We start from the raw sequence: 72,089 nt of genomic DNA on the forward strand, positions 1-72,089 counted from the left end.
TCAAAAACATGAACTGTAAAACACATCCACCTTGTTTGTGCTGATGTGGCAATTTCAGAAATAAATGAAAACAAAAAATTCGCATTATGGAACACCCTCTTAATGGTCTGGAAGTGTGGAGTGTGGAACCACCTCAGTGATTAAGACAGCAATTTTTGTATTGATTTGAACCTTAATTCTGGAATCAGTCGGTATATGTATCTGGCATCTGCACATGCTAGTTGGCATGTTGCCCAGATTTGTCGATGATGGTGGCAAGTGTTGGAAAATATCAGATGTCAAAATCATTCATTTTTGGTTAAAAACAGGTAGAGTCAGGCCAGATCTGCCTAATATCTCTGCTTTGGGCAAAACAGGCAAAACAAACTGTTTATCATACACATGGCTGACTAAAATAGTACTACCATAAAGCCACTAACATGGCATGATGACGATGATGATGACGGAAACAGAAAGACACAAGCCAAAGTACAACTAGTCTTATTTAAACCAAAATACAGGCTCATTATCCTAATATACATAAAGCTTTTGATGTAAACAGGTATAGTTTAGGTTTCAGCAATAAATTAGAGGAAGAAGAGGAAAAAAAAAAGAAGAGAGTTGCGACTTGAGAGAGAATTGATTCTTGGGGTTCCAAGAGAACACCCACCACTTTATACTTTAAGAAAACGGAAATTACAAGCCTGCGACTCAGCGCCATATATGCAGAACCATAACCAACTAATAACAGAATTGATAAATAAAAGAAGAGCATAAAAAGAGCCCAAGCCCACTAACGAGTGAAATACTTTCACTCTTCTCAAGACAACCAAGAAGCTCTCTTTTTAAATAGAAAAGAATCTACATTTTCAAATAACAGGAGCTGTCTAGATCCCAATGCTGAGAAAACGGGTCCAAAAAACCAAGGTTTAAAGTATCGATCGGTATTGGTCGATACGTATCGTGCCGATGGCTTCCTGATATGCCCCTACAGGGGTTGTATTGGGTCACTGGTTCAGAGGGTAGCCGCTTAAACCAACCCCTCTGAACCAATTTCGAAAAAAAATAAATAAAACCTAAAAAAAAGTACTTTGAACCTTGCAAAAAACATCAGCTACATGGTTAGTTTTTTTTCCGCCTTTTTTTGGTGGTCCAGCACCTCCATCACCACGTAACACCTCAAGCAGCATAAATGAACCATCTGGTGTGTGTGTGTGTGTCTGTGTGTTTGTGTGTGCCAACCAGAGGGTGATGATTCAGTTACTACCTCATGCTCCTTCATGCAGCATGTAGCAGCATTCGGTTAGACAAGGTGATTGTTGCATCGCTGGGATAAACTGAATACAGTCATTAGATGCGAGAGTGCAAAACTGACACTGGCGAAAAAAATGTGCCGGTTACAACTTACAAGAGAAAACACTGATTAAGTACCAATGCATGCAAGCACTTGATTCTCATGTCGGTGGTTGCCATGTTCCTGGCTTGAAAGTTGGGCCAGATCCTGTTGGTTCAGAAGGCCTGAAACAGAGTTTTGCAATGTATGTTATAAAACGCTGTTCACTGGTAAGATTAAAATAATAGAGCACGGATAAGATGTAGCAGCTACTGCTTTTAAGTTGTAAGAACAGGAATAGTGTGTTTTTATCAAACAGATGTTGTAGGGATAATATCATATCTTAGTCAATTATTCACTTGATTCTATAGGTGGTTTAGACTTTATAGAGTCAAGAATAGGACGTTTGGACAATTAAAGTACAAAGGAATCTCTCTATGTGTTTAACTAGTAAAACTTACACTGGCTGCTGTTTCACTTGAGGTGGGACTATTTTCTCTTCCTCTGTCTCTTGGGAGTTCCTGCAATACCAAGATGCCATCGGATAGTTTCAACAACAGCAACATCATTTAAAAAAGGATTCATCTCTATGCATACTCTTCACTTGTTGATCCAGCCAGAAATACATTGAACTTGCCCACACTAGTCATCTCTCAATAAACTACCAAAATCATCAGCCATTATTCTCATCAATGACACTATGCCGGCCACAATAAATAATCATAATAATTTTTGTATTTTTAAGCATTATGAAATGGCTTGATTTTCAAAAATCTAGGAAAATAACAATTTTTTCAAAAAAAATTATGTCATAGCCAAACAATATAAGGTTTTCAAAAAAAATCTGCAATATCGTATTTAGTATACAGAGTATATTTCTTCATATGCATATACTTGCTAGATTATACATGTTTTATATAAGAACATGTCAAAGACATGCAATAATTACTTAAACAAAGTGTCAAATACCTATTTTGGGGCCAAAAGTGACCATATAATTTTTCTGGAAATCGAATATACAAAAGATTTTCCTCTATTGTATTTTTCCATAAACATAATTATTCAATGTAAACTGTTTCATTTAGGAACTTCCCATGTGCAAATCTAACAAATGGTAATTTACATTGTATGAAAGCCTAAAAGAAACTTTGCATTGAGCTTTCAACTTTTCCATTCCTCCCACCCTTATTTAGGACTTCCAAATGCAGATTAGGGATTGGGGAATTCCCCAACAATTCTGCTGCCTTACCGGGACAGAGAAAGCAAAACACAAAAAAAGAAAACTCAAGCAAGAGGAAATGTGAAAGATCTAATTACTGTAGTTATTGAAAATGAAGTCAATGGTTCAGAAAATGAAAAAATAAAGATAGAATAAATGAATAACATATTAAACTCTAAGAATTTTCCTTTGTTTTTTCCTTGTATGTGAGCAAGTTCATTAAGAAGAAAAGAGTTGGACATTCTGTTCCTATCACTGTTCCCAATAACCCAATACAACCACTACCACCACCTCATGTGGGAAAAGGAAACAAAATCCTACACAAATAACATCCAAGACGATGCACCTAGTGCCTTACCAGAATGCTTAGCACACAGATTCTCAAAAATTTATTTTATCTATTAAACTAATCAGAAGAAAATAGTACCAACCTCATGTCCTCCATTGCATTAGAAATATCTTCATGTCTGCCACCTTCAAATGTGAAGACCATATAGAAATTTTTGTCAGTACCAATCTGATCAGAGAATCCAATCTGTGAATATGACAAATGGGAAAAAAACAATACTTCAAACTTAGGAAATTGGTTTCATGATACATAGAGGGTCTAAGACCATGACTGATGGTGAATGGTCACCTTATATTTTCATTAGACAAAGCTTAGAGTTAGAGAATACAAAAAACATAGGAGCCATGATCAAAGCTTAGGGTTCTGATGAAGAACTCAAACCTCATACTAGATTAATGGTAATAAACTACCACGAATGCAAGTTCTCAGAATCAGATATAATAATCCATAATGATGTAGTTCTTGATGTCACAACAGTTTGTATTGTTATAGAGCATTAGAAACCCATGCAAGTTATTGGTCAGAGTCAGATCCTAGCATCAACTTTATAAACTTTCGCTAGTTCAGGATTGTAGAAGTGGATTCACAAGTAATTAGCAGGATTTCAACACCATAGAAACATCATTATAAACAAGATTCCAGTTCAGGTGGATCATGAATTTTGTGTCCCTCAGATTTGATGGCCCTGTTGTAGAGGGTTGACTACCACATTTATCATTGCTAGATGATTATCAAGTGTAGAGGTCAACAGGGATTAATTATAACCATTGGATATTAGCAACCAGACTCAAAATCATTGCCAAATGAGAGCCTAGGTCAGCTAACGTTTTGGTGAATGATCTTGTCAAGAATCATTTTCGAAGCATAGTTGTATGTGAGACCCTTCTTATCTTGTTGTTGCCTTATTGGGTTGACAGAAGTTTGGAGTTTTAAGCAAAAAAAAAATAAAAAATTTGGGGTTTCAGTTTGTTATTATGTTTTCATAATTTGTCTCTGATACATGTAATTTATGGGCTTGAGGAGAAGAGACATGATTTCACTGTTCAATATTTTCACAAAAGAATTTAGATGTACCTTCTGTGGAAGCAGTTGGAAATTGTCGAATGAAACTTTTCAAATCCGGACCTCCAACTTTACCTAGTTTATATACAAAGACAATAAATTAAACAATAGAAGGAGATTTTGAAAGCAAAATGCAGTTACCAAGATTTTTCAGGTGACTAACCAGTCTTCACTCGAAGAGCACCACCCTCTTTAGCTTTCCGTTCCTCTTCTTCTTTTTTAAGAACTTCAAAAATAGAAGGAAATCTTAGTAAGATCATTATGAAAATGGTAACAACGCTATCTAACTTAAAGGGACAATACATCATTCTCACACAAGAAACAATTAAACAAAAAACATGAATTATAAGAATGACAGTGAAGCTGAAAACACTGTAACAGAATTTCACATAAGAAACATTTTAACCAAATTGTGAAAAGATAAAAGACTATTGCAGAACAACTGAAACCAGAGATAAAATGCCTTTTTTTCAGTACTTCTATAAGCTTAGAAGTGAATTTTTTGGAATAAAATTCAGACCACAACATCCAAAACTGAAATTAAATTCTTTATTGTTGATAAGAGCATAATTTTATTAAAATGTGTGAAAAAAAGAGAATAATGTACAAGATGAATGTTCCTAGCAACCCCCCCCCCCCCGATTTAGGCTAGCCCAAGCTAGTTAACCCCATTTTCTAATTATACAATTATCCGCCAAGTAAACTGATATGAAAGTTTAATATGTGAATCAGCAGGTTTTTTTGTGTAAACTGATATGAAAGTTTAATATGTGAATCAGCAGCTTATTTTGTGTATTTACCAAAATAGATCCAAGAGCTGATGGAAACTAACTTAACAGGTGTCCTACATCATACATGGATTCCATCAAATAGTGGTTCAGCTAAGCTCATCATCTGTATGATCTAATTAGCATTGTTCACAATGATAAAGAAAGTGTAATATTCCATATTCTAGTCAAACAAAAATGAGATTCATTAAGTCAAACGGACCATCATGGAAGACTGCAGGTATTTCAAAGACAATATATCTAAACAAGATAAAAAGGTCCATTACCCAATGCTTCCAACTATCTAGGGTCTTGGAGGGGTGGACTGGATATGGACCTAACCTTTGGCATTTTTTGCACAAAATGGAAGCTCTCAGAATCAAAACCATATTTTCATGCTTGTTCTCCCAAGATTTTACTATTGCACCAAGCAATGCCCCCTATATCCAAACAAGGTCTATGCATGAATTCTTACATAGGCAAATTCTGTGGGCAACCATACACAAATTGGAACCAGAATCAAACAACCTGATAAACAACTAACCAAAACCCTGTTCAAAACAATATATATCAAGTAGAAGTTCCTCTGGCTATGAGATACCAAAATAGGCATATCAAATAGGAACTTGTCTGACCATAAAATATCTAGATAGGCATCAAAGATAAGAGGAATTAATTACAAAAGGTACCAAAACCATCTTGGTCAACCATTCAACCAATGGAGTTTTGAGCTGATACCAGCTTTTCAGAGCCCTGATATTTCACATGTAGTAAACTAGAAAAGAAGCTCAGGGATTTCACCATTGGTTAAAAAAAAAAAAAACTGATTCATAAATCTATCCGATAAGAAAGCCAATCAGCAATCTCAGTCCACTCATCAGTCATCACAAAACCTAAATGGGATATGGAAACTGTAATCCAAGATCTCATCCATGGGATGAACAAACCCCAATATAGCGGCCAAAAAGGAAGTGAGAGGAAGGAAAATAGGATCCATTTTCTGCCATTTCCAATAAAGGAATTAGTTCTGCAATAGTTCTGTTTTAAACTGATTATCAAAAAAAAAAAAAGTTCTGTTTGAAACTATTTGGGTGATAATTTAAACTTCTTCACAAGTTATTGGTAAGTTCCTTCAAATAACTTAAACATTTTAACTTTACATCAATAAGGAGGGCTGAGATTAGACATTGTTATGATTAATAAAGGGTAGCAATTAAGTGGGGCTAAGTCTCAAAAGAACCCTAGTTTAATAGAGATTTCTTTTACTGTAAGATACTTGTTTCTTCATTGCCAATTCTCTTCTTTTCTGTGGATACATTCCCATAGTGTTTTGAGCACTTATAGTGCTTCACCTCATGGAACTTGGAGACGTTATATGTCTCAACTAAACTCAAATCAGCCTTAACTACTTCCTTTTAAGTTTATATGGGCAACTTGGCAGTTGAAAAAAAGTAATAAAAAATGGTTTGGTGGGTGATCATCCCTTTTGTGGTTATGTGGGCAGCCTGTACGAAAGAAACAACCACATTTTTATTTTAGTATCAATAATAGAACTACAGAAGATGCTATAAGGAGCATGATAGGCATGTTGTATTCTTGGATATCTGTTCACAAAGAACTAAGAGAATTCCACCCTGTCTCTTTTGAAGATTTGGCTTCTTCCTGGATATCAAGGGGCCATAGCCTGGTGCAATTGTAAAATCTCATGCTGACAAGCATGAGAGCTGGTTAATGAATTCAAATAGGTTAGAAGAAGTGCAAACGGGTTAGCTGACTCCTTCACAAAACAAGGAGTAACAAGAAAGCAATTGCTTTGGGCATCTTTGTAACACAGTTAATTTCTTGTGGATGACGTCAAGGTCATCAAGATGTACTGTGTTTACATATAATTAATCAAAATAATCAATTTTCTATCGACCAAAAAAAAGCATGAAGGCGTGTTTGAGTCTGAGAGCGGCCACTCCCCCCCCCCCCAAAAAAAAAAAGACAAAGGTTAAGCTCGTATCCAGTACACCCCTCCCAAGACCCTCAATAGCCAGGTTTAACATTGTCTAATGACCCGTTTTGTTCAAAATGACTAATTTCATAGAGGATCTTATTTTGTTTTGCTTATCTCTTTATAAGATCATATTCCAATCCTCATGCAAAAACAACTCATCATATAGGGATCTTACAAAAGATATGCTTATATTATATTTTTTCCTTGAAAAAATTGAAGTGCTTTATTAAATTTTCTATATCAGACGATTCAGACCAAAGAAGAAAATGGGGATATATAAAGATGACATGTATGACCTATATAGAGAAAAGCTGTACAAAAAGCCCTAATGCACCTTAAGCACTGAAAAGAACACTATGACTAAAATAGCATGAAGCACCACCCTAATATGCATAGTTCCTTTGTCTTTTCTCAGAAAAAAAGAAAAAAAGGATAACTTTCTTTTACAGCAAGAGTGCAGAAATTTTAGTTCTTGATTTTTATTTTATAATTATTGCATTAAACAGGGTTTTAACATTCTGGTTTCAAGGGTTGGCAGAAATTTTGATGAAATAGGATGATAAGTAGCAATATTTTCAACCCACCATTGACCCAAGCGTTCAAACTGTTCAAACTGTCACCCAACCTTATTTCCAGGTCTGGTTTTCCTAGAACCCAGGATTTTATGAAAAGCCGTTGACATGGTCAAAATCCGTTCAACCTAGGCAATTGAACTGTTTACCCGTTCAACCTGGACACTGGGTCACAGGTTACACACTACATGTATAAGCAAACTTCCAGACCACAATTTTGCACTCGGTTATCTGATTGGGGTGATCTTTATGTTGATTTTAAATAACTTTTCGAGATCTATGCATTCCAAGATGCTATTTTTGTCAATAAAAACCTTTTCTGGCCTCAAATCAGGGTCTGACTGGAGACCCGCAACCCAGAAGCAAAAACGGTTCAGCCTCTGGGCTGGTTTTAAAAGCATTGATAAGTAGAGAAGAATTAGGAAGATAGAAAATCAGATAATGGGAAATAGGAAAGAAGCAGATAAAAATCAGAAAAGATAAACCTATTCCAGTTTCAATATTTTCATAGATTAAGTGTAAAATCTTGAATTTCCAACCAGTTCAAAGGTAAGGTATTACAATAAGGTCAAAATCTAGCTAAAGAAATTATATTTAAAACCCTGCTATGTAAGTAAAAGTGGAGACTTAACGTAGGCATTAGCCGACAGTGTGGTGTGAAATTTTTAAGAAGTTCCCATACAACATAATCCACTCAATGAAATGATTGAGCTTTTATTTATTTAGGGTGAGGTCCATTCAAGGAATCATATAGAGAACACCTTTTGATTCTTACTTGGAGATATGAACATATAGAACAAATAAAAAGAAAAATAGGGAATCCTAAAAAAAAGAAATTTCCATTTGCATTTCTTTAGATATTTCAAGTTTACAAGAATGAGAAAGAAAAAATACAATACGGAAACTTTACAACATCATATTTCTCTCTCTTTTGTTTGGTACAATCATTTCTTTCTCACTCTTTTCCTTTTTCACAATAAGCCATAATCAATTGGACAAAATTCCAATTGCAGATGGCATATCTATCTTCTGGTCTTTGTATATGGGGAGGGAACCACAGTGAGTCAGATTGCATATCTAACTATAGATGATTTTTATCCCTCTTTTGTTCATCTGCATTTGAAGGGAGCCATAATCAGCCCTTGGGAACAAGGCTGTAGATGGCTTAATCCATAACCTGTTTTGGTAGAAGAACCATAACCAACCAAAGTAGAAACACCTAGTCTTACATGGTTTCCTTTTCCCTTTTCCTTTCAAAAAACAAAAAGTAAATGAAAGAGAGAAGGAGAATAATATGCAATTGTGAAAATAAAAGATATGTGCAAGAGACATTTGCAGAGAAGACTTCCCTTCACCTACTTGGGGTTTCATTCTTCTCTTCTCTTTCTCTCCCTTTCTTCACGAAACTTCTCTTTGTATTCTCTCTTCACTTTGGATTTTCTTAGGACTCTCTAGGAGTGTTGTTCCCTAAGACACAATTTCTCCAAAGGAGGGCTGAAGACTCCTACTAAGTAGCTTAAATAGGGATTGAGGTGGTTATGCAATTAACCCCTCCCCCTATGAAAGACTCCTAGCCTTCCCACTTAAAGAGAAGAAACACCCATATGGGTGTTAGTGGAAATCTTTTTTTTAGTATAATTTCTCACATAACACAATTCACCCAATTAAACTAATAATTGGGTTTCTTTTGTTATTTGGGTAAACCCCATTCGAGAAATCATGTAGATATTCCCTTAATTACATCTCTGCTAGAGGCAGAGAAAACCTTTTGATTCTGATTCAGAAGTACCAATGAATAAAGACTAAACTATGTATGAATTTTCTACAGAATTTTCCTTTGAAAATTCTGGTATATATTCCCTCTTTGTTTGAGAGAAAACCAGCATATAAAGAAACGAACATTGTATGCATAACAAGTAAATAGGTATCATAAAAAAGCATGTCTCATCAATAAGGCTTCAAATGGCCTTTAAATTGTGGTGTGCATTATCATGCTGTGAGGAACCATAATCAGCCAAGTTTCATGAACAAGGCTGTAGATGATTTTTCCCCTCACACATAAGTTAAGAGGTTGTAAGGAACCATAATCAGCCAAGTTTCATGAATAAGGCCGTAGATGGTTGTCTCCTTACATGTATTTCAATAAGAAACAAGGGAGAAAAGAAAATGAAAAGGAAGAAAGAAAGGAGTGAGAGGAATAGATAGAATATGGTCTTCCATCTCATGTGTGAAGCACAAGGAGTATCATATTGAAGAGGTATAGGAAGAAAACCAAATTCCCTACCTTCTTCTTCCTTTTTCTTTTATGCTCTCCACACCAATCTTCTTCTCTTTTCTCTTCCCACTTGTTTCTTAATGCTAGAAATCATGCAAATCAATTAGTAATAGCCAACAAAAAGGCATTAGCCCCTTCTCCTTGTAGGAGAGGGGTTTATATAGAGGAGGGAGGTGGTTAAGTAACTCCCCAATCCTCTCTTCTTAGAGTACCAAGTGTCACCCCACTCAAAATGGGTTAAGGAGGGAAACGAAAACTCTTCCTTCCTAAGGTGACAAGTGTCCCCCCACTTAAAGTGGTTAGAGGAGGGAAAATAATTCTCTCTCCCTTAAGATGACATGTGTCCCCCCACTTCAAGTGGTTAAAGGAGGGAAAATAAATCCTTCTCCCTAGGGTGACATGTGTCCCCCCACTTAAAGTGGTTAGAGGAGGGAAAATAACTCTCTCCCCTAGGTTGACATGTGTCCCCCCACTTCAAGTGGTTAAAGGAGGGAAAATAGTCCTCTTGTTAGAGTAGGACAAGTGGCATCCCCTCATAAATAAGTGGGACACCTCACAATTAATTAATCAAAATGGGTTTATTCTTTTAGGGCCTGCTATTCCACTAAATGGGCTCTACTGCAGGCCCATTAAATGCTTATTGCATTACAAATAAGCCCAAATAACTTGGGGCCTGTTGCTCACTAAACTAGATTGCAGACCACTTTCTTTAAAGAAGAAAAACAGTCTTTTGAGAATAAAGGACTGTTTAGAACAGATGCAGAAATCAAAATAAAATAATAGAAATCATTCTTCCAAGGAAGAGAAGATGAAGAAGAAGATGGCGGCAATAGGGGTTCAAAATAAGAGAGTTTCGAACCTTAATCTCCACTCTTACACCCCTAACACTATTTTATTAAGTTAAACTTTGATAATTTACAAAGAGGCCCTTAGTTGGGCAAGAAATTAAAAGAACATAACATAGAAAGAATAGGCCCATTACAACAAAGAACATAAAAGATAAAAAAGGATAAACAGCCTATGGGCCATTCGGCCCCATCTTCTCTACATTTAATAAAATGTTTTTTTTTTTTTTTATGAATGATAATAGATTTATTAATTCAGAAGCAGATTTAGAGTGAGTTCATACAACATCCCAGGGAGAGGCGCGAGCTGCAGCCCCTCCTTGAATCTTACAAGTAAACTAGGAAAGAAAAGCAAGAATCACAACTGAGCCCAAAACAATTCTTCCCTATTTACCCCTTGCTTAGCTAACACATCTGACAAAGTATTTGCTGATCTCCCCACCCACTGTACAGTGACCAACATATTCCTTGCCAACCAACTAAATTTCTTCATTTCATTCTTGTAACGCCACATAGCCTCTTTAGGATTTTTCAACCAACCCACCACCACTTTGGAATCCCCCTCAATTGTTAGGTGTTGTACCCCCAACTGGTTTGCAAATTGCACCCCTTGTACAGAAGCTAAAAGTTCTGCCCTAATGGAGTCCCCAATTCCCAAGGGACCTGAGTAGAGCAACAAAATATCTCCCTTCTCATTTCTCAAAGCACCCCCCATTCCGGATATTCCTGGATTACCCATGCTACTTCCATCAAAGTTCAACTTCAGTGAGCCTTCGGATGGAGGAGACCAGCTTGTAATTGATTTGTCCTTTAGAGATGAACACCTCGCTACTGCTGACCAATTTCTCCAAAAGTCATTAAAGGAGAATTGATGAAAGATTTCCAAGGTCTTATTTAACACACAACCTTTCAATTCCTGACTTCTCCTTTCCTTTTCTTGAAAAATTCTAATATTCCTTTCTTCCCAAAGAGTCCAAATCAAGGCAGCACGAGCACATCTCCACATAATTCTCCCTATTGTTGTAGGCCAATAAAAGGTAGAATGGTTGAAGAGCATGTGAACTTATGCTGGTAGACTCCAACTACTCCCAAACAACGAAAGTAGCCAAGCCCAAAGGTTTGCAGAAAAGGGACAAGATATTAATAGGTGGTAACAATCCTACCGTGAGCTCTACAGAGGATACACCAATTAGGAGAAATACAGAGGAAAGGTCTTCTCTTTTGTAGGTTATCTAGAGTGTTTACTTTCCCATGGAATACTTCCCAACAAAACGCCATAATTTTTTGGGGAACTGGCCTGCACCAAATTTCTTTTGACGGAAAGGGTTGGTGAGTAGAAAGTTGAGAGATGGACTTGAAGAAAGAAGCACAAGTGAAGGTTCCATTGGGTCTAGGAGTCCATACCCTCTTATTTGGCTTGGAGGGATCCAAACAAACCTAATTAAGACAACCAAGCAAAACAGAAAGAGATTCAATTTCATCATCCCCAAGTCCTCTACGAAACCCAAAATCCCAAGTAGGATCTAAGGGTGTTCCCAAAGGTGAGACAAATTTTGAGACCACCTCTTTTTTGTACAAAGAAACAGAAAATAGCGAAGGGAACAGATCCTTTAAAGGTGTGTCTCCTACCCAAATATCCTCCCAAAAATGAACAGTGTTGCCAGAACAAACTTCATACCTGATAAAATTGAGGAATTGAGGAAGGGTGTTGTGAATGGCCTTCCAAGGTGCTGCTAGGTTAGCTTGCCTTGAAACACTAGTATCCCATCCATTCTCTGACCTCCCATGAATGCTTCCCACCACCTCATGCCACAACCTCTCTCTTTCCAATGGCCATTGCACAACCATTTCCCTAACAGAGCTTGATTTTTTCTAGTTACCCTCCCAAGTCCCAAACCCCCCTCGTCTTTACTTCTGCACACAATTTCCCTATTAACCAAGTGATCCTTTTTTTCTTATCCCGGCTCCCATAAGAAATCTCTCATCAACTTCTCCAGTTTCCTAGCTTCCCTAACTGGTATCCTAAAAACAAACAAAAAATAGGTAGGTAAGTTAGCCAAGGTAGCTCTTATTAGGGTAATTCTCCCTCCTAAAGAGACATAATTTCTCTTCCATGAGGCTAATCTCTTCTCAAACTTTTCTATCACTGGGGTCCAAAATCTACTCTCCCTAGGATTTGCCCCTAAAGGAAGCCCTAAATATGACATAGGCCAAGCAGAGGTGGAACACTCAAGACACTCCGCAATAGCCTCGACCTCCCCTACCTCCAAATTTATACCCGCTATGCAGCTCTTTTCCAAATTTATTCTCAAATTAGAAATACTTTCAAATCCTTTGATTAGCTCCTTTAGGTTTGCTACCTTTTCGCTAAAATCTCCTTCACAAAAGATCATTAGGTCATCTGCAAACTGAAGGTGGGTGATGGGGACTTGGTGTCTCCCTATTCTCCAACCCCTAATGGCATCTTCACTGTCAGCCTTAGTAATGATCCTACTAATCACATTAGCTACTAAGGTAAAAAGGAAGGGTGAGAGTGGATCCCCTTGCCCGACACCCCTGCAAGCTGGAAAAAAGTCCCTTACCATACCATTTACCAGAATAGAGTAGTGACAAGTACTGATACACCCAAAAATCCAATTACACCACTTGTCCCCAAATCCATAGTTTCGCATAACCTCTAATAGAAACTTCCAGTCCACCAAATCATAGGCATTTTCAAGATCCAATTTACAAATGAAACCTCTCTTACTAGACCTTTTCATTTCCTCCACACACTCATTTGCAATTAAGATCTGATATGTTATTTGTCGCCCTTGAATGAAAGCCCCCTGGGTTTCACTAATGATAGAAGGGAGGACTGTTTTGATCCTCAACGAGAGCACTTTAGCCAGAATTTTATAGATGCTTGTCACCAGACTAATAGGCCTATAATCTTTTGGGTGGTTGGCATCATTCTTCTTAGGTATCAAGGCCAAAAAGGTGGCATTAATTCCAGGGCTTATAATGTGATTGTCTGCAAATTCCTTAAAGACTTCAACTAAATCCTCTTTCAACACCTCCCAACAGTCTTGATAAAAACCCATTGTAAAGCCATCTGGACCTGGAGCCTTGGATCTATCCATTAGAAAGACAACTTTCTTAATCTCTTCTTCCTCGAAATCCCTTTCCAGCCACCTTGCCACTCCGTCATCAATTCTTGGCCATTCCACCCCTTCCACGACTGTTCTCTCACTCAAAGGTCTTCTATAAATCGATTTGAAGTGGTCCACAAATTTTCTGGCTATGTCATCCTGGTTGGTAATCACCTCCTCTCCTATCTCTAGCTTGGTCACAAGATTCTTTCTTCGTCTCCCATTTGCCAAATCATGGAAAATCTAGTGTTCCCATCGCCCTCCTTAATCCACTTGTGTCTAGATTTTTGTCTCCAACTGATTTCTTCCCTTAGTAACACCTCTTCCAAATCCTTTTTCAATTGTCTCCTTAACACTCTGTCCTCCTCGGTCAACCCATTTTGAGATTCCTTTACATCCAAGTTTTCTATTCGAGAGATTAGGCACAATTTTTGCTCCTCAATTCTACCAAAATGATCTCTATTCCACTCTTTTATTTTGGCTCTCAACCTTTTTAATTTCTTATGAAACTTGATCCCCTTCCATCTTACCCCCCTCTCCTCCTCACCCCACCATTCCTTCACTTTTTTCACAAAATCTGGATGGGTAAGCCACATATTTTCGAATCTAAAAGGTTTGTGTCCTATAGGAAAAAACTCAGTACCTATCTGGATAGGACAGTGATCGGAGGTGACCTGGGTAATGCTCTAGCAACCAAGTTTTCCAAACTATTCTCCCAAGCAAGGTTAAATAAGAACCTGTCCCACTTCGAACACAAAGGGGTTTCCTGAAGATTGGACCAAGTGTAATTGGCTTGCAGCAGAGGTATTTCCTTCAGTTCACATTTTTCAATAAAACCATTAAATTTCCTCATGCTTGTTGTAATTACCTGTCGGGGATTACTGGTTTCATCAGAGAATCTAATGACATTAAAATCCCCGCCCAGGCACCAAGGGCCATCCCATAGCCCCTTGATTGCATATAGTTCCTCCCACATCTCATTCCTCTCTCTATAGGAATTAGGGCCATAAACATTGGTTAAGACCCATACACACCCATTCTCTACATTCATACACTTAATGGAAACTGAGAATCCGCCTATCAATTCTTCCACTACTTCCACCACATCCTCCCTTCACAGTGTTACGATCCCCCCCCACCCCCGACAAGGCTCCCCAAGAAGGAGACGAGCTCCAACCTAAACCTCTAGACCTCCAAAAACTCCTCACCCATCTCCCATCTAATTCCATCATTTTGGATTCTTGTAACAGCACAATATCGGGTTTTTCCCTTCGGAGTAGGTCTTTGATCACCCTTCTCTTTCTTGCACTCCCTAACCCTCTTACATTCCAACTAATAATTTTCATCGAGACAAAATAGCAAAAAAACCCATGAAAAGGCCATAATCTCCTCATTTTAGGCCCTTCCTCCTATCCCCTCTACCACTGAATTCTAAATCCCCCTCAATGTTTGAGATTAGCCTTTCCACTTCAGATCTTTTTTTCTTTGTTCCTTCCCCCCCCCCCCCCCCCCCTTCCTAATACAACAATCATCCTTTTTCTTTTCTCCATCCTTTCCAGCCAATGTCTGAGGAAGAATTTTACCCTGCTCACACTTATTTTGGCTACGACATCTCTCTAAGAATCCTTCCTTTTTTTTAGGTTCCTCTATCATTGTACAGATCAACTCCCAAATTCTGTCTGCCTCCCCCTTAGTACTTCCTTCCATCACCCTCTCTCCTCCTTCCACTATCACCCTCTCTCTTGCATCAGAACCTCCTGGATGGGAAGCTGGAATATCTGTTACAGGCATAGCAGACAAGTCAGTACCTAAAAAAGAATTGACACCCATACCTGGTAGGACGGGGGTAGGACTAGAATCACTGGAATTGAGTTGCTGACAAGCGAAAAATGGTTTTAAGGCCTTTCCCCTTTTTGGACAAAGTTGTGAAGTAGACATAGTGAAAGAATCACTTCTTGATGACCTACCCACTTGGAAAACCTTTCTCTGTGTTTCCGACACTAGAATACCCACATCCATCCTCACGGCTGATTCTTGTCCCTCTCCACCAACATCCTGTAATTCATTAGACTCAGGGTCAGCTACCTAGTCTTCCTGCCACCTGCCTCTTCAATCTCTTCCTCTAAAAACAACAGCTCTGTATGCAAACTTTCTATTTCAAGTAAATCATTGTTGCTTTTCGGAGACAGACTTCCCAAACTTAAAGTTTCGTCTCTATCAGAATCGTCACTGTTGTTTTGTTCACTCAACCAATCTTCAAACCCTATTCTGTTCAAATCACTAGGCTTCAGGTATCTAGGGTTGTGCCTATCTGGTGAGAGATGGTTCGCCAGGTTGGATGGGACCCACTGTAGAGAGCCTCGAGACTGAGAGTCTTGAGATTTTGCGCCTGAACTGTTCGATCGAAAGGAGGGATTCGGGGTAGAAGAAGATAGGTGCTTAATCTCGTCTATCAGCTCATCCCTCCTCCCAGTCACGTGCTTACTTAAAGGGTCCCTTGGCCCATCTGTCTTGTAATAATGGGCCTTGGGCTCAAAACTTGTAATATAAGAACCCAACTTTAAAGCCTTTACTTGAGTTGCCTTCTCCGGCCCACCAGAAAAGGGATCCACTCAACTGAGCCCATTTTCTAAGTCTTTTCCTCCCACGTGACCTCTTAACAAATCACACCCCCCTGTTTTAATGGTCGAACCAGCAACCCTCCCTGTCTGAGGTTGCTGGTTCAGCCCTCTCCCTTTAAACACTAGTAAATTTTTGTCTATTTCCCCTGACACCACCTATGTAAAAGATCTGCCATTTGTCATAGCCTTTTCTTGCTTTCTACAGGTTTGACCTTCCATCTGCCCCAAAGCTTTTTGGCTTCCCAGAATTTGTTGGCCCTTTTTAGTGAAACATTCCTTCCCATTTGAATTAACCAATCTCACAAGTCCACGTAATGCTTCTTCTTCCTCCTTCTCCCCTCCTACCATACGAACCTCCTTCCACAGCCCTGCTTCAATGGAGGATGCTAGCCACACAGAGACAAAACTCCCCTCTGTTCGTACCTCTACCTTTCGTGGAATGTCTTCTGGCTTCACACCACTTAGCAAGATTGCTACTGAATAAAGATCGCCCCAGAAAGCTCCTTTCAAGATTCCTCCACACAATACTGCTATAGACTCTGCTACTTCTTGTTTCCATAGATGAAATGGCAAGCCTATTACACGCACTACCACACCATCTTCGACAAATAAATCCTTGGAATTGGATATTGGATTCCATTTAAAGACTGTGAACGATCCAAAACCAGCCTGAACATTGATAGCTGATATTTCCAATTCATTCTCTATTGGATCTAGGAGGGCTTTACAGTTATCGAAGGGGGTTACTATGAAGACACTCTTCAGCTTCAACCTGGTTTCCAGTAAGTCAGCTACCCTCCTCCAATCATTAACCTTTTCCTTGGCTTGTATCACAAACTTACTATCCCACTCTTCTCTCTCTAGACCTCCCACCATTCTGCATTGGCTTTTTGTTTTTGCCATGACCACTGGCCCTTGTTCTACCCTGCTGTTGCTGAGATATGCCTTCTCCTCCCTTATGGAGGCTTTTTTATCATTTGCTACTCTTTGAGCTAAAAACTCTTTGAACAACCAGTCAACTTCCCCCCATCCTTGGTTCTGTTTTCCTGCTGGTAGACACACCAGTTGCCTTCGTCCCTTACCAAAAAATTCAGCCAAAGCTATGAAGAAGCCTTTTCTATTCCTCTTACATTCAACAACATATCTTCTCCCTTCTAATGTACTAAAATCCTGCCAGTTTATCTGCTTACCTTTTGAACAGGCTCCAGCTATGAACTCTCTTAGCCACTCGATCACTTCTAATCCTTCCAGCAATATTGTACCCTTTTTCTCTTCCCTTACCTTCAGGCTTACCTTCCCCTTGATTCTCATCTCTTCGAATAGGAAATTTTTTGCTTCTATCTTCAAGGATCTCCTCCACTGACCTGCCCGCACGAACTCCATTTCTACCTTCCCCTTCATGCACCTTTTGGATTCTTCTTGCACAAAGTGGCAACTTTCAGAGTTAAACCCACCGACAGCTAGTAAATCTTCGCCGGCATGATTACACCATAGGTGTCAAGCCACCTAAAAACCATAGTTTTCAAGGTGCAAAGGCGAGGCTAGGAGACTGGGGGCGCCTTACCAGTCTCTCCTCCATTAGCGTCCTCTAAATGTTCATTTAATAATCTTTCAAAATAGTCTTTTGGAAATAGGCCTATTCTTGAACCTGATATGGTAGAAAGGTAGGAAGAATTTCATGAATGGCCTTCCAAGGAGCAGCCAAGGTAGCTCTTAGCTATTTAGAGAACACACTTGACGCAATCCAAAAGATAAATTATGAAATATGAATCTTTGAAGTTCAAAATTGCAAATTCTTCGGTCGTGATCCACTGAATCGTGATTGGCCGTTGCCTTGTTGGTCAGTCGACACCGTCTCTGCTAAAGTGGTACTCTGTTTGGAGTTCTCACCTTGATCGCCGTTCAAAAAGACTCAAAACTTCAAATGGAGAACTGAGGGAGGTTATAAGAAAGCCCTTTTTTCTTCTTTATTATTATTTTTTTAAGCTGTGACTGGGAGTATCTTAATATCCTGCTCCCGGTCCAGCAAACTTAAGGACTTAACAATGAGACACCTCATTTAGTCTAGATGAGCTTTAGTTAGCCCACTAGATACCCCCGCCTAATTGGGTTATAAGCTATTTTTAAGTTTATTTGATATTATGGGCTCACAAATAAGCCCATTTTCTTTCACTACAAATTATGCTTTCAACATCCAATAAGACCCTTATTATTATCTTTAATTCTTTCTTTCTTCTGTTCTGGGTTATTAATTACATATCTCCATGGGTGCTCCTAAAAAATATTACATATCGAGTCAAAAAGACAACAAAAATTAATGAGAAGGAACACATAAAATGTTGTTTGGTGACTCTAGTAGGAACATATGGCCATAATGACTTTCTGTTTAGTTTATGAAGAAATTTCTAGATTTTGTTGTTGTTGTCAATATCAGTATTGTTTTTGTTGGCAGCAACAGTTAATATGAAAACGAACACACGAATAGTTTTTGTTGTTGTTGTGTGGATTTTGTTCTTTCCATGCAAAAGATGCTACAACCATTGTAATGTGTGGTTTGCATCCTACCTACAAGCTCTTGAAGTATTCTAGGAAAGTTATAGATCACATCAAAGTCTTAGTTTTCATGGAATAGGATCACCTGGAAAATACATAACCATTTGGTACAGGGAATATGAACTTGAAATCACCAAGCAACCAATTATACGAGAAGTGGAAAGTTAATAAGAAAGGATGCTTACGGGCAACATTAAGTTTGACACGTTCACGCCTTGTCTCCAGTTCGAGCATTTCCTACAAATTGGAACGAACAACAATATTAGAAAACAAGAGCAAAGTAGTCAAAACAAAATACTAGTTCAAGCAAGAGTTGATACAAAGACAAGGTTTGAAATGCAGCATAAGCTAATCAGGGTCAATTGGAAAAATGGCTCACATTTCTTGAAGGATCCTTAGTGCAATAGAGTATACCTATGGAGTTATTCCCCTTTCGTTTTTTGTGATAGCTGAAGATAAATAAGTTGTTATGGGATAGTTATATGAAACAAATGGAAACGATGTGGTTTGGACCCCAATAGATTTTTTTATGAGTAACAACATAATTTTATTAATTTAAAAGAAAGAGTTATAAATCGAGGAGAAAGAAAAAACAAGAAAAAGTTTATCCGCAATTTGGAGAAATCTCAGAAAACGGGGGTTTTGACCATGGGGTACACAGGCCCAGCTGCCCCCTAGAGGAACCGCTAATAGAAGGTGTGGCTGAAGCAGATCCCCCAAATACTTTGAGTTTTCTTGTTGAATGTCGGTGAAGGGTGGACACTCTGATGAAATGAGAGAAATGATATGAGTGAACTCCGGTGAGGTTTTACAGAATGTCGGTGAAGGGAGAGAACTGTGGTGTGCGACACATTGATGTTTCGTAGGGGATTTCCAAGGAGGTCTCCGATGGGGAGAAGGAGATGGGAGGCTACGAACTGGTATTACAGAGGCGGATCAGACGCGAGAATCAGGAAAGACTTCTATAGTAAAGCAGCAATTGTGGCTAGAGCATGGTCAGATTATGGAGCCTTGGAACTGAGAAAAGTTGGGGACAATCTGGTGGTTGTGACGGAGACCCAGGGGGTGGAAGATATAAAGTTGTTTTTGCAGGGTTGTCTAGTGGGAAGGTTTTGGTGGGGAACCGGGATTAGAGAAGTTGAAAGTTGGACGAACAGAACTTGGAGGGAAGTGGGAGGTGTTAAAGTGAAAAAAATGGCGGATGAACTATTCTTGTTCATCTTCCCGTCAAAGACTGAAGCAAACAGGGTCCTCAGAAATGGCCCTTGGCAAATGGGTAGGAACTCACTGTTGCTCGACTGGTGGGGGGAAAGTGTTGGCTATTTCTATCCTGAATCAAAGTCATATTCCAACTAGAGTGACTCCATTTGGATAAGAATATTCGATCTCCCTCTAATACTTTGGTGTCCAAGTGTGATAAAAACGATTGGAGATAGATGCAGGGGTTTCTTAGAGACGGACGACTCTCCACCGAAACTCCAAACTTGTGAGTGGATCGGTATGAAGGTGAGACAAGGAAGGTCCATTCCAGAGAAAGTAGGTATCGTAGTGGGGAAGATCCTTTTTTCGATCACAATATGGCTAGAACACCTTCCGAGTGCTAGCAAATGGAACCCAGGGTTTGTGGAAGATGAATCAACTAAAAAAAGAGGGGAAGTGGGCTCGATGGTCTCGAACACTCTTGTGTTAGAAGAAGGGGAGAGTCGGCAATCAAAAAATTTTCAGAAAGAGAGAACCTCCAAGGCTACAACTATCCTCGTCCGCAACATCGCCAGCCAGAGAACTCTCTTGCGCAGGTGACCGGGGAAGGGGATGATGGCAACACAGATGAGAGAGCTTTGAGCCATTCGATCTGTAAGAGGATGGACGGCCAAGATGGGAGAGTTGGGGTAATAATAAGGGGGAATTTCAAATTTTAAAAGAGGGTCAAGGGGGTGTAGTGGCGGTAGACCACTTGAAGAAGTTAATTAAAGAATGTGTTGTGGAAATGCAAGTGGCATTCAAAGGGGGAGAAGTGTTGATGAAAACAGGAGAATTAGAATGCATGTCAGCCTCGAGTCCTATTGAAGTTACAGATTCGGGTATGCGAGCAAACCCACATGAGTTGCAGTTGACCCATTTGGACGTTAGTCCAATGCGAGGTAAGGAAATGCAACAAGCAAAAAAAGCCCAAAGTGAACTTAGGCCTAGGTTGGGCAGACCAAATTTAAACCTAGTTCACCCAGGTCCTGGGTGGCAGAGCCAACCTCCGAAGAGAAAGGAAACACCTATAGAGTCTAATGAACGGAGGTGCACTTCTTTCAATAGGGAGGAGATGAAAAAACAAAGGCAATGGTATCCCCCCCCTCCAGTTCAATTCTCTCAGTCTTTGGAGATGATGCAGTTGGAGTCCCCTCATTATCCTTTGGTACAAGAGGTGGATGACCCTGCAGAAGTAACCCCCTTAGCTGTTGTCGTGAATGACAACCAAAATGTTTTTTAAAGTGTCGATCAGCAAACGGAGAACTCTCTAACAAGAGCAACCAGACAACCTGCAGTTATACCCCTTGGAGAGAACTCCAATCTGTCGATCAACAATAAGGGATAAAAGCAGTAGGACCGTTGTCACAGGGAGGTAAGTCTTCTAAACCTTCTTCTTCCACTTGGGTCTCTTCGAAGATGATTGGCCTAGGGAAGTTCTTAGGGGTTTCGCTGGAGGGTATGAAAGAGGAGACCATTACTTATTTGGAGGGGATGGAGCAAAGGATCCTTATGGAGAGGGGGAAAATGGCAACAAAGAAGGGGGTACTTCTACGAAAAAGGGTAGGGAAATGGTGAGGCTTACCTGGGGACTGAATGACAAGACGGGTAGTGAAGGGGGATCAAGGGGGAACAAAAAGAATTGAGAAGAGTAGGTTGTGTTTGTCTATGCAGCCAGATAAGTTTAAATGAAGTTAAAAAAATGTCTTGGAATGTCAGAGGTTTAGGGTCAATAAGGAGGAGGTTGGTGGTGTGTGATGTGCTGAAAAGATCCAAACCAAATATTGTTTTGCTGCAAAAAACCAAGCTAGAAATCTTGGATGCTTCAATAGTTCGAAGTATTTGGGGTAAGAGCCAGGTGAGATGGAGAGACAAAGCCGGCTAGGGGCAGTGCAGGTGGTTTAGTAATTTTGTGGGATCCTTCGGTGTGTAGGGTTGTGTCCCACAGAATTGGGGAGTTTTCTATTTCTCTTTTGTTGGAGCTTGCTAATGGAAAGTGTGTGCCAGGTAACAAATGTATATGGGCCGTCAGAAACAAACCAAAGGAATGCTTTTTGGGAGGAAATAGCAGTTGTGAGAGGCTCTTCTACTTGCCCCTGGGCAATAGAAGGGGATTTTAATGTCACCCTATCAATTGAGGAGAAGAACACTAGAAGTAGAAGGACAAGGTCTATGAATCTCTTTGCTGATTTTGTCAATAATTTGGAACTACTTGATCTTCCTCTTGTGAGTGGTAATTTCACTTGGACAAATAACCAAGATGCACCCACTTTAGTTAGATTGAACAGATTTTTGGTTACCACAAACTGGGATGTTATTCCTAGATTTTAAGCAAATGATAATGCCCAGACCAGTTTCAGATCATTCTCCAATCCAGCTAATCTGTGGAGAAAGGGACAAGGTGAAAACCCCCTTTAAGTTGGAAAATGCATGGTTTGAGGAAGCCAGTTTTATCCCTATGGTTAGGGCTGCTTGGTTTGACTACCAGGTGGTTGAATCCAGCTTGTTTATCATAGCAAAAAAGCTGAAAGCAGTCAAAGAAAAAATCAAAGTCTGAATCTAGAGAACAATCTGAATTCAGAAATTGAAAAAAGAGCTTGTCTGAATTTGATTGAGGATACTGACAGAACTGAAGAGCTTGGGCCAGTTTCGGAGGTGTTAAGATTGAAAACACTTCAAGCTAAAGCCTTGTATGACAGCTTTGTAGTCAAGGAAGAACTGAAGTGGAGACAAAGAACCAAAATTACTTGGCTCAAAGTGGGGGATAAAAACTCCCATATTTTTCATAAAATGGAAAATGCCTGAAATAGAATCTCCTCAATTAGTAGGCTGGTTTGGGAGGAACAGTAGGCCTCTTCCTGTGAATCAAGCTGATTGCAACAACTTTTTATAAAAACTTGTATTAAGAAAATTGGAACAGTAGGCCTCTTCCTGTGAACCTTTCCTTCAAACAGCTTAGTGAAGAAGAAAAAACTTTCCTTGGAAGACCATTCACTGAGGAAGAAATCAGATCAGCAATTAGTAAATTAGAGGTTGAAAAATCACCAGGGCTGGATGGCTTTTCTAATCTTTTTTATATCAAGTGCTGGGAGGTGGTGAAGTCTGATCTGCTCAATGCTTTCCAGGAATTTCATTCAAATGCATCCTTGCAAAGAAGTCTGAATAACACTTTTATCACTCTTATCCCAAAGGTTGAAGGAGCAGTAAACCTTAAAGATTTCAGACCAATAAGTCTCTTGAACAGCTTCTACAAAATTTTAGCAAAAGCATTGGCTGAAAGGATGAAGAAGGTGGTGAACAGTGTGATCTCTGGCAATCAGAGTGCTTTCGTTCCGGGAAGACCATTGCTTGATTCAATTCTAATTGCTAATGAATTGATAGATTACAAAAAGAGAGAGGGGACTCCAAGACTAGTTTGCAAACTAGATATTGAAAAAGCCTATGACCATGTCAATTGGAGATGCTTGGACTTTGTGTTGGAAAGGATGAACTTTGGGCAAAAATAGAGAAATTGGATGAAAGTATGTACATCTACTCCTAAATTTTCTGTTCTCATTATGGACAATCGGCAGGTACTTTTGAGAGCTCTAGGTGGTTGAGGCAAGGAGACCCTCTTTCTCCTGTGTTGTTCATCTGTGTTACTGAAATTCTCACTCTTTTTAGCTTGAGGGCTGCTGAATCTGGTTTGTGGGAAGGCTTTGCAATCAAACCTGGGGGTGAAAAGGTCAACATTCTACAATTTGCAAACGACACACTATGTTTCATTGATGCCTCTCCTATGCAATTGGAAACGCTTCTTGGGATTCTCAACTGGTTTGAAGTTGTCACAGGGCTATAAGGTTAACCCTATCAAAAGTCTGATAATTCCTTGGTTGCTGATTCGTACTCCTTATCAGAGAATGGTGTAACTTGGGCTCCTCGGTTTAGAAGGAATTTATATGACTGGGAAATGGAAGAGGTGTTGGGCCTGCTGGCTACATTACAGATCAATTTATTGGCATCAGTTTGGAAGATGAATGGAACTGGAAGTGGAGCAGAGAAAGACATGGGTTTTTTCGGTTAAGTCTATGGCTCTCAAGTTTAACAATTCAGGTGCTGTGAATTTTCCAAATAAACAGGTTTGGAATCCAATTAGCCCTTCTAAAGTCAACTTCCTAATATGGGTTATGGCCCTCAACAAATGTCTTTCTAAAGTCAATCTTGTAAGAAGAGGAGTTCAGTTGACAGACATCTCTTGTGGTCTGTGTGTCAGCAGCCTGAAACTACAGAGCATCTGTGTTTACATTGCCTAGTAACTGCCCAGGTGTAGCTTCACTTTCTTAGTGCTGTGGGTGTTTGTTGGGTTATGCCGAATTCTTTCAAAGATCCCTTATGCTGCTGGAAGATCAGGGGTTTAAAGAAAAAAGGAAAGCTGGTGTGGAAGGCCATCCCCGCAGCTGTGCTTTGGGTTATTTGGAATGAAAGAAATAGCAGAGTTTTCTGCAATAAAAAGAAAAATCTGATGAGATTGTGCAGTGTGCAGTCAGCAAGCTGGTATCTTGGGTCGCTGTTAATCCAGCATTCAATCATGTAAATGTAGTCCAGGAGCTCAGGACTCAGTCCCTTTGGCAGCTTTAACTTTTGTTATTTCTAGCCATTCCCATAGTGGACTGACTTCTTCTGTAATCTTTCTTCAATCTTCAATAAAATTACTTTTCCTTTTCAAAAAAAAAAAAAGTTATAAACATTTGGTTACATCCCTGAGGTTAAGATGAGCAATACAGAAATAAAGGGGTGTTCATTATATGGCTGGACCACCAAACCATACCAAAATTGGCAGTTTGGTCTAAGAAATCCTCAAACTGTAATTTTTTGGTTTGGTTTTCTAAATTTTAGAACCAGACCGATCTGTAAACCGAATTAAACCAAATTATTTATAATATATTTATTAATGTATTAATATATATATATATAATACATATGTTTCAATTTTTAACTTGTAATTTGATGTCCAAAGAGTTGTTTGTGTTTGAGAAAGTGTGAATCTAATTATATAATAGCAATAGGTGGCACTTGTTAACATTTCAATTTGATATTTGAATTATATTTGTTATTTATGTAGGTATGCATGTTATTTGGGCTTTCTAATTGGCTTAAGCCCAATAGGATGGCCCAAACCGTATTAGAAACCGGACCAAACTGTAATAGAATGATTTGGTCTGGTTTGGTTTCTATACTAAATCGTTTAGTTTGGTCTGAAATCTTCTCCAAATTGAACCGTGAACATCCCTAGTATACATCACAGGTCCTCCCCCCCATTCCCCAAAATAAATCTTTTATATTTTGTTTACCCAATGCATCTGTGATGCAGTATGAGATTCGGACAAACTGAGTAAACATTTACAAAGTTGGTTTTCGAAGACCTACCTTAGTACATATAGGAGGAAAGTAGTATTTGATGTGGGAGGCCATGTTTGGGCCATTTTAACAGAGAAACGCCTATCGGTTGGGCAACATGGAAAGCTGGCACCAAGAAAGGTTGGACCATGCAAGATAGTCAAAATCATCAATGAAAATGCTTATAGACTAAAGCTACCCAGCCATATACGTACCCATGATGTTTTCAATGTCAAACACTTGGTACCTTATGTTGGCGATCAGTCAGATGATGATTTGAATCCGATGACAGATTCTCCCCAACCCAGGGAGGATGATGCAGTACAGGAGAAGGCCAATAAGTTCTATGCAAGTTGGGACCATTCCAAGACACATAAGAAGCAGAGATGACGTCATCGGCCCAGCTTAGTAAATATTTACCGACATAGCGTCGTCACAGAATTTCTATCTTAGTTCATTTTTACCAAGTTGGTGCCATCACAAAGTTTCTATCTTAGTTCGTTTTTACCAAGTTAGCATTATAGCAAGATTTCGAATTTATATTCAATTAGGACTTTCCTTTAGAAGGGTTTTAGTAGGATTCTATTATGGAGTGTTTTCTTAGATTTTGCTCAATTAAGACTTTCTTTTTGAGGAGTTTTAGTAAGATTCTATTATGGAGTGCTTTCAGATTAGGAATAGGAGCCATAAGGGTGTATGCCTATATAAAGAATAGCTAGGGGAAGGCTAAGGCAGTTTTTGATATTGAATTTTCTCTTAATTATTCAATGAAGAATTCTTCTTCCTGGTAGTTCGACCTCTGCTCTTTTCTTTGAAGCTTTTCTCAACTCGCTATGACACTAACTTGGTAATTATGAACTAAGATAGAAATTCTATGATGATGCTATACCGGTAAATATTTACTAAGTTGGGTCGGTGGCGTCATCTCTGCTTCTTATGTGTCTTGGAATGGTCCCAACTTGCATAGAACTTATTAGCTTCCTTCTGTGTTGCATCATCCCCTCCCTATATGTACTAAGGTGGGTCTTCAAAAACCAACTTTGTAAATGTTTACTTAGTTGGTCTAAATCCCGTACTGCATCATCCTCCCCGGGTTGGAGAGAACCCGTCCTCGGATTCATGCTACCATGTGAGAGTCCTCCAACATTTCGTTTGTGCTTCTCTGTTTCCAACTTTCTAATAGACAACTGGTGGTGTAACCTTTCAATACGAATTGGAATGTCTTCATTACATCTCTTAACTCTTGAAACACATCTATTGATTTTCAAATAATTTAGTTCTCCCTTTACTGACCATTCTGAACTTTACAAAAATGACTGCCAATATGGATCTTCATAGACTTGTATGAAGACAATGCTATCAAAGCCTCTAGAATGAAAAATATCGTCTCCATCTTCTTGAAAATCATGATGAAAGCTAACATATTCTTCTTGAGCAATGGGTTCTTCATCATAGATTGGAGGTTTGTTCCAATCAACATGTTGTTCTTTAATAGATGTTGTTGAAGAGAATGGCTACGCAAGATTTTCGTAACAATCCTCAATAATATTAAAGCAATCAACAAAGTCATAAGATTTGATTTTACCTTCAGACTCTGAAATTGATAACTCATCCATGGAACTCCAGTCCATGAATTCATTTGAGGATATACCTCCATTAAACTCTGGGAACTCAAACTTGAGATCTGTTTCCCATCACTTCTATTCACCACTTGCAACTACAGCCAGTTTGGTTGCTTGCCAAGTAGAGAAACCTCGATGAAACTTTGGAATCTCAAAATTGAAACTTGTTTCCCACTATTTCTGGTCACCACCCGCAACTACATCCAAGGTTTAAAATGTCGATGTAGGTGGAAATGTCGGTCATCCAAATATAAGAAACATGTCGGAAATATCGTATGGAAATATTGTAAAAATTATAGACATGGCCGAAACATTGTAAAATATGCAAAATATAGAATGATATTTTATGAAATGACCAAAGAAGCATAGGTACACCTTTTTAAATTATTATCTTGTTCCAAAATATTAAACAAAACTAAGAAACTAAGGTTATAGATAAAAGAATATGTTCTGAAGTTGCCCTGTAAACCTTAACCTTTAAAACTGTTAGACAGTGTATGCCCTTAGCTCCAATCAGATTGATGTACTTATTGACATTTATTGTAAATGAATAAAAGTGCATAATTGATTCATGTGATTTGGTGTGTTTCTGTGTAATACCCTTAAACTGGACACTTATGAGACTCATGTTAGTTTAGAATCTTCATAGCTGTTGGATAGATCTGGGGAGATTTATCCTGCCAAGGCCGACACTGATGTGCTGCCAAGTTGATTGGAGTGGTTTGTCTTAGCTGCTAGGGTGAGACCTAAGGTATATGCAGTGTGGGTTTACTTGAAACCCTGAACCGGACCAAATTCCAATATTGCCCTAGACCTTGGAGATAGATGGGCAAAATTGGAATGTTACACCTGACCCCTAAACTCGATTATGGTACTGTACTAGGTGTCGGATTGGGGTGTCTTTGATATGCCAATCAGTGAGATCCTTAGCGGGGGTCGAAACCTGGGTATGTTGGGGCAGTCTGAGAATTCATCTAAGTAGGCGATCATAGTGACAGGATCAGCCCCTTTGTCAGACAAAGTGAATGATTGGGGGAATGCACTCTCTCTAATGGAAACCTAAACTGTCGGCAGTGGATTTCAAATGTGTTTGAAATTTGTTTTGCAAAATATATTTATATAGAGATATACTTATATGTTATGGTTTCACAATAATGTTTGCAAAATGTTTTAATTCCCGGAATCCATGTGAGTAGAGAGTGCAGCACTGTACCTTGCAACCGAGGGAGAGGTCCTCTCTTGTCGAGCAATGTTTGATCATTATGGGCTAAGAGGTTAAGTGTAAGACCATTGAAGGTAATACCTGATGGGCTAATCTTGCATCTGCCCACAGTCCTTGGGTTTTCATAAGGTGGTTGGACCCAATGACCATTTAGTGTAAATGTTGGGCCCATTAAGAGCCCATGGTGATGGACTCAGGGATTCACTGTGTCCTACAGTGAATTCGGCCAGGCCTTGTAACAGAGGCTGGGCTGAACCCATGTGGCTAATGTGTAGATCAATGTTAGGGTCCCACGCCATACAAAGAGAGCCAAGTTAGCCAGTAGATTAAAGAGTAAGTGAGCTATGTAACTTAATGGGCCTAAAGCCCATTTCAAACTGGGCTTAAGTCAGTTAATTAAAAGGGGGCGAAATCTGATTTATAACCTGATTAGGATTAGCTGAAGGATAAGATAAGTCTTATCCATTTAAGAATCCAGATCCAAATATCAGATTTGGATCAAGAAACTCTCTCCTAATTGGATTAGGAGGCTGATCCAAAGAAGGCTATAAATAGGGGGCGAATTCTTCTGTTTACACATACTCAACAACCTGCAGAATTCTCCCTAGTTCTTGCCGCCCCTACCCAGTTCGATTTCCACCTGTGGAACTGATCAAGAAAGGTTCTTGATATTGTTTCTTGCTAGAAGAAACAATCTAAAGTCGTGCTCACCAGCCCTTGTTCGATTCTTACTGAAGAATTAAGGTTCTTGCTGAAGAACCATCCTGCTGATCCTGCTTCACCATACACTGTGTCATCTCCAGTGAAAGCGGGTTTTGATCTTCTCCTTGGGCGTGAACACCTACATTGGGAGTTACTGTTACTTCGTATCAGGTATATCCCTTACTTCCCTTTTGGTTTCAGATCTGGTCCGGTTTTGATTCAAGAACGAACCTTGAAAATGTTGTTTCTTAAATTAGGGAATACGATTCCCGAATGAGAGAGAAAGAAATTTTTTAAATTTTGCCCAACCTTCCTGCAGGGTTCGGCCATCTATATGATGGATCTCCCATCCCTTCAAGAACTTCATGATAGAATTAGTTAAAGAAAATTTTAAACTCATAGAAAATGTAAATTGTTGTAATAGATCAACCAAATAATCTACTACAGAAACAAAAACTATTATTTAACTTCATGTTTGAAGTGAATATTGAGCTAGCTCAAAGTTGTAATCAAGTAAGTTAGGTCGACAATAACTTGTTACTTCACAAGTTCACATATCTACAATATTGTCACCGACTTATGTTATAATACTATCTCTTGTACTTCACATAGTACTGGTAGTGTTCACTAGGGAATATGTCAATTCTAGTAAAATTTCATATTGCTACCCATGGAAGTGAAAATGAAAATATGCCGTGGATACTATTTCTTGTACTCCACATAGGTCTGGTAGTGTTCATTGGGGAAATGTCGATTCCAATAAAATTTCATTTCGCTACCCATGGAAATGGAAATATGTCATGGAAATATTAGGGAAATTAGGGACATTTTAAACCATGACTACAGCCGATCTGGTTGCTTGCCTTGATGATGAAAAGGAACGAGTGAAGATACTTGCATTGGAGTCGTTGTCCCCTGTTTTCGAACGAGAACGCAACGATTTCAACTCCTAAGCAAGTGCCTCAACTTGTCTTCTCAGCTTTGCCACCTCTTCTTGCGCTTTGTTGTTGGGTTCCTACTCCATGATGTGAGCTACTTGTTTCTTCTTAGGATCCATAATCCGAAGAAGGATCAAACATGAGCTCTGATACCAAATGGCGCAGTACGGAAACGAAACACATTGAGAAAAGCTTCAAAGAAAAGAGCAGAAGTCGAACTACCAGTAAGAAGAATTCTTCATTGAATAATTAAAAGAAAATCAACATCAAAAATTGTCTTAGCCTTCCCTTAGCTACTCTTTATGTAGGCATACACCCTTATGGCTCCTACAAGAAAGTTTCCTAATCTATGAAAACACTCCATAATAGAATCCTATTAAAATTCTTCAAAAAGAAAGTCCTAATTGAATACAAATTCGAAATCTCGCTATGACACTAACTTGGTAATTACGAACTAAGATAGAAACTCTGCGATGGCGCCAACTTGGTAAAAACGAACTAAGATAGAAATTCTATGATGATGCTATATCGGTAAATATTTACTAAGTTGGGTCGGTGGCGTCATCTCTGCTTCTTATGTGTCTTGGAATGGTCCCAACTTGCATAGAACTTATTAGCTTCCTTCTGTGCTGCATCATCCTCTTCCTTTATGTACTAAGGTGGGTCTTCGAAAACCAACTTTGTAAATGTTTACTTTGTTGGTCCGAATCCCGTACTGCATCAATCTGCCAAACCCATTGGTTGATCTATGAACCCATGTTATAATGATATTCCTATTTCTTTTGAGATCCTTCATCTCTTTCATAATATTCCCATATTGCCAAATAGACCTGTTCATGAGCTGGGCTTCAGGCCTGACTTACACTATGTTGGGCTCGGGCTTCGGGCCGGACCCCATTCAAAATTTGGCAAAAGCCAAGCCCGAGCCCAGCCCATGAACAGGTCTACTGCCAAAGAGTCATATTCTCATCCTAAATCTACACTTACCACAACTTTGTAATCCCCTTCTATTAGCAGGTTTGTATAGTTCAAATCTTTCGCTAGCCTCAAGCCTTGTAATCAATTAGTATCTCAGCCCTTGTTGAATTCCCATAACCTACTGGTCCAAAGAAGAGAGCTATATTAGTGCCTACATCATCATTCCTAAAGATCCCTCCATCCTTGATTGGTCTGGATTACCCCATCAAAGCTTAGCTTGATTCAATGTTCTAGTGGTGGTTCCCATTAAGAAATGACAGCAGCCTTAGAGACAAAAGAGTTGGTCACTCATTGAAAATTATGGATGATGTCATCAGTAGTGAAGCCTCTGGAAATCCCCACATTTTGAGCCAATAAACAACTTTCATTGTGATGTTTTCTATGATGGGCCTTGTCTTTGAACAATCTTCCATTCCTTCCATCCTATATAGATCACAAAACTGCTGACCTAGTGCATCTCCACATTATATTCCCTCTCCTTTTTGGTGGGTTAAAGAAGTTTGAGTGACAGAGAGTTGCCAAATCCATTGGAGGAATCCACCTACATCTAGTGAGAGCAAAAAACCAAATCCAAACGCCAGTAACAAAGAGTAGGAGATTAGCAGATGCTAAGTGCTCTCTCCCCTCAAATTGCAAAGACAAACATGAGATAAATACCAAACAGGTCTGTTTCTCTATAAGGTCTCACAAGTATTAACCTTAATGTGGTATGTAGGAATGCATCTTGAGCGGGCTCAGGTTAGTAATTTGTTAAAATTTGAATGGGCCTGGCCTGAAAGCCTGGGCCCAATCATCATCATCATCATCATCATCATAATCATCTAAACCTTGTCCCAACTATATGGGGTTAGTTACATGAATCCTGTTTTACCATACCTTTCTGTTCAGTGCCATATCCATCATTAAAGCCTGGGCCCAATGCGGAGTAAAGTTTTCAAATCAGATATCCAACTTGCACCCCTAGTGGTTTGAACCCAAAGAGATCACAGTGAGATCTTTTTCCAGGTAGCTGTGTTTGCCAAACATATCTTTTTCCCATCCAAGGAGGTAATGAGGTATAGGATCAACCAGCTCCCAAAAGGTTTCTTTTATGGTGAGAACAACAGCATTTGGAAAATGCCTTACCAGACACAAGCTGTTAAGCAGAGATATGGATATCCCTTTGACTTTTTGCATCTTATGTTATGCCCACACACGATGGAGACTGCAGATCACCTCTTTATTCACTGTCAATTAAGCCACAAAATTTTGGCCTACTTCTGCCAACTTTTCAACCTCAAAGTGTGTGCTTTCCTAGATCTGTTTTAGAGATGCTTTCAGGATTGTATTTAAAGGGTCTGAGAAAGAGAGGAAGGTGACATGGAGCTCCAATATCTCTAGCAGCAATATGGAGTTATGGCCAATCTAGTCAGAGCAGAATGCCCAAATCTCTGATAACAAATCAACTGGGAGGAGGAAGTGCCAAGAAAAGCAGTGACTACAGCACACTCCTGGTTGTCAGTGCATAATGCCTACAGATTCATACCCCATTTTATCTGAGTATTCCTTCCTGACAGTATTTCCCTGATATATAAGGGAATATGTCAATTGTCATAGCCCAGCACCCACTGATTGGCACCCCCTAGTATTGTTTGTGGAGTCTCATTTTACTATAATCTATTAGAGCTGAAGCTGTTTAACTAAGTAAGCTCCCATAAGAAGGGCTCTACCTTCTGCTTCTGTGTAATCAGAGAATCCTCATCAGCTTTGATAAGAACTCCACCTGTCAGCTGACCCAGGATTTCTTTAATAGACTTTTGACTTCACATTAGGCCACATGCGCACACGCACGGGGGAGCTGATGTTTCAGGGAGGACTGCAGGATTTCCTGGAGATTTCTTCTCATGTCATCATAGGTTATACCTCTGAACTCTCTTCTCAGTAACTAATCACAGTGCATGATAATAAGTGATTCCTTAATTCCTATGTGCATGCCTCTTTATCCTCAGAAATCTTTCCATTTCTTTCTTCATGCACACACTCACATGATGGCCTTCCAATATAGCCTCTCTCTTGATCTAAGCCTTTGGCCCCTTTATTGACTAACTATATCCAAAACCAAAAAGAACTGCTAACAAGTGTTGGCTGACTATATCCAAATCCAAAAAGAATTGCTAATAGTATTGACTGCACAGTGCAGAAAGAGGTGACCAGCTGATTCCCCATCTTGTAAGCACATGATACACACCAAGGGGAGATGTGGGATCACCATAATCTATTATCCTGCACAGTGTTTTAAAAAGGCGCACCTAGGCGCAGAGGCGAGGCTAAGGCGCACAACCATTGGACAGGCGCTCGCCTTTGTGCCTCAGGCCAAGCGACAGGCTGCCCAGGCAAGCGTCTGGATGATGTCTAAACACTCCAACCTAAACAAATTTCGAAAATATATTAAAAAATAAAAAAAAAATACAAAATAGGAAACTTGGGAGAAAAGGAAGCTGAATCGACAGGGTCTTTGCCAAAACAACCAAAAGAAGGAAAAAAAAAAGAAGAAAAAAGAAAGTCTGGAGGGAAGAGTTCCTACGTCCAAAAGTAAGATTCCAAACCAGACTACCAGAGGAAGCTGAAGCTCATCCAGATCTAGTTCAAGCTCAAGTTCCTCCAAGACTCCAAGCCTGAATCAAACAGAGCTACAGGTATGTATATATTTTATTTTCTTCTTCTTCCTGCGGCAGTCCAGGCTGAGAAAACAGAGGCTCTGCCCCATTTTTTTGAGCAATCCAACCAAGCTGTGAAGCAACTCAGCCTTCTTCTTCTTCATCTTCTTCGTACAAAACCTGCATAAAAACAGGGGCTCCGCCCCATTTATTTTTTTCGGCTTTTCTCAGTAAAACAGGGGCTCCGCCCCATTTATTTTTTTGGTTTTCTCAATAAAACAGGGGCTCCGCCCCTGTCTCTTTTTGTTTTTAATGTTAAATCAGGGGCGGAGCTCCATTATTCTTCTTCATACACAACCTGCACAAAAACAGGGGCTCCACCCTTCTTCAGTTTTCTCAGTAAAACAGGGGCTCCACCCTTCTTCAGTTTTCTCAGTAAAACAGGGGCTCCACCCTTTCTCTTCTTCTTCTTCTTCTTCTTCTTCTTCTTCTTCTTCTTCTTCTTCTTCTTTCTACATAGACTTGCAGTCTTGCAGTCTTGTTTCTTGCACAAAACAGGGGCTATGCCCCCATTTGTTTTTTCAGTTTTTATCATAAAAACAGGGGATCCGCATCCACCCCAATTTTTTTCAAATTTTCTCATTAAAACAGAGGCTCTGCCCCACTGTTTTTCAGTTGTTATCATAAAAACAGGGGATCCACCCCATTTTTTTTAGTTTTTCTCATTAAAACAGATTGTTTTTCAGTTTTTATCATAAAAACAGGGGATCTGCCCCTTCTTTTCAGTTTTTCTCATTAAAAACAGGGTCTCCACCCCATTGTTTTTTAGTTTTTATCATTAAAACTGCCCATTCTTCTTTATAGTTTCTACAAGGACTTGCATACTTGCAGAATTGCAGTCTTGCTTCTTAGTTCTTACACAAAAACAATGGCTTTGTGACACTTGCAAATTTTGTTATTTGCAAGATCCAAAGAATATAAATTCTGTCACTTGCAAATTTTGTGACAAAGTGACAAATGGAGGGATCTATAGAGCAAAAGAGCATTTAATTGGTGGAAGAAGAAATGTGAAAGTCTGTCCTAAATGCCCAAAAGATGTGAAAGAAGAGATATTAGCATACATGCAGAGAAAAAAAAATCAATGAAAGAGGACATAGTTGGAAGTCAAGAGAGCAGAATTCCTGATTTTTTTATTGGAAACGGTAACTTCATTAATATAACTTAAGAATAACTTTTCAGATTTAAGTACAACTGTCAACCCCTAAGTAGGTGTTGAGCCCCCAGTAATCTTTCTTACAAAACTGCCCAGAACATTCTCTCCCTCACAGTCCCTTGTTTAGCCACATGTCAGCAAAACCATTAGCTGATCTCCTTGTCCATTTGAAGCATGCACCGATCCCCCTTGTTATGCTGAGGATTTCCCTTATGGGCTGTCTATAAATCCAGGCTCCCAACTTACTAGATTGCAGCCACTCAATCAACAATTTAGAGTCTCCCTCTATCTCAATTTGGTGTAACCCCAATTGTTTGGCATATCTTACACCTTGAAGAAAGGCCATCACCTCCGCTCTCAATGAGTCCCCCACTCCTATTGGTCCTGAAAACAAAGCCACAATTCTGCCGTTTTCATCTCTGAATACTCCTATACCTAAAGGGCCCGGGTTACCTCTTGAACTCCCATTGAAGTTCAATTTCACTCTTTGTTGTGTTGGTGGGGACCACAATTCCTGCACAATAGGTTTCATGGAAGTTGTAGATGCCACCACTTCCCAATTCCTGTAAATGTCTTCAGCTGAGAAGTCTTTAAACAAATCCAAAGTTTTCAACCATTGAACAATCATAATAATTATCCTTTCTACAATTGCCTCCTTGGATTTCTCCACTCCTTTAAAGATTTTATTGTTCCTTTCTTCCCAAACTGACCATAAGATAGCTGCTCTTGTGGCTCTCCACATTATCTTCCATGTCTCTTCGGTACCTGAAAAAGCTTGGGTCAAAAAGGCTTGCCACATTTGGGGGAGGTGTCCACCTACAACCAAAGATAAAAGAGAACCAGGTCCAAATAAAGCACACAAATGGGCAAGAAATTAATAGGTGTGTGATTGTCTCACTAGATCCCAAGTAGAGGCTACAAACATGGGGTGATAGGCATACATTTGGCCTTTTTCTTTGCAACATATCTAGAGTATTGATTTTTTAGAGAACCACCTCCCAACAAAAAGCCCGAATTTTTGGGGGTACGGGCTGACACCAAATCTCCTTTGAAGGAAAGCTCCTTACAAGGTTTGATGATTGAATGAGGACATCAAAAAAGGAAGAACAAGTGAACATGCCAAATGGGGAAAGTTTCCAAATTCTACTGTCCAAACAAGATTGATCCAGGTAGGTTGACCCTAGAAGGTTAATTAATTCATCCACCATTGTCGTTTCCGACTCCCTTAGACCTCTCCTCAAACCCAAGTCCCAAGAGTTATCAGTAAAAACTTAAGAGATCACTTTTCTTTTATTTTCAGAAAGTGAATAAATAGAAGGGAACCTTTCATTAAGGGGAATGTCTCCAACCCAAGCATCTTACCAAAACAACACTTTATTTCCTGCACAAGCATCAAATTTGACGTAAGGAAGGAATGAAGGTAAAATACCATGAATAGCTTTCTAGGGAGAGCATCGAGAAGCCTTGGGGTCGACTCCTGCATCCCAACCATTGTCTACCAATCCATGAATGTTAATAATCACTCTATGCCAAAGTCTATCTTGTTCCAATGGCAATCTCCATAATCATTTCCCCAATAATGTTGTGTTTCTTAGCCTAAGATTTCCTATTCATAGGCTCCCTTCATCTCTACTTCTAGAAACCACCTCCCATTTCACTAGGTGGCCTCTTTTGGTGCCTCCTGGTTCCCAAAGGAAGTTCCTAATAATCTTCTCTAGCTGGTTTGCCACTTTCACCGGTATCCTTAAGGTAAATAGGAAGTACACTGGTAAGTTAGCCAAAGTTGACTTTATTAGGGTTATCCTACCTCCCCAAGAAATGTAGTTTCTCTTCCAATTCGCAAGTCTCTTTGTAAATCTCTCAATCACTAGATACCAGAAACTATCCATATTAGGATTTCCTCCTAAAGGTAGTCCCAAATATTGTAGTGGCCAATCCCTTACTTCACACCCCAATAGTCCAGCTAGTCGAATCACCTCTTCACTCCCTAAATTTACTCCTGCCACACAACTCTTGCCCCAATTAATCTTAAGGTTGGAGATCCTCTCAAATTTATGGACTATCCTTTTTAGGTTCATGAGTTCTTTTGTTTTCCCTTCACAAACAAAATAATATCATCTACAAATTGTAGGTGTGTAACCGCCACTTCATCCCTTCCAACTCTCCAACCACTAACCATACTGTTGGCATCTGCCTTTATGATCAACTCACTCAACACATCAATTACCAGAGTAAAAAGGAAGGGAGATAGAAGATCTCCTTGTCTTAGGCCCCTTTTGGCAGGAAAAAAATCTCTTGCTACTCCATTTACCAGAATTGAAAAATGACATGAAGAAATGCAACCCTTCACCCATTTACACCATCTCTCTCCGAAACCCCTACGCTTAAGAATTTCCAACAGAAACTCCCAATCCACCATGTCATAGGCTTTCTCTAAGTCCAACTTGCAAGACAGTCCCTTTTGTTTTTTCCTTCTTCTAAACTTTACGCATTCATTGGCAATGAGAATTTGATTCATTATTTGTCTCCCAAACACAAAAGCCCCTTGATTTGGAGAAATCATCGAGGGAAGAACATATTTTATTCTTAGGGTTAAAACCTTGGAAATGATTTTGTACATGCTTCCTATCAGACTTATGGGCCTAAATTCCTTCGGATGGATTGCATCCACTTTCTTTGGTATCAAAGCGATGAAAGTTGCATTTGCACCTAAGTTAAATTTTCCCCTCTCATAGAACTCATCAAACACCTCCATCAAGTCACCTCCAATTATTTCCCAACAATCTTGATAGAAAGCCATCGTAAAACCATTAGGTCCTGGGGCTTTAGATCTCTCCATCGAGAAGACTGCATTTTTCACTTCCTGAATCTCAAATTTCCTTTCCAAGGAATCCAACAACTCTCTATTCCCAACCCTCCAGTCCAGGCCCTCTAAGTTTTCTCTTGACCTCCTTGGACCCTCATAGAGTGGTTTGAAGTGATTCACAAAGGCTTGGGCTATGTCCTCATCTCTTGTCAACACTTGCCCATTCCATTCCAATTTCAACACTGAGTTTTTCCTCTTTCTCCCATTTGCCAACATATGGAAAAAACTGGTATTGCCATCCCCTTCCTTGAGCCATTGACATCTAGATTTTTGTCTCCAAGTAACCTCCTTTTTTCTTAGAATGTCTTCCAAATCCTTCTTCAACCCCCATCTCTCTTTCCTCTCTTCTGAACTCAAACTTCTCTCAGCTTCCTCACCATCTAGCTCCTCTATTATACTGAGAATTTCCTGTTTTCTTTCTTCAATCTTTCCAAAACTCTCTTTATTCCACAACTTAATTCTTGCTTTCAGCAATTGCAAATTCTTATAGAATCTATAACCCTTCCATCTGAAATCCACTTCCCACCATTCCACCTTTAGCAAGAATTCAAGGTGCAGAAGCCACATATTCTCAAATCTAAAAGGGCAGGGGCCACCCCCCAATCTCTCTTGGGTCAAACTTATTGGGTAGTGGTCTGAAACAGGTCTTGGCAGTGCTGTAACTACTAATCCCCGCCAAGCACTTCCCAATCAGTTGTGAATAGGAATTTGTCTAACTTACAGCAAGTGGGAACCTCTTGAAAATTTGACCAAGTATACTTTGCCCTCTGAATAAGTAAATCCCGCAACTCAAAGGTCTCTATGAAGAGGTTAAACTTCCTCATACTCGTTGTAACCCAGTGATTTGGGTTGTTTAATTCACTCAAAAATCTTATGACATTAAAATCTCCTCCCAAACACCAGGGGCCCTCCCATAGACCTCTCACTACTGCTAACTCCTCCCAAAAGTCCCTCCCTTTCCTTATAAGAGGTGGGTCCATACACATTAGTTAAAATCCCAGTCATCCATCCTCCTCTTCAACTTAATGGACACTGAATACTTCCCAATTAACTCCTCAGTACACTCCATCTCTGCATTTTTCCACAAAGTTATAATTCCCCTGAAGCTCCCCAAGACTATGCGTATGCCCAACTTATGTCTCTTGCTGACCAAATACTTCTTACCCAATTCCTATCTAACTCAGACAACTTAGATTCTCGAATCAACACAATATCTGGTTTTTCTCTTCTCAACAGATCCCTAATCACTCCTCTTTTTCTTGAGCTTCCTAACCCTCTTACATTCTAGCTAATCCATTTCATAGAGACCGTGACAAAATACCCTTTAACCAAACAAACCACTCACCGCTTCTTCTCCTTTTTTCCAACACTCCCTTTATCATAATCTACCTCACTTAATTTTTTCTTTCTCTGCTTTTTTACACCAGTTCTTTTAGATCTAGGCTCCTCTAGCTTCTCTTTCCCCTCTTTCTTTCTATTTGGACCCTTTTTCTTTGTTTTCCCCTTTTGTTTTTTTTTGAGCCAGTTTCTGCATTTAATCTACCATCACCCGTTACTTCCTCTTCAACAATAGGATTAGGAGTGTCACCCTCCTCATCCCTTTCAATCTGTTCGGCCATCTCTTCCTCCACCTGAATTCTAAACAGTTCCATAATCAGCTCCCAAATTCTATCCCCGATTTCCACATCTACAATTTCTGAAAATAAATCTCCAATCACCTCTGTTTCCTGCATTTGATCATTCTGATTGGCAGACTGCAAGGTTGGGTTAGTCTACCTTGTAGGCACAACATACACAGAACTAGAAGAAACATTAGTAGAAACAAAAATCGAGTTCAAAAGAGAATTTTGTAAACATGTAGGATTTACCGGAGGATTTGGCACCCCTTTAACCCCAATCATTGGGCTAAAGTCAGAGGTGCTACCTTCAGAATCACCCTCTAGATAGTTAACTATGGGAACAGGGCAGTTTGTAGCTCCACTAAGAGGTTCTGGGTTGACTTTATAGCCCCTACTAATATCCTATATTTGGTCTTGTTCTGAACGCAAATCTCCGCTATTCTTTGTCTTAGATTTTACTTCCCCCAAAGTGGTGCCTAATCTCCCTTCCCCTTTGTCAGGCTGGACTGAGAGTCTAGGAAGTGTAGTAGAGAGGTCGTCATTAAATAGTAGTTTCAAGCCATCTTCCACTTCTTCCCCAAGCTGAGAGTGGCACTTGCTTTGAATACTTCCAAGGCTAAAACCTTCAGAGTTCTCTCCTTCCGTACTGTCCTCTAAACTTATCCACCCAGAATCTAATGTTTCATCTATGTTCTTTGTTCTATTGTACCTTGGATTCAGCTTCTCTGGACTAGTAGAGTAGGAAACCGATCTCGACACCCAAGCAAGCCCCAAACTAGAGCTTATCATCGAGCCTGCAGCTGGAGAGTTGTGTTTGGAGGAAGAAATCGCCGCTGCAACTTGATGATTTTGAAAATATAATTGAAGATGAAGATGAGATGGGGGACAAGGTGGAAGTGCTTGGTGGTGGTGATCACATTCCTTCTGCTTCAGGTTCAAAAAGAAGTTCTAAACAGCCCCCCATAAGAAGGCAAAAGGGGCCTTTGGATAATTTTTTTTCCTACTCCAAGCCCAGAAGAAATTGTGAGTTTGAGAAGAGAACAGAAAAAGATACTAGTAGTGGTGCGTATAATAAAGGGAGAGAGCAAGTGTGCATACGCATTGCTAGATGGTTTTATCAAGCTAGTATTCCCTTGAATACCGTACGCTTGAAAAGTTTTGAAGCAATGGTAGAGGCAATAGGGCAATTTGGTTCAGGATTAAAAATCCCAAGTTACCATGAGTTGTGAGTTCCTCTCTTGAAGGAGGTTGATTATACAAAAACATTGCTTCAACACCATAAGGAGTCTTGGGAAAAATGGGGTTGATCTCTTATGTCTGATGGGTGGACGGATAGAAAGGATAGGACCCTCATAAATTTTTTGGTCAATAGCCGTGCGGGGACAATGTTTATAGAGAGCATTGATGTTTCAAGTGAAGTAAAAACAGCTGAGAGGTTATTTATATTGCTTGACAAGATGGTGGAGAGAATTGGTGAGAAAATTGTTCTCCAAGTTATTACTGACAACGCATCAAATTATCTCCTAACTGGTGAATTTTATACTTTGTTATTATTTCTATTTAACTTTCCTCTAGTCTTTTGACATGTTAGAGTCACATTTCTTAATTCTTATTTCTTGAATTGTTTTCTTGTATTAGTAGGGAAGTTTTTTTATGGCAAAGCATCCTCATCTGACATGGACACCGTGTGTTGCCCATTGTTTGGACTTGATATTGGGAGACATTGGAAAGTTGCCTACTGTGAAGAGAACAATTGAGAAGGCAATTGCACTTATGGGGTATATCTATAACCATCCAGATTTATTGAACCTGATGAGGAAGTTCACAAATCAGAGAGAATTGATTAGGCCAGCAAAAACCCGTTTTGCTACTTCCTTTCTCACATTGGAGAATATATACACATAAAAGAAGAATTTGAGAGATTTGTTCAACTCAAAGGAATGGAATGATAGAAAATGGATAAAAGAAGCAAAAGGGAAAAGAATAGGGGAGACAATCATGATGCCCACATTTTGGAATAATGTCATCTTTACTTTTAAAGTGTGTGGCCCCCTTGTTTGTGTATTAAGGTTGGTGGATTGTGAAAACAAGCCTTCCATAGGTTATATTTATGAGGCTATGGACCGAGCAAAGGAGGCAATTGACAAGGCATTTGGTGGAAGGAAAGAAAAATATGAAGACATTTTTTAAATTATTGATAAGAGGTGGGAATGCCAACTCCACCAACCATTACATGCAGCTGGTTACTTTTTGAACCCCCAATTTTATTATGATGATCAAGAGAGAATTGAAATAGATGAAGAGGTTATGATGGGGCTTTTTAAAGTAATTGAGATGATTGAGAAGGACAAGAGCAAGAAAAGTGTAATCACTGATGAAATATCCAAGTACAAGAATGCAGAAGGCATTTTTGGTTTTGATATGGCTATTTCCCAGAGGAAGATTAAAGCACCAGGTAAATAACATTGATTTAATAATTAATATAATATTTGATTCTCTTAATATTTTCAGTTAGTCTAATGATCACTAATTCAGTTAATATTTATATTTTTTAGATGATTGGTGGACCATATTTGGTGCTTCTACCCCGAATCTACAAAAGATTGCAGTGAAAGTTCTAAGTTTGACATGTAGTGCATCGGGGTGTGAGCAAAATTGGAGCGTATTTGAGCATGTATGCCAAACTACTACACTAGAATACTTCCATTTTTTTATAAACTATCTTAAATTTACACTTGTTCAATTTTTTGAATTAACAGATTCATACTAAGAAAAGAAATCGGTTGGATCAGAAGCGATTGAATGACTTGGTATTTGTTAAGTTCAATCAGATGCTTAAAGAAAGCTTTGACTCACGTAGCACCAATGACCCCATTTCATTAAAAGATATAGATGAGAGTAATGAATGGTTAATAGAGGAGGTAAGATGGTGCAGAAGCTGATTTGGTGTTTGATGATGATACACTAACATGGGGAGATGTTGCTCATGCTTCTGGAGTTGAAGAGCCACTAAGGTATACAAGGTCTAGAGCTTGAACTTCACAAGCAAGAGCAACAAAATCTAGTAGAAAAAGACCAAGACAACTTCAATTGGAAGATGAAGAAGAGGAAGAAGTTGATGTTGAAGTTGAAGAAGAAATGGAAGAGGATTTTGATGACTACAAGTCAGATGACAATGAAGATGAAGTTGAACTTCCAAGTGAAGATGAAGAGGATGCTGATTGAGTCTTGAAGAATGGCTGAAACCTTAGACCCTTTTTTGTATAGAAATTTGTCTCTGACTTTTGTTTTGTAGAAAATTTACTATGACTCATTTTTTGGGTAGAAAACTGTCTATGACTCTATGTCTATAATCTATGTCTCTTTTTGAAAGAAAATTGTCTGTCTCTTTTTTTTTTTTGAAAGAAAATTGCCTATGATAGTATGACTATGACATGACTCTAACTCTATGTGATTGTTCATTGTATTGCATTAATGGCTTGTAGCTTGCTTGGAGTCTTGAACGTAATGTTGATTGGTCATTGGTGAGTACTTGAGAACTTGATTATTTCAGATTTTTGGTTGTTATTTGACATATTAATAGGTTGTTTGTTAATCATTTAATTTAATTTGAAGTTTAGGAATATGTCTTTTAATTATACCCTTCAAAAAGGCATGTGCCTCGCCTTGCGCCTTGTGCCTCAGGCACAAAATGGCCCTTGTGCCTTTCACTTTTAAAACATTGATCCTGCAATAACTAACAAATGTTAATTTGTCCACAAAAAAAGCTTCACATGTGAAAAAATAAACTCTATTTGTCAAAGACTTCTCCATAGGAAAGTACTATAATTGGGATTGGAGTTGATGCATATAAAAGCAATTTAAATGTAAATTAACTAAAGGGAGATGGGGACCAAATGCATCGTGTAAGCATGGACATGCCCAACACCATCCATTGACAAAAGCACCCTACAAAACTCTCACCTAAGCTCTTAAAGGCATGTGAAGCAAATTACTATAAACACTATAGCGAGCGAAGCAAAGAACAAGGTGGGGACATGTGGCAGGACGACACATGAGTACTCAGGAAAAGTTCTCTGCTTTGTACTGAGTTTCTTTACACTCCTGTAACAACCTGCACCAAGCTGGCATAACTAAATGCATCGTGTAAGCATGGACATGCCCAACACCATCCATTGATAAAAGGACCCTGCAAACTCTCATCTAAGCTCTTAAAGGCATGCAAAGAAAATTACTATAAACACTATAGCGAGTGAAGCAAAGCACAAGGTGGGGACATGTGGCAGGACAACATGTGAGTATTCAGGGAAAGTTCTCTGCTTGGTACCGAGTTTCTTAACACTCTTGTAACCACCTGCACCGAGCTGGCATAACTAAGACACTTTTCTGACAAGAATATTCCCGAATCAGGCATGATTTGCATGACAATCGTCTATAAAAGTGTAGCAGGACACCTAATAAGGGGATGGAGACAACAAACAACAGATCAACCCAGTAACTCAACAATGCACTACACTCCCCATTATCAACTCTCCCTAGAGCCTTCCAAACTTTAGCTCTCCAGAGCACACTTCCTTTTTGGAGGACTTCATCTTCCTCCTCAAGAAACCCTAATTTCCTCATTCTGTAACCCTTCTGCAACTCCTCTATAGAGCTCACCCTCCCTTTCTCTTTCTCCTATTACTTCTAAGTTGCAAAGATCTGTAATCTTCATCAACCGAAGCTCTCAAAGATTCAAACCCCTTTGCAGCGGTGTTACTCCAACTTTCAGAACTCTACAGACCACTGGCATCCCACTGCCTTACACATCAGTTGAGAGTAGATAGAAAAAGATAAATATCCTTTAGGAAGTCAAGAAGAGAAGCAATATCCTCCAACTATTTTCTACCCAAGAACTTACAGTATGCTTTCCAATATTATCCTGGTTCAAAGTTTAAGCTGCAACTGATGTATGTGTAGTTTAGAATTTCTTACAAGCGATGTATAATTAAACTCATTTACAGGAAAAAAAAAATTAATTATTCAGTCAGGTACTCATTCTATGGTGACGGATGAATCAACTGGACCCTAGCCATTGCAGCATCACATAACGAAAGCTACACTTTACTTCCAAAGTAAACAACTTGGTTAGATGAAGCCAATGGCTTGGGATCCCTTTGTCATGGAATAGCTATTTGTACTTATTCTTGAGAATCTTGGAACTTCAGCTTGTATTTTCTCATTTTCTGTATTTTAACCACTTTATTTGATGTAATATTGGATTCAATTTCTATATTCTTCTTGTGTTTTTATTCGTCTATTTAATGCATTCTTTATTTTTATCAGTGAAAATTTATTAAAAAGCCATGCTGGCAGAGAAAAGATTTGATATGCTCCTCAGAAAGACAAAAACAGGTTAACTAAGGATCTTCATCGGTTACAAGCCTATTTAGTTCATGGACATACGTGTATATATGTGTATGTGAGTGGAGAATCCCCTCCCCAAGCAAATTGGGAAAACATTATATGGAAGTTAATTCATTGGAAGCAAAGAAAAAGATAAAACACATATAGCCATGTTACCTCAGGAGTAGGAGCTTTCTTCCTTTGCCCATTCAACCAGCATATCCACTCAACTACAGTCACCAAACATGAAAAATAATTAATGGATGAGAAAAATAAGCCATTTTGTCACTGAAGTGGGTTCAACTTATCCATCAAATCAAATATACTTCAGATCATCATTGTTGCTATTTCCTTCTTACAACTATGTCGGGGAAAGGATCAGAAACGGTGATTGGGTGTCCAGCCATTCCTATCTAGAGCCATACATTCCATTCTATCCCATGTTTCAGAATTTCATTCAAGAAATATACATCTTGGTAATAGTTGAAGACAAAAATATCAGATTGAACAAATTAATCCAACAATGTAGATTTCTCAGCATAATAAAGTTAACTAAAAGAATGAACAGGCATATTTCCAAAACAATACAAGTAAATGTATTTACACTAAAACCGTACCCGGAATAGAAGTTGGATCCGTCTCTCCTTTGAATATCACCCATCTTTTCTCTTTCACTAGTGACCACACAGCATAAAGTTAAGTTCCCAATTACGATTTTTGACAGTAAGAAATGTACAGGCACACCAATTCAAAATACAACAATGTAATTTTGTTTGTTCAACGAGAACGGTTTCAACAAATGCATGGAAATGCTACTTTTAATCATCAAATAGTTATTGCCAGATAAACCAATTTGGCGCAATGACTTCACCGTTCACAAAGGAACACCATGTTGGCCTTACTATTGCTACCCCTTCCCAGTCTCAATGGGAACTGTTGAATTAACCCAACAGCGTTCGACAGGTCTGAGAATCATGTCGGAGAAGAGTGTCTTCTGGCCTCGTGAAATCAACCAATGAGCATAAAATGTCCATAGATTATGAAGTAGGAACACTCGAATGGAATACGAGTTAACAATAAGCAGCACCAGGAAATGTGAAAAATAAATAAATAAATAAAACAAGCATAATAACCTACAAGGTGTTCAAGGAAGAGAGATAGAAGGAAATTTGAGTTCACTCACTGATTCCATCGATCTCTTCTTTTCTGGTAAAATATCGATTGCCGGCCTTGTCGACCCCAACCAGAGTTCGCGAGCTGAAAAAACCAGATATCTTTGCGAACAGTTTCGACATATCACCCTTATCTAGAATTCTTCAGGAGATCAAATCATTTCTAATCTCGCTCGAACTACAGGAGAAACAGTGAAATGTTTGACCAATTAAATTAAACGGTGAAGTACACTGTTTAAAAGGGCGTCCCCTTCATGAATTACAAACAGAGCAAATGCCTTGCCTTCTACAAATTGTGTTCATATGGAAATGATTCGGGTCTTTAGAAGCGGCTCTCTTTACAAAGCCTCCGCCTTCATCTGAAAGCTGCTGAAGAGCAGCGCGCCTGGCTTTCCAAGGTGAGCCCCACATAAACAGCCTAGAAGGCAATGTTTAGTGAGAAATCCCGAGAGCTCAAATTGGTTTGGGGTGTTCACTGTTTCGTTCAAACCGCAAAATCGAATTCAAGAAAAAATTTAAGGTTTGGTTCGATCTGCACGCTAAAAATGATTTTGTTTGATTTCATATTTTGTTAAATTGTGATTTGCAGTTTCAATTTGGCTTTTTGGACTTTATAAACCGAATAAAACCGTAAAACATAAATCAAAATTATATATAATATAAATCTATAAATATACATGTATATTTAAATGATGTATAAATATTATATATAATATATAATATCTAAATTGAACGTATAAAATTATAAATATATAAAAAACTCTTTTATCTTATAATAAATAATAAAAAAAAAGTTATAAGTTTTAATTTTTAGAGGTGTTATTTGGGCTTTCTAATTGGGTTAATCCTAATAAAATCAAAGAATGGTTCAAAGCTTCCTAAACTGTATTAAAAACTGCACCAAACAATAACAAAACGGTTTGATCTGGTTTGGGTTCTGATGGAGGGAGATTTGGCCCGACCCCTTGGCCATGCGACACGTGGAAGCAACCAAGAGTGACCTGGCAGAAGCGCTAGCTCGGCACGGCAACGGACCCACAACCCGAGCTCTGGGGAAAGGAGTCCCGAGCTCCCCCAAAAAGAAGGAACCCACGACCCGAGCTCCCCAAGGAAGAATCCGAGCTCTCCCTTAGAGGTCCCGAGCCTTACAAGGAGCGCAAAGGGCAAAAACCCAAGCTGACCCACCCCGGGGCAGCTCGGCCACACTTCTATCTGAACTCAAGACTTCACCTCGCACACTTCGGCTCCAAGTCGCCTGACTGAACAACCGTACCTGATACCCAAGAAGCCCGTACACGGAGGCGGCGCGCCTGACTGATTAGGGGTCTGACACATGACAGTTGCCCTCCAACGACCACCTGCCACCGCCATCTCAGACGTGGCAGAGACGACCCTAACAAGGACAGTGGAGGTCATGACACCCGAACTGGCAACTGACGGAGGTTATGACACCCAAGCTGGCGTCTGGCAGGGGTGGTGACACCCGATCTGGCGGAGGTGATGATGCCCGATCTGGTAGAGGTATGGGAGTGAGTGTACAAGGTGATTATAAAAGGCCCCCATCTCCCAAAGAAGGAGGTATGTGATTTCAGTACTTTCTGGTCTTGAAGTCTCTCATTTTCCCTTGCCTTCTCTAGAGCACTGACTTGAGCTTCGGAATGTTCCAACCGGGTTCCTCCCCGGAAGTCTCCAATTTCTTCCTTGTTTCAGGCACCTCCAATCTCGTCAGAGGCAAGGTAACCGGCAGCTAGGACCGACCGGATTACGCATCATCATTTGGTGCCGTCTGTGGGAAGACTTCAAAAAGCCTCCCCTAACCTTTAACTCTCTCTCTCTCTCAAAGAAACCTTAGCTTCCATGGCTTCCTCCAGCAGCAACAGGCACAACGCCAACTCGAATGCTGTAGAGGAACACCCTCAGCCCGCCACTGTATGCATCGGACAGTTCACCGTCCCCCTCTCGACGGACGGAATCCCTAGCCTCAATGCACCAAGCATGGTGGCACCTGTGAATGTTCCCCTTCCCCTCCCTATCGAGACAACTTTCGTCGAACCAACTGCTGTCCCTTTGGCGACTAGCCAGAACCAGTTTGATGACTTGATGTAGTGCATGCGGGCAATGCAAGCCCAAATGCAGCAGTTCCAGCAACATCAGCTCCATCAGCAGCAAGTACTGCACCACATTTCCCAGCACCACTACCAACAGCAGTTCCCCCAACTGCCTCTAAACCAACCACAGCTTCCACCTCGGCACCCTGCTCCGAAGCCGGTCAAGCCCTCCCCTCAGGGCGGGCACCTTCACCGAGGGGAAGCCTTCCAGCTTCAGAACCCCTCCAGGAGCCAGGCCTCATCCCCGGGCAGGAGGGAAAGACCAATCACCCCCGCCTCGCAGCTCGCCGGCGAATCAGTCCTGGCCACGGACTACCAACAGTCCGGGCCGATCGAGCTCGGTAACACCGAGGCAAGTAGCACCAATACTAGGCCTTCTCAGCAGCGAAGACACTGGCGAAGTCACCGAACTACCACCCGCGTCCTGCCCAAGCTCCGAGGTAAAGAAACAAGCTCGGACAAGGTAAAAGTTGCCCCTATTCTTTCAGTTCCTTCCCCCCTGTCATCAGAACTCCTTGTAGTTCTCATGCCCAAAGATTTCAAACTTCCTCCCCTACACAAGTATGATGGGTCCTTTGACCCCAACGACCACGTCGATGCTTTCCAGTCCCAAATGCACCTGGCGAGGGCCAGCGAGTCCTGCATATGTGTCGCCTTCACTACCACCTTTAGGGGAGTGGCCCGCACCTGGTACAGGAACCTGGCTCCCAGGTCGATAAGGAGCTGGACACAGTTCGTGCAAGTCTTCACCGCGCACTTCGTTACTAGAAAGCGGTGCCCCCGAACCGAGGAGAGCCTCCTCGGAATAGTCCAGAGGGAAGGAGAGTCCATCCGGGGCTATGTCAAACGGTTCAATGACGCGTGTTTGCAGATACCACGCCTAGACCCCGCGGTACAACTCGCGGCAACCAAGAGGGGTGTGACACACAAGGAGTTCAGATGGCACATTGTAGTCAACCAGCCCGCGACTGTAGCTGAATTCCTCAAGCTCGCGGACAAATTCATAAGAACAAAAGAGGAGATCAACCAAAGGACTGAAAGCATGATCGAAAAAAGGAAGAGGGAAGGCAAACCCTCCAACCCAGATGACAAGAGAAAGAAAGACCCACCTCGGGGGACGAAGCCAAGCCAGTCGTTCCGAGCTCCCTTAGTAGGTCGGACGGACTACACGCCCTTAAACGCGAAGCGGGCCGAGATCTTAATGACGATCAAAGATGCCCCATACGTAAAGTGGCCACCTCGTCTGAAGGGAAACCCGAACGAGAGGAATAAAAACTTGTACTGCAGTTTCCATAGAGACCACGGCCATAGCACCGAACATTGTAATAATCTCCACGACGAGATAGAAGAACTTATCTGTCGCGGGTACCTAAGAAATTTTGTACAACATAATAATAATAACAGTAATAGTAATAAGACAGGTCGGCAGGGAGAGCACAACAGAGATGCTCTCGAGTCCAGCATCCGGCCAGCCGAACCACAGAAGCAGCCCCCGGACGAAAGATCAGTTCGGGGAACAATCCATGTGATCGTTGGAGGATCGATCGTAACAGGATGCACCTCGGTAGCAGCTCAGGCATCAACCCGAGAGGCCGCCAGAGAAGAACAAAATCCCCCAAAGCGGCCTAGGACGAAAGACCCCATATTCTTCACCGAAGACGATGCACGCGGTGTCCACTACACCCACGACGACGCACTTGTCATAAAGATGAAGATCAACGACTTCGAAGTCCGACGGGTACTCATTGACTCCGGAAGTTCGGCAGACATCCTTTTTAAAGCGGCCTTGGACAAGCTCCAGTTCCGAGAGAGTGACTTGAAGCCCGCGAACACCCCGTTGGTCGGCTTCAGCGGAGAAGAGGTCAGACCCCTGGGAAAGGTCACAGTACCTGTGGAAGTCGGCACGTGACCTAGCACGGTAAGACTCAATCACGATTTCTTGGTGGTCGCGACCCCCTCCCCCTACAATGCCATAGTAGGTCAGCCGATCACCCATGCTTTAAAAGCCGTAGTGTCCACTTACTATTTGGCCATGAAGTTCCCAACGGACTTCGGCATCGAGGTAGTGCGGGGTGACCAGCTCGATTCCCGTAAGTTCTACGTTGCCGCCCTCAATGGAAAGGTCAAGGTAACCGGCGACCTCGAATTGGAGCGACCAGTGGAACAGAACGAGGAGCGAGCTGCGCCAACGGAGGAAACTGTTCCCATCTCTGTCTCGGCAGAAGACCCCACCAGATTACTTCAGGTCGAAGCATCCCTGGAAGAACCCTTGCGATCTAAACTGGTACGCTTCTTACTCAGTAACTTAGATGTTTTTGCTTGGTCCGCGGCAGAAATGCCCGGCATAGACCCTATGCTCATAACTCACAAGCTCAATACTGACCCTGTAGTCAGACCCATTAGACAGAAGAAACACAACTTAGCCCCAGAACGTTGGAGGGCGGTCGATGAGGAGGTCGAGAAGCTCCTCACAACAGACTTCATAAGGGAAGTTCATTACCCAAGCTGGGTAGCCAACCCCATTCTGGTAAAAAAGGCAAACAGCAAGTGGCGCATGTGCGTCGACTACACCGACCTGAACCGAGCTTGCCCAAAAGATTGATTCCCCCTCCCCAGGATCGACCGCCTAGTGGACGCGACCTCGGAACACGAGTTGCTAAGCTTCCTGGATGCCTACTCGGGCTACAACCAAATCAGGATGGACCCGTCCGACGAGGAAAAAACCACCTTCATAACCGAGTTCGTCCTGTACTGCTACAAGGTTATGCCCTTCGGACTGAAAAATGCTGGGGCAACCTTTCAAAGGCTTGTGAATAAGCTATTTCAGCCCTTAATTGGCACAAAGATAGAATGTTATGTAGACGACATGGTCGTCAAGACACAGTTTTCGCATGAATTAATACAAGACTTACATTCTGTCTTTCAAATTCTGCGTCAATTTAGCATGAAACTAAACCCAAACAAGTGTGTCTTCGGTGTCACCTCGGGTAAGTTCCTAGGGTACATCGTCAACCAGCGCGGTATCGAGGCCAACCCGGACTAGATAAAAGCCATCCAAGATATGAAACCACCCCGAAAAGTAAAAGAGGTTCAGAGGCTGAACGGTAGAATAGCCGCTCTGAGTCGTTTCATGTCTAAGTCAGCAGACCGTTGCCTGCCCTTCTTCAAGCCAATAAAAAGCAAAGGGTTAGAGTGGAACCCGAAATGCCAGCTCACATTTGACGAGCTCAAGAGATACCTCGCCAGTATCCCAGTACTGACCCGGCCCGAAGAGGGCGATATTTTAGAACTGTACCTCTCAGTAAGCGATGAAGTGGTCAGTTCAGTACTGATAAAGAAAGCAGATCGGGTCCAACGACCCATCTATTATGTTAGTAAAATATTGTAGGGAGCATAAACAAGATATTCATAGATAGAAAAGCTAGCCTATGCGCTGGTCATTGCGGCCCGCAAACTCCGTCCGTATTTCCAAGCCCATTCAATCATCGTCCTCACCGACAAACCCTTGAGGCAAGTATTACTCAGGCCCGAGGTCTCCGGTCGATTGACGAAGTGGGCCATCGAACTCAGTGAGTACAACCTCCAATACAAGCCACGCACCGCTATCAAAGCTCAAGCCTTAGCGGATTTTGTTGCTGAATGCACGTTCAGCTCCGAGGTCCTCAGCCCGGTTGAGCATGAGACTCCCAGGCCGGTTGAGTCCGAGCCCCGTGAGGTCACACCCAGTTCGGTATCTCTCCTGGTTAGGCCGAGCGCGAACTGGGATGAAGAGCCCTGGATCATTCACGTAGATGGCTCCTCAAATTAGTAAGGCAGCGGAGCCGGTGTAGTTCTTCACGGTCCGAATGGCACGAAACTTGAGTACGCGCTACACTTCGAGTTCGCGGCATCCAACAATGAGGCAGAATATGAGGCGTTGATAGCCAGGCTAGCTCTGGCGCAAGAGGTAAAGGCAAAACACATAGTTATCTGCAACGATTCCCAGCTCGTGGTCAACCAAGTTACAGGGGAATACGAAACCCGCGAGCCAATTATGATCGCCTACTTGGCAAAGGTAAAAGAGGCTCTGCTTAGCTTCCAGTCACACTTCATCAAGCAAATCCCGAGGTCAGAGAACACTGAGGCTGACGCTCTGTCCCAGCTAGCCAGCACCAGTGACAACACCATGAGAACTGTGTACATAGAGGACTTACCTCAGCCTAGCATTCTCCGGGGGGCAGAGGAGGTCGCTCCTGTCGCCCAAGCAGAACCGAGCTGGATTGATCCACTCGCGAGCTTCCTACTACATGGAACCCTCCCCGCAGAACGCAACACCGCCAGGAGGGTAGAGCGCTAGACAGCCAAGTACGTCTAGATAGACGGACGGCTATACCGAAGATCCTACACGCTCCCCTACCTGTGCTGCTTGCGACCTCCCAAAGCCGAGCTCGTACTCCGCGACATTCATGAAGGCCTATGTGGCGGACACCTGGGGGGCAGAGCCGTCGCTCAGAAGGCACTACGACAGGGGTACTATTGGCCAACAATGAAAGCAGATGCCGTCGGGCTAGTCAGAAAGTGCGAGAAGTGCCAAAAGCACGCCGATATTCACCACCAGCCCGCCACCGACCTCAAGTACCTCACCAGCCCATGGCCCTTCGCACAATGAGGTATCGACTTACTCGGGCCATTCCCGCCAGCAACAGGAGGAAGGAAGTTCCTAGTAGTGGCAGTAGACTACTTCACCAAGTGGGTTGAAGCTGAAACTCTCGTAACCATTACAGCTCGAAACGTCTAAACTTCTTCTAGAAGAACATAGTGTGCCGCTTCGGGCTACCTCTGGTGCTGATCTCCGACAATGGCAAGCAGTTCGAGGACATCAAATTCCAAGAGTGGTGCCAAGACATGGGGATCCGGAAAAACTTCACGTCGGTTGCGCACCCGCAAGCAAACGGTCAGGCAGAAGTCACGAACAGAGCTATCCTCCAGGACTAAAAGCCAGGCTAGATCGAGCTAAAGGGTTATGGGCAGACGAGCTGCCCAGCGTCCTATGGGCATACCGAACTACAGAGAAGACCGCCACCGGAGAAACTCCCTTCAACCTCACCTATGGCACGGAGGCAGTCATCCCAGCTGAAATCGAAATCCTCTCACTTTGGTCGGAAGCATATAGCGACAATACTAATAACGACGAGCTACGTACCAACCTCGACCTACTTGACGAGGTGAGGGACCTCGCATACATCAGGACCGCAGCATACTAGGAAAATGTAGCTTGGTACTATAACACCAGAGTTAAGACGAAACTTCCGAGTTGGCGACCTGGTTCTCCGCAAGGTCATGGTACCTGTGCCCGGCGTTGGCAAACTCGGGCTGAACTGGGAAGGACCCTACCGAGTAAAGAGAGCACTCGGGGGAGCATACGAGCTCGAGACCTTGGAAGGTAAACAGATACCCCGGGCATGGAACATCGTCAACTTAAGACGATTTTACCTATAAATGATCAAACTAAGCAGACCATGAGCCACTACCAGAACCTAAGGGCCAAAATGCTGAGCTAACAAAGGCCTCGGCACCCTAAGGCCCAGAATGCCGAACTAACAAGGACCTCGGCACCATAAGGGCCAGAATACCGAGCTAAAGATGACCTCGACACCTCATCAACGAAGCAAGCTGCACGAGTAGGGATCCCGAAGTGCATAGCCCAGGGCCCAATTCAACTTATGTTAACTAACCCGGGCGGAGAACAGGTTGAGCATATAGCCTTACTATGCTAACTCACCTCGGGGCCTAAGTCTAGCAGTTCGGCAACATATTCAGTTCGGCGAAAAGAGAAAATGACTGCCCAACACTTTGCCAAAAAAGGGGGACTATTCATTGCAAAATAATCTTGTTTACACTTCAAAAAACCAAAAACAAAAAACACAATAGCAACGAGCTCACAAGACCGGAGGTACATCTCCCTCGCCTTCAGAAGGGACTTCGATAATGCCTGAAGGTCCCGCTTTGTCTTCGGAATCCGCGTCATCATCAGCTACAGCAGCCATCTCCTGAGTGATGCGCGAAGTAGTTATGGCGCTAATATCGAGCTCGGGGTACGTATTCCTTATCATCCATTGGCTCAACTTGAAACCCCTTCTGTACGAGCCCACCATCATGTCGTCAAAGCGCGGCGAAATGATGTAATCATCGACGGCTTTCACCTTCGCCTCCTCGACGGCTTGAGAGAAGATCTCGGTCTTCTCCCTGATATCATCCTAAAGGTACTCGACCTGATGCTCCAGGTCTAACTTCAGGTCCGCCATGTGTCTCACCACCGTTCCAAAGGCCTCTTTGTCCCTCCGAGACCTCGCTAGCTCGACTCGCGCAGCACGGGAAGCCGCTTCGGCAACTTGTGCTCGCTTCAAGCCCCTCTCCGCCTGGATTGCCAAAGTGTGGAAAGAGGAGTACACCTGCCAGAATGAGAACAAATCAGCTCGGAAAAAAATAATAATAATAATAATACTCCGACTTACCACCATGGCGTGAGAGGCAGCACGAGCGCCTATGAGATTTGTAGGAAGATCGGCCCACGCCGTGACCTCTTCGGGGCAAGTAGCCTTCTTACTTTTTCAGAGAGCGTAGCTCGGCGTCAGCACACTCCCAACCTCATCGTGACTTCCCAAGCCTGAAGGCACAACCCGGGTATAAGTAGTATTTGCATAGGGGATCCCTGCCGCTTCCTGAACTGGAGGGGCCACATCGGGCTCCCCAGGAGGCTCCATTCACGGTGCCTCGGGCTCCGCTTAGCAGCTCGCTTCCTCCTTTTCATACCGTCAAATAGACTCGCGCCTCGAATCTTCTCTGCCTCCATAACACCTGCAAAAAGGAGCTCGGCGTCAAAAGACGAAGAATAAAAACAAAAGCAAAGTAGACTTGGTCATGAGCAAGAAACCTACCTGAACTCAGATCAGCCTGAATAAGCTTGTCCTCCGTCAGGTAGACTTCGCATTTGAGCCCAAGCCAAGCCCAGTCCTGGAGGCCCTTCACTGTATCTTCGTCTAACGTGACACCGAGGTCAGGAACAACCAATCCCCACTCAGTAGGAAACGGCCACCCCGTAGCACTTCGAACCACGAAGTAGTCCCCCTTCCATGTCGGGACCTTATTTGGAAGATCGTGTAAGAGCTTGAACCTCGGACGAGGAGACAAGTAGTAGGCCCTCCTACGCCTGGGCAGGGGACCCGCTTGTTTCTTAAGCATGAGAATGGCGGAAAAGATTTCCAGGTCCAAGGGAAGACAGTGTTTGAAGCAAAGGGAGATGGTCCCGACAAGGTTAAGGATGGAGTTCGGGTGAAACTGACCTACAGTAACGCCGAAGTGGTTCATGACCTCGACGATAAGGGGATGGAAGGAAAGGCGCAGCCCGGCAACAAGCTGCTCTCGGAATATCACGATCTCGTCCGGACCGTGCTCCCAAGGAAAGTCGCCCAAGGGTAAAATATAAGTATATTCCCCGGGCAGGTTGTACTGAACGATAAGGGACCAAAGCCTCTCGGGCGTCATGGTAGAAGGCCCGAACTTATCTGGCACCCGACCTCGATGAGAGGTGGATGCCAAGCTACCCGAGGTGACTCGGCCTACGGGCTCGAACTCGAGCTCTTCCTCAAGCTCTACTTCGGGCCCCGCCTCAAACTCACTAAGGTTGTCAGGGGCAGCAGCTCGGTTTGTAGAACCGACATCTGACCCCCCCAGAAGACTATCTGATGGAGGCCCATCACAAGGCCCATCTCACCCCTAGGGGCGGAAGCTCCTAGTATAAGGTCAATTCAAGATAAGGTTAAGTCCAAGAATTCAAGATAAGAAAGGGATCCAAGACTCTTCCAAGATTATCAAGATAAAGCAAGACTCTTCCAAAGATTAGTAAGATAAAACAAGACTCTTCCAAGACTCTTCCAAGATTATCAAGAAAGACTCCAAGAAGCATCAAGATTAGCAAGATAATCCAAGATTAATGCATCTAGGGAGATCAGACGGTGGAGATCAAACCAGGGAGGGTTCGATCCTATCAGATTAGATATTTAGATCTATCCCAGTTGTTATTTCCTAGTTCTTTTACAATTTCCAAATGTACTATAAATACTGCTATTTTCCCAAAATTATTCATCAATTCATACTTCATATTTTCAGAATTTCTTCAAGTTCTCTTCTTCATATTTTCACCACCTTTTCTCTCTCCTAGAGAATTCGGTGTTCTTCGCTAGAAGCTAGCGATCGCCCGGTTCTTGCATAGCCAGCCCGATTTCTCATTGCTTCCACGCTGCATCAGGTGGTATCAGAGCTGGGAATTCGCCCAGTCATGTCCAACCCAGACGGTAGCAATCGCAACCCACCCCGTGACGGAGATCAGGGGTTTCCAGCTGTTTGGAGAGCAATCGAAGAACATCGTACAACCACACGTAACATCGAGCAACAGTTGGCAGAGATGGCTGAACAACTACAAACCTTGTTACGGGAGGTTGCTCCATGGAACCGGGAACATCCATAGCAAATCGAGGGAGACGACCACAACAGACCACCCGTCCATACTGCGCTACGACGACCAGTCCTGGACGACGACAGTGATGATGATCTGGAATTTGGTGGTGCTCCAGTTCTTCTCGGCAACAACAGAAATGGTAGAAATTGGCACAATCAAGGCAATCTCAATCCCCATAGGAATAATGATGAATTTAAACTCAAGGTAGATATTCCTACTTTTAGTGGAGATCTTGGCATAGAGGGACTTCTGGATTGGATTACAGAAGTCGACAGGTTCTTTGATTACATGGAGATACCAGAGGAACGAAGGGTAAAACTGGTAGCTTTCCGATTAAAGGGAGGCGCATCTGTTTGGTGGGAACGGATGAGAGAGACCCGGATGAGAGAAGGAAGGGGTCCTGTTCGAACCTGGAGGCGCATGAAACAATTAATCAGAGGTAGATTTTTACCTCCTGACTATGAACAATATATGTTTGAATCTTATCAGAGGTGTGCCCAGGGTTCATGTAGTGTTAATGAGTACACATCAGAATTTTTAAGATTAGTAGAAAGAAACCAGTTGTCTGAAAGTGATAACCAGCAGGCAGCCCGTTATCTGAGCGGGTTGAGACCGTCCATCAGAGATAAAATTGGTGTACAGATGGTTCTCAGTGTGCAGGAAGCAAGGAACCTAGCCTTGAAAGCAGAATTAATGTTCCAAGACAAGGCACGCAGTGATAATTATCGCCGATACAGCGGAAGCGACAACAAACCGGCAACTGTCGATAGGAACAAATCCGTCCCGACAATTCAGCCTTCTCACCCGGCAAATACAACTAACACCGGTAAGGTTATTACCGGAGGACATACTCGAGGTAATCCTTCCAACCCTCCTAAACCCAGTAACCCTTATGCAAGGCCTGCTCCTATTAAATGTTTTAAATGTAATGAGGTGGGACATAGATCCAGTGACTGTCCTAGGAGGAAGACAGTTAATATGGTAGAAAGGGAGGAGGAAGAAGATATTGAGGAGGAAGTATACTGTGGACCTGATGGGGAGGATGAAGAGGGTCCATATGAACATGAGGAGTATACTTGTGTGGTAAGAAAATTAATGTTGTCCCAGAAAAATAAGGATACTTCTCAAAGGCACAGATTATTTCGTACCAAATGTACTGTCAAGGGAAAATTATTTAATTTAATTATTGATAGTGGCAGTCAAGAAAATATTATTTGCAGGGATGTCATTCAACAATTACAGCTGATTCCTGAAAAACATCCCAATCCATACACAATTGGGTGGATTAAGGAAGGAGGTGGTGTACGGGTGGAAGAACGCTGCAAGGTACCTTTTTCTATTAGTAAGTACCATGATGAAGTATATTGTGATATTGTAGATATGGATGTTTGCCATATTTTGTTAGGGAGGCCTTAGCAGTTTGAGACAGATGCAAGGCACATGGATAGGAAGAATACCTACCAACTTGAAAAAGAGGGTACACGTTATACTTTGTTACCCATAGCAGAAAAAAATATTACAAATACTCCAAAGGCACATGAGAAGAACTTCCTTACCATCACCCATCATCATGCTGAATTTGTTAAAGAATGTAAAGATACTCATGAAATACATTTGTTAGTAGTAAAAGGAGAAGATGTTAATGATGAAAATAAAATTCCAGCTGAAGTACATGGACTAGTGGATGAATTCAATGATGTAGTTCCAAAGGAGTTACCAAATGAACTCCCTCCCATGAGAGATATACAACACCATATTGATTTTGTTCCAGGTGCTAGTCTACCTAACCTCCCACATTACAGGATGAGTCCTAAGGAGAATGAAATCTTATGGGAAAAGGTAGAAGAATTATTGAAAAAGGGACACATTCAAATCAGCATGAGTCCTTGTGCAGTACCTGCCTTACTTACACCTAAGAAGGATGGCAGTTGGAGAATGTGTGTCGATAGCAGGGCCATTAACAAGATTACTATTGGGTACAAATTTCCCATTCCTAGGCTGGACGGCATGCTGGACCAACTGAGCAAAGCTGTAATTTTCTCAAAAATAGATCTCAGGAGTGGATATCATCAAATCAAGATCCGTCCCGGAGATGAATGGAACACAGCCTTCAAGACTAGGGACGTGTCTACCATTGTAAGCAGGTGCTATGTTTGTCAGACAGCTAAGGGACAAACCCAGAACACAGGTCTCTACATGCCCCTACCCGTTCCTACTGCTATATGGGAAGACTTGTCCATGGATTTTGTGCTAGGCTTGCCAAAGACCCAGAGAAACATGGACTCCATCTTCGTGGTGGTTGACAGATTCTCAAAAATGGCTCACTTCCTCCCATGCAAGAAAACAACAGATGCATCCGCAACAGCCAAATTGTTTTTCAAGGAGATTGTCCGCTTGCATGGGGTACCCAAGGCCATCACTTTAGATCGTGACATATGGTTCCTCAATCACTTTTGGATGACCCTGTGGAGGTTGTTTGATTCATCACTTAATTTCAGCAGTACAACCCATCCGCAGATAGATGGACAGACAAAATTGGTAAACCGGACCTTAGGGAATTTAATCCGCAGCATATGCCGGAAGAGGCCAAAACAGTGGGACTTTGCCATTGCCCAGGCTGAGTTCGCCTATAACAATGCAGTGCACAGTTCTACAGGCAAATCCCCATTCTCCATCGTATACATGAAGGTCCCTAACCATGCACTGGATTTAGTGAAACTACCCAAAGTACCCAGCGCCAGTATCTTAGCAGAGCAGATGGCAGAACAAATCCATTCCGTCCAAGAGGTCGTGAAGCAGAAGATAGAGCAATCCAACGCCAAGTACAAGATGGCCGCAGACAAGCACTGCCGACCTCAAGTGTTTGATGTAGGTGATGAGGTTATGGTCTTCTTAAGGAAGGAAAGGATTCCCGTAGGTACTTACAGCAAGTTGAAGCCTCGGAAGTATGGTTCATATAAGATCGTGAAGAAGATTAATGACAATGCCTATGTAGAGGATTTACCAGATCATATGGGTATATCCAAGACCTTCAACGTTGCTGACCTTCATCGGTACCTGCCGGAAATAACACTTGCATATCCTAGTCACGACTCGAGGTCGAGTTCTCTCCAAGTGGGGGAGAATGATGGAGGCCCATCTCACCCCTAGGGGCGGCAGCTCCTAGGATAAGGTCAATTCAAGATAAGGTTAAGTCCAAGAATTCAAGATCAGCAAGGGATCCAAGACTCTTCCAAGATTATCAAGATAAAGCAAGACTCTTCCAAGATTATCAAGATAAAGCAAGACTCTTCCAAGATTATCAAGATAAAGCAAGAGAGGTCCTCTCTTGTCGGGCAGTGTATGATCATTATGGGCTGAGAGGTTAAGTGTAAGACCATTGAGGTTAATACCTGATGGGCTAATCTTGCATCTGCCCACAGTCCCTGGGTGTTACAAGGTGGCTTGGCCCAGGGACCTCTTAGGGTAAGTGTTGGGCCCGTAGAGCCCATTTGATGGGTTTCAGTGGGTGCACTGTCTTTAACAGTGTATTCGGCCAGGCCTTGTAACAAAGGCTGGGCCGAACCCATGTGGCTGATGTGTAGATCAATGCTTGGGTCCCACGCCATACAAGGAAGCCCAACTGGGCAGCAGTTAAGAGGGTTAAGTGAGCACATAAGCTTAATGGGCCTAAAGCCCATTTCGAACTGGGCTGCTTATTTAGTTAATAAAGGGGCGAAATCTGAAGTGGATCAGCTAATAGGATTGGGCTTAGACCCTATCCACTTAGAGAGTCCAAGATCTAAATAAGATTTAGATCTGGAAACCTCCTAATCAGATTAGGAGATGGCTGATCTGATCTCCAGATAAGATAAGGATTATCCCTTATCACTTAAAGGGACTTCTAAACCAAATATGATTTGGATTAGCAACTCCTAATCTGATTAGGAGCTGATCCCTTTAAGACTATAAAAGAAGAAGGGGGCGGCAGCCTTTAGAGACACAATACACACAGATCATCAGGTTTCTTTGGTGTTGAAATCTATAAGAGAGAATTCTGCTCCCTGCAAATACTCTCTTGCCGCCTCCCTGTTCTTGCCGCCCTGCTTTCCAGTTCGATCTCCACTTGTGGGAGAAGTCAAGATTGGATCTTGACATCAGTCCTTTGAGAAAGGATTGAAAGGAAGCTGTGCTCACGTGCCATCTTGCTGATTCTTGCGAAGGACAGAGTTCTTGGAGAAGAACACTGCTGATTCTGCTCCACCTGCACTACGCCATCTTCAGTGGGAGCAGTCTTTGGATCCTTCCTTGGGCGTGAACACCTTCGTTGGGAGATATTACTTCTCCGTATCAGGTATAATCCTTCCCACTTCTTTTTGGTTCAGATCTGGTTCAGTTTATGGTTTAGAATTGATCCTTGAAAATATGATTTTCTAAATGGGGAATACGATTCCCAGTTGAAGGGAGAGAAAAATTTTTGAAATTCGCCCCTTATTCCGCAATCTTTTGGGCGTCCATAGGATGGATCTCTCATCACTTCAGAACTGGTGTCTAATAGGGATGGTGACACCCGATCTGGCGGAGGTGATGATGCCCGATCTGGCAGAGGTATGGGAGTGAGTGTACAGGATGATTATAAAAGGCCCCCATCTCCCAAAGAAGGAGGTATGTGATTTCTGTGCTTTCTGGTCTTGAAGTCTCTCATTTTCCCTTGCCTTCTCTAGAGCACTGACTTGAGCTTCGGAGTGTTCCAACCGGGTTCCTCCCCGGAAGTCTCCAATTTCTTCCTTGTTTCAGGCACCTCCAATCTCGTCAGAGGCGAGGTAACCGGCAGCTAGGACCGACCGGATTGTGCATCATCAGGTTCCATGCCAAAACAGTTTGGTTTGGTTTAGGAATTTCTCAAACCGTAATTTACTGATTTGGTCTAAGATCTTCTCAAAAACTACACCGAACCAGATTGTGAACATCACTACATGCAATGTCTGCATCTCACACCTTTCTGAGTAATGGAGGCCACATAATCCTAAGAGCTCAAAACAATTACCAATCAGCACTTAGCCACTAAGAGGTGTTTGGTGCACTGGCCTTTATTTTTCAAAATATTTTGAAATGTTTTGATTTTTTTTTTTTGAGGGGGGAGGTAAGATCAAGAGGAGCAGCAAAGCTTTGAGTTGAATAAGTAAGGGTCCATTTGATTTGTATCCGGAATCGGAATTGAAAACCCTTGGAATTGGAATTAGAATCATCTATTCCCATAGTTTGTTTGGTTTAGAAAGGAATAGGAATGAGAATTGGAATCAGCAGGAATGGGATTTCATTCCCAAGGGAAGGGGCAAGGAATGGCCATTCCTACAGGAATGGGAATGGGATTTCAATTCCACTCAACCAAACAGTTGGAATTATGATAGTTCCAATCTTGCAGACCCCTATTCTCGCAAACCAAAGGGGACCTAGATTTTATGTTTTTGACACATGCATTTTTCTAAATAACTACATGACTAAGTGGTAGAGTAACACGTATTCCTCACAAGTTTGCATTGATAAACCCAAAACATTACAACAATGCAACACCATTGTTCCAAACACCCCCTTAGAGCCTGCTTAGGAGGTTTTCAACATTGCTTGAGCTATATTGACTGAGTCACTTCTGAGAAGTTATCAAAAATAGCTTCACCGGAAGGTCAACTTTGCAGTCTCATGTAAGCCTATTTTTGGATTTGTGGGTATTTCACTAAACACGACTACCATGACGTGTGGAACCTAAAAAGCTATTAAGTCATGCTTGGTAAAAAACTGAAAAGCCCAAAATAGGCTTACATTGTTGGATTTTAATCTCATTAGAAATTAAATCCAATAGGTGTTTGATTGATTAATTGCATAATAGAGCACACTTACACATGCACATTGAAAAATGATTTTTAAATTATCACCAAACTCTTGTTTTCATTCCTTTAAGCCTTGTCCCGTATTGGAAAATTATTAAACATGACTTAGGTTTTTAAATAGGAACTTGTTTATACTCCTTAGAAGTATAGAAAATAAAGTATAAAGACTTGGTACTATACAATGCACATGCATACATGTGTGTAGTGCAATAGGTGCTTTATTAGAGGTGCACTTTGCTCACACTTGCATGACCCTACGCAAAAGGACCATATTTTGAATACATAGAATTCATGTGAGATATGCTATGTGATGTGCAAAAATCACTTGCAATTTGCAATATGCAAATCCCGAAATCAATATGCACAAAAATCACAAGTTGTAATGTATTTGCAAATCGTGATTACAAAGAGCCTCTTCAAGACACTCCCTTTCAAGATGATTCTTTATAATCTATAAAAGAATGTAAGTCAAGCCGGTTGAACACACAAGTTTGCGCTCCTTTTCATTGCACAAACACCTTTGTCTCTCTCTCTCTATCAAAACTAATGTTGTCCCATGGAAAGGTTTATTAGAGATTCTTCAGGTTTGCTATTTAAAGTTTCCTCACTCGATGTTCTATTGTATCATGGGAACAAATTTGCCAGTAACCCAACAACAAACTTAATGAAATTGAGTGGGGCAAATAATATTCTAAAGACAGTTTCTTTAGATATGCCTCAAAGCTTATCCTCCAAGTTTTTATAACTATTTTCCCTACATACATGAGTTGAAAACCAACTTTTCGATGAAGTTATCCTAGGTATCTTATCAAAAACTGCTTAAACAATCAACACCAAAAGCCCTCTTAGGATCTACTATTTGCACCAATTTGTTAAGACTCAAACCAGACAGTCAAGCCATTCAACCCAATAATCCAAAGGGAATCCAATCTTTTAAACCATTGTTTTCTTTTTTAAAAAACTAGAAGAACCAGTCAAAACCCAGTGGAACCATTAAAAACCAATAGGGTTTCAACAATCCAACCGGTTTCAACCACTTGCTCGACTCACTAAATGCACATATATCTTTAAAGCAAATGAAAAGGCTTGAAATTGAGATCTCATAATTGTATATTGACATCAAACCATTAAGCCATCATTCATTTTATGGTTATTTATGTATCTTTAATATACATACATACATATAGAGAGGGATTAAGTATGTATATATTTGTAATAAAACACAAATGATGAGATTTGAACATTGGTCATTTATGCTAAAATACCTTAAGCATCTAGCACCACTAACATTTATATTGTAAATTAAAAAATTTATTTTATATTATTTTGCCACTCACGATCAACCCATTTGGCCCATGACCCGGAAGACTTCAGTTTCATGCCCAATTTAAGTCTTAAAGCACTAGTGTTGTGGTCCCCATGTATACAAATCGCTTGCATGCCCAAAATCGCTTGTTAGTTAACCATTGAAGCAAAGAAGTGATAAATAAACTACCAAAAGAGCTCTATGTAGCATGGAAGCAAGAGGAACCTTTTTGGCCCCAAAAGTTGAGAACTATGTGGTTAAAAAAAGGGGGATCGCAACACCTGATCTTTTTCATGCTATGACAATTAAAAGGTTCTAAACAAGCAAAATCTATAAAATTCAAGACAATTAAAAAAAAAAAAAGACAATCAAGGAAAGTAACAGGTTGAGCAGGGAATAACAAAAGCCTTTACTGATCACTTTTTGAAGATATATAATTAACATCAAGTTCACCTTATGAATGATATTTTGATAGTAACTAAGAAATCGATCTTTAAAGATCATATTGTTGCTCTTTGTGCCCCTCTTCAAGATAAAGAAATCAAGAAGGCAACTTTTAACATAGGCCCTCAAAAATCCCCGAGACCTGGTAGTTTGAATGGCCATTCTTTTTCAAAAATATTGGCAAGTTATCATATAGGATATCATTGAAATGTGTAATTTCATGTTTGATAAAGCTATAAAGCCTAAAGAAATTAATTATACTCGTATTTCTTTGCCTCCAAAGACAAAAAGACATCATTACATGGATCAATTCAGGCCTATTTCCCTGTGTAATGTCATTTATAGATTTTTTTCTACGTTCAAGCTAATTATTTGAAATTTGTTCTAGTAATTCCATAGAAGACCTTTGGTGTGCATTTCTTAATGGAAGGAATATCTCAAATAACATCTGTATCTCACATGAGACCTTCTACTATTTGAATAAAAAAAATCAAAAGGCAAGTCTTTCACAATGACGATCAAGTTGGATGTCTAGAAAGCCTATGATAGTGTTAGTTGGGGTTTCTCATGCCTATCTTTGGAAGTTATGGGTTTTGCAAGTTCACATCTGCACCCCACATGGGGGTGCCCCACAACGTTGGGAACATCTCCCGATGATGATATCATCATTTCTGATATCATCATCGGGAGATGTTCCCAATACACGGTGGAGATGTGTTGTGGGGCACAGATCTGAACTCAGGTTTTGCACCTCACTGAATAAATCTAATGATGGCATGCTTCTTTTCAGTTATTTATTCTATTCTTCTAAATGGCACATGTTAAAGGTTTTATTAGACCAACTAACGGGCTCAGACAAGGTTTTATTTCCATGCAAAGTTTGATAAGTCTTTTTGAAGAAGCAATTCTTCTAAATTGCTCAACACAATATTTTTGGAATTAGATTAAGTCAAAGAGGCCCAGTAATTTCTTGTTTATTATATGCAAATAATTGTATTATTTTTATAAGAGTATACTTAAATCAATACCACAATGTCAATCAACTTCTTCATAGTTTATCAAATAGCTCTGGCCTAAAGATTAACTTCTCCAAATCTGTTGTGTACTTCAGCACAAATACCCCTAGCAGACTAAAGAAAACGATGTCTCATATCCTCAAGATTCCTTATGGCGACCCTTACTCGAAATATTTGAGCTTGCCAGCTCAAGTTGGAAGGAACAAGTCAGAGATATTTTCAGATGTGATTGCTAGTGTTCAAACAAAAATTGACAGTTGGAAAGGTGCTCTCTTAATGACAAGTAGAGAGGTAATGATCAAATCAAATGCTTACTCCTCTCCCATTTTTACTATGCTTCACTTCAAACTCGCAAATAAGTTGTGTAATGCTACGGCAAACTTTATGTGGGGTCAAAAGAAAGAGGAGCACAAAATCCATTGGATTGCATGGTCCAAATCTCTACAAATCTATGGTTGAAGGAGGTCTTGGCTTTAGGCAGATGAAAAGTTTTAATGAGGCTATACTTGCAAAAGCACAATGGAATATAATCTTATCCATAATCAAGACGAAATGTGAGCCAAAATTTTGAAGAATATTTATTTCCTATGAGCTTATTTCCTTGCTACTTCCTTGGGTTCTAGGCTTTCCTGAAGTGAGAAAAGTTTGCTGCTTGGAAGGGATCTCCTACTTAAAGGCATTGTTTGGCGAATTGGTGATGGCTCTATTATTAATATCTGGGTGGACCCTTGGGTTGCCAACCTTTCAAATGTAAAGATCAAATTCCCAAGACTAGCTGATTGTCATCTAACTAAGGTGAAAGAGGTCATAAACCAAAATACAAGATCCTGGACTTTAGACTATTAACAATTATTTTTTCAAAGGAAGAAATTAAAGCAATTCTACGCATTCCTTTAAGTTGTTTATGAGAAGGGATAAGATTGCTTGGGGCTGGACTAAAAAGGGCACTTTCATAATTGATTGCTAATTTGAAAATCCATAAATGATTGGTTCTTTGATAAGAATCAAATCCCCCTCTGAGATGGTAGAGAAAACAAAAAGATGGTGGAGGGAATAGTCAAAATTGGATATTCCCTTGCCCCTTCTTCTATAACTAGTCCTCAGATTCGTTGGTTCCCACCTCCCACTAACTAGGTGAAAGTAAATATGGATGCCTCTTTATCCCTCTCTCAAAATAGGACCTCCATTAATTGGTTTTTTTATCAGAACTTCTTTAGGCTCCTTGATTTCTGCAGGTGGTTTGAAACCCCCCTTACTCTATGCCAACTCTAGAAGCTTTAGCTTTGAGAAGAGGACTATTAGAAACTCTTCGGTGTACTTCTTTGGTGATAGAGGAAAGGATTCTAAAAAACTTTTGGAAGCAGTTACCTCCTTGCTGGATCCAAAGTTGAGTGAGATCTCTTCAATTGTCCTTGATATTAAGTCACTAGCTAGAGGTTTTTCATCATGTGCTTGGAATAAAGATTGGCACGGTTGTGTTTCTTTACCTCCTCCTTGGCTGGAGAATTTCCTTCAAAAAGATCAAACAGCTTATTGATGTTTCATTGTTGGTTTTTCAAATGGATGTTTTTCTTTTGGTACCAAAAAAATAAAAAGAAACTCAGTCCATTGAAGGACCATCCACTTTAGCCTCTTTTAATAGCTTCTTTGGAATGCTTCAATAATATCTATTATGTCAAATAAAATCAATTCCTTTAGGCTATGTTTGGTTTGAAGGAAAAGGTAGAGAAAAGAAGGGAAAGACAGGGAAACCTATACAAGGTTTGTAAAGGTTTTCCTTCCTTTTCTTACATTTTCTTTCAAACCAAACATAGCCTTATTGTAATCTTTTATTATTTACCTCATAGAGTATCCATCTTCTCATAGTCAAGAGGCATGAATTCGAACTTGTTGATATATGGTTAAGCTCTTTACATTGTATCGGTAGGTCTAGTATGTACCCAATTGTTAACTAGCTAGCAAATGTCTATAATTATTTCCAACTTAATAATCTGTCTTTTATATTGATAGTGTCATAGTTTTTTTTTTTTTTTTGAAGCATGTCTGTCAAAAGGATGACAAACAAAATTCATTAAGAATAAAGCTCGGAATTACAATCAATAAGAAGAGTCTCATTTAGAAAAATATGGAGCAAAATACTAAGTATCATTATTATAACCCTCAATTTTCACAACATTCGTAGCAGTGATGAAGTTAAACTAAATAGCACAACTGGGTGATTAAACAAAAGTTATATTAATGTTAGGTGAAGGATTGAACTAATTCATCTGTTGTGATTTTTTATTAATTCCACCATAGAGTACCAATTTACTCTTAGTCAAGTTGGTTGTAAGGCATCCTTGCAATGAAGACACCAATTCAAATTTGTGAATATATGGTTAAGCTCCTTAAATTGTGCAATGGGTCCAATTTGCACCCCATTTACAACTGTCTTAATTAAGCAAATGTCCACAATTTCCAACTCAATAGTCTGACATCTCTCTCTTGGTAGCTTCAAGGTTATGGGTTAATTATCCTCAATATTCACATAATTCGAGACAATGATAAAATTAAAAAATCCTCCTAGTTGATTTAATAAAAGATATGATACGGTTAGTTTGAAGATGAAACCGATTAATCTCTTGTGAATATTATTATTTTGCTCAAAGTACCAATCTACTTAAAGTTAATTTTTTGGTCACAAGGCATTTCCTTCCATGATGAGGCATAGATTCAAAGTTGTGGATATATGGTTCTCTCTACATTATCTTAGTGGGCTGGTGTGCACCTTATTGGTAATTTTGCCTTAATCAGGTAAAGGTCCATAATTTCCAACTCGATAGTCTAACATCTTAGTAGGTGTTTGGCATCGGTTATGGGAACACCATACCGTTTTCTCATAAAAACGGTGTTGTTACATAGGTTGTTTTCTGGGAAAATAACATTGGTTTTATTTGGTATTAGTGTTGTATAATCATTTTCACCATTGGTCATATTATCCAACCTCCAAGATGATTCCACATTGGTGCCACATCATTGCACCGCTAGCAGCAATAGGTTGTTTTCTCAGAAAACATCGAATTTGGCATTGCTTCATACCACAATTTCCTGCGATTTCCAAGACGTGGTCTGAAGCAACATTTTTTCTGAAAAAAAATGGTACCTAATAAGAGGTCGTTTTTTGAAGCACTGCCTTTTCTGATGTGATGCCTATGTGGTGCCAAACACCTAATTATTATAATCATCGTTGTTCATGACATTGACATTGATGATGAAGATAAAACCTAAATAGCCTATCTAGTTGATTTAATAGAAGATAAAACTGATTCATCTAGTGCAAATTTTTATTACTTACCTCATAGAACACATTTACTTATAGCCAAGTTGGTAGTAAGACATCCTATTGCAATGAGGAGGCATAAGTTCAAACTTGTGGATATATTTTTAATTTATACATGGTGTTTGGGAGCATGGGCGCTTTTTGGGACTGATTTTCAAGAAAAAACGCCCATGCTTCCAAGACCCGTTTTTCACAAAAGAAAAAAATGCTTCCGCCACGTAGGCAGTGAACAACACTATGCTATATGGTAAGGTGATTCTCATCACCGTTTTTCATGTATGTGCGACAGGTAAACACCACATAGGATACACATCAGTCAACGGTTGGGAGAAACGGTTCACCAATGCATGAAATTACAAATTTGGTGTTTTATGCATTGGTGGGGTCCTGATTTTCAAGGCATGCCCAATTTTTTAATAATCGACTGAACCAAACAATGAGATACATGGATGTTTATTGAAACGCCTATGTGGATCCGGTGTGGCACCGTTTTTTTGAAAAACGGCCACGGTTCCAAACATCACCTTAAATAGCCTGGTTAATTAGGTGATTTGACAGAAGATACACTATTATTAGGTCAAAATTGAAACAGAATATTTTGTTATATTTTTTTAATATTATCAATCAACTTGTAGTTAAGTTGGTCATAAGGCATCTTTTTGCTGAGAGGAGGCACTGGTGGAAACTTGAGGATGTATAGCTAAGCTCTTTACATTGTGCCAATTGATTTGAATATTCGTTGTACATCCTATTGGCAATTTCGCCTTAATCAAGCAAAGGTCAATGATTTTGAACTCAAAAATCTAACATCTCCATTGGTAACTAAAGAGGTATGGGATAATTATAAGAAACCTAATTATTATAACCCTCAATATTCATAGATTCATACACAGAGATAAACTAAAATAGCCCAATTGGTTGCTTTAATAAAAGGTATGCTACTGTTGCAAGGTGCCAATCAACTAGTTGGTAAGGTCTTATCTCATGTTGGCTGTAGTTGAGACTTGGGATTGAAACCCACCTGCAGGGGTGGGGGAGGGGTATGGGTATGGGTGATCAATAAAATTTGAAAAACTAAACCAAACCAATAAGACCAAACCGAAAATTATGGTTAACCAAATTGATCGATTCGTTTTCCGTTAACCAATAAAAAAACCGATGGTTAACCGGACCAATTGGTATATATATTTATGTATAATATATATATATATATATATATTATCTATATATTATAAATGAGCATATATGCATTATATATACAAATATATATATATTTATAATATATTATTTATTAAATATAATATAATTTAATATTTTATATGTACTTCTAATATTTTATTATATATTTATTTATAACATATCTTATAAAAAAACTAAAAAACCAACGAACTGAATCAATCAACCGATTAATCTATCAACTTCAGTTTGGTTTTGGTTACCAATTTTCCAAAAACCGATACTATCAATTCGGTTTGGAAATTAGGCTACCGCGAGCACCCCTAGTTATGGGTTTGGGGGATGGGCTACTTCCATTGTGTAGTCTCTTTGGGTAAAAAAAATAAAAGATACGTTATTGTTGGTCAAAGATGAAACTGATTCATCTATTGTGATTTTTTATTATTTATGGATTTACTTCATAGAGTATCATTCTACTCAATTTTTTTTTTTTTTTTTGGTATTTAGTGCTATGCACCATTAAAATCTTCCCCTTAATTCCTTTTTTCCCAAAGTATTGGTTGCTGGAACAAACCAGTAACACACCAACGAACCAGCCCTCGATTGGTAATCTACTCATAGTCAAGTTGGTCATAAACTATGGCATTCTTACTAACAAAGAGGCACATGTTCATGGATAAATGGTTAACGTTATGTCAATGGGTCCGCTTGATAACTTTGCCTCGATTAGTCAAATGCTCATAATCTTCCATTCAAATGTCAAACATCCCTATGGTAATATGGTAATTTATAGTTATGGGTTGATTCCAATCCACTTTAGTATTGCACACCCTCAATGTTCATGGCATTTGCGATGAAAATAAGCTTAAATATCCAATCCATTTTCATCAGTATTAATTTGTGTCCTTGGTTTCGACATGGTTTTTTGAGTCTGGATCTCTTGCCCACGAGAACTCTGCCCACGTTGATCGCAGCCATATATGGAGAATATCTCATCCTCTGCATAGTATTATGCAGGGGAGATGTTCCCAATTCACAGGGGGTAGTGTGTTGAGGGTAGACATGGGCAGGAGATCTAGACTCTGGCTTTTTTACTATGCATATGTAAGAATATGAATAAACTTTTAAAATTTTAAATATATAATCAAACTTGTTGAATTTTTAAATCCATATTTTTTATAAGTCCTAATTATATATAGATAGATAGATAGATAAATAAATACCCAAATTAGTCACACACTATAAAAATCATAATTTAAGATGTTTTCAGATACTATGAAAATAATACACCTATTACACGTTAATTAACTATTTTTAGCTAAGTATTGCATAGACCTGTTTATGAGTTTAAACTCGACCCATTCTATGTCAAGATTGAACATGAGTTTAGACCCGTGGGATCGGGCTCGGTTCAAACACCAAACCCAACATTTTGTTTGGGTCGGACTCGAGCTTTCTCAAAAAAGGCTGGCACGAGCCTGACTTGAAAACATATTATAATAAAATGGGTCATTTACTAAAACACCCCTATAGTTTTATAAATTTACTAAAACCTACCTTATAGTTTATGTTTTACTAAAATATCCACTATAGTTTGCAATCAATTTACTTAATCAACCTTTTATTATATGAAAGTGAAAAATCACACTTTTAATACTAACATCCATTCAAATAAATTTAATCAAAAGAAGCTAAAAACAAAAATATCATTTTTGTCCCTAGTAAAACATAGAAAACCACACCATTTTTCTCTATTTGGTCAATTTAATTTTCTACACAAAAGTGTTAGGGGTGCTTTTGGAATAAACAACAATGGATCCATACCCTTGAACATTTTGTACTCAGTCTAGGGGTGCTTTTGAAACAAAAACCTTGGGCCTGTGCTCTTAAACATTTTCCACTTAGCTTAGGTGATCATGTTATTATTTTCATATGGCAAAACAAATAGTTCTTAATGAAAGGTCTATTAAGTAACTAGGTTGCAAATTATAAGGGGTGTTTTAGTATATGACCATAACAAAAAAATATACTTTATATAATAAAAATATATATAATATATGATAAGGTAAATTTAATAAACTACCCTTATGGTTTAGCTAATTGACTAAATAAATCCTTACTGATTGAATATTGTCTAACAATATACTGTTTCTTACAATTGACTAGTTCTACCCCTACTGTTAGCATATGTTAATTTTCGTCAAAACTCGTACACACGTGGAATATAATTTTTTTTAAACCCAATTCTACCATTCATCCCTCTCCCTCCCCCTCTCCCTTCTTCTTATTCTTCCTCTTCTTCTTCACCGTCAACAAATCGAGTTGATTGGTCCTTAACCAGCAACAGCAATAGCCCTCCCCCCTCCGCCCTCTCTCTCTCTCTCCCCTTCTTCTTCTTCCCCGTTGTTGTTGGTTTCAGGCACAGAGTAACAGAATAGGAGAATCGGCTCATGCTAAAAGATGGAGGGGTTTCACCAATACGAGTAACAGACCCAAACCTAGTTAAAACACCAGCTCCCCTATTCATTAGAATAGAAGAACTTGAACTATGGTTCCCTTGCAACGACACGAGAAATCCAGGATAACGTGAGAAATTAAAATTCATACGATTTAGGAAATGACCATGCTCTCCGTCTTGCTAAAGCTCTCCGAACGCCGGTGACCATTGCAACATTCGACGGTT

General features: G+C 40.5%; 1 protein-coding gene and 1 long non-coding RNA gene across 4 annotated transcripts in view; one reads left to right on the plus strand and one right to left on the minus strand.

Annotated features, from left to right (window-relative positions):
- Window positions 1-457: 457 nt before the first annotated feature.
- LOC104610939 (NADH:ubiquinone oxidoreductase, 17.2kDa subunit) lies at window positions 458-46,097 on the minus strand. 3 transcript variants are annotated; one of them, XM_088894582.1, is made up of 10 exons: window positions 45,957-46,097; window positions 45,685-45,851; window positions 45,119-45,175; window positions 44,679-44,731; window positions 18,891-18,942; window positions 4,106-4,168; window positions 3,955-4,017; window positions 2,963-3,005; window positions 1,774-1,833; window positions 458-1,497 (listed from the first exon to the last, which is right to left on the minus strand). In XM_088894582.1, the coding sequence occupies exons 2-10, from the start codon at window positions 45,794-45,796 to the stop codon at window positions 1,434-1,436; spliced, it is 567 nt and encodes a 188-aa protein (XP_088750708.1). In that variant the 5' UTR covers window positions 45,797-45,851; window positions 45,957-46,097; the 3' UTR covers window positions 458-1,433. The 3 variants fall into 3 exon arrangements, with proteins under 3 accessions (XP_088750708.1, XP_010276106.1, XP_010276108.1); XM_010277806.3 differs by lacking the exon at window positions 45,957-46,097 and having other exon boundaries at window positions 1,232-1,316; window positions 1,388-1,497; window positions 45,685-45,943; XM_010277804.3 differs by lacking the exon at window positions 45,957-46,097 and having other exon boundaries at window positions 45,685-45,946.
- Window positions 46,098-71,655: 25,558 nt separating this feature from the next.
- Window positions 71,656-72,089, plus strand: part of LOC148803949 (uncharacterized) — a 4,956-nt gene continuing 4,522 nt past the window's right edge. Inside the window, exon 1 of the long non-coding RNA XR_016080330.1 lies at window positions 71,656-72,089. This exon is cut by the window's right edge and continues 3,168 nt beyond it. This is a non-coding gene — a long non-coding RNA (uncharacterized LOC148803949).

Source organism: Nelumbo nucifera, chromosome 1, assembly GCF_055504915.1.
Source record: "Nelumbo nucifera cultivar China Antique chromosome 1, China Antique-T2T, whole genome shotgun sequence".
In the NCBI taxonomy this organism is placed as follows: Eukaryota; Viridiplantae; Streptophyta; class Magnoliopsida; order Proteales; family Nelumbonaceae; genus Nelumbo; species Nelumbo nucifera.

Bases quoted from the DNA above. Each gene is read 5' to 3' on its own strand.
- LOC104610939 (XM_088894582.1), bottom strand. From the start codon at position 45,796: ATGTCGAAACTGTTCGCAAAGATATCTGGTTTTTTCAGCTCGCGAACT. The intron at 18,943-44,678 runs GTAACATGGCTA...TCCAATTTGTAG, and splicing joins AGAAAGCTCCTACTCCTGAG to GAAATGCTCGAACTGGAGAC. The intron at 1,834-2,962 runs GTTGGTACTATT...TTGGTATTGCAG, and splicing joins AATGCAATGGAGGACATGAG to GAACTCCCAAGAGACAGAGG.